Consider the following 64,653-nt stretch of genomic DNA (forward strand, 5'->3'; position numbering starts at 1 on the left):
TTTGGGGTCTCTGTTGCCACCCTCGAGTCAGGGGGCAGTCTGGGATTGTGTGTCAGGATTTGCTGGTTCTGTGGGGTTTCTCTGTGCCACGCTGCTTTAAGGGTAGGGAGGGCACCAGGGGGGTCTGAGCTCCCCAGGGTGTCCTGGCCTAAAACCCTTTTCCAGAGCAGGGCTGGGGGATCTCCCTCTGTTGAGGCTGGGTCCCAGCGTGCTCAGGAGTGAGGATGTAACAAATACACCAGCAGGAGGGGCAGCTATGGACAGCAACAGATTAAAAACAGGGAAAAATACATGAGGGAAGGCACAAAACACATACCTGGGCTCTTTAATTCCAGCTTTGGTGAACGGAGTCCTGCCTACAGCCTCAGCTTGATTTTTGTTTGTCAGAGCTCACTGCTAATTGATTCCTCTGCTCTAATTAGACTTAGCCTGCCCAAAGAGAATCAGCCCTGCTCTTGCCCACAGCTCCGTGCTTGGCCTCAGCAAGGTGCAGCACAAACCCAGGCAGTGTTTCAAGGGGGGTCTTTATTTCTTTAACACAAAAGCTGCAAAGCAGTCAAAACCACACAAGTTCAACAGATCTCTTTTGACCTATTTGTTATTTCTGATTTTTTAAAGACCTCAGCTGAGTGAGGAGATCTTCCAGCCCCCTTGAAAGGGGTTGAATTTGGTAGAGCTGAGGCCCAAGTACACTTTTTAAAGTACAACCACCCAAAAATATGAACTCAGAAGGCCACTTTGAGGTACTGTAACGTGCACTTCTCCTTTACCATCAGAACAGACTTGGCAAAACCCAACAACAGCAGAATTCCATCTCTGACGACAGAGTGAAGGAAGGATTTTCCTAGCATTTATGAATAATTTTCCTGGCATTTATAAATAATTCCAGTCTCTTCCCAACAAGCTCTGACTCGCCTCTATGGGATCTGCCAGTTTGCAGGAAAGAAGATTCACTTTTAATCCAGTTCTCCAATTGGGTGATGAAGTAACCTGGAAAGATAATTAAGGATCTTTGTTATCACAGCACCTTGACAGAGATTGTTTTCAGCTGTTTCACAGCGTGTGTGACAGATTTATTTGCATTATTTCCTGTGTGAGTACACAGTTATGCCATCTGCCTGCCACTGCTGAAGTCAAACACTTCCATTTTGTCCTGGAAATAGGGACACAGAAAGGGGAGATGGGAGAGTAAGAAGAGTTTTGCCCAAAAGGACAAGTTTAAAAGTGAAAACCAGCTACTGTTTTGAATTAAATACTAACTTTGAAGTAAATCTTGCTTCGTTCCAAGAGGAGTTGCCATTTCAGTGCAGTCTTCTGGTCTTCTTCCAGCAGGAGGAATTCAGGGACCTGTTAACAGGACACCACAGAGCACTTCAGCAGGTGCTTCAAACATCTCCACAACAGAACGATGATGAAAAGAACATCTCACATATTTTTATACATTTCTAAGCTGTATTTTTCTATTTTAACGTAGTGCTTGGTATGAGGTGTGCACCAAGACAGTCACATTAACCAGATCAACTGCAGGGTGTTTGCAATCAGAGGCATTTCCAGCCGTGTTCTCAATAAGCAGTGCTCTGAACTGGGTTCAGTCTTACACTGAACACAGCTCCTGTTGGCATCTGCTGACTTCCAGCTTCTGCCAAGCTCCGTGTGTCCGTCTGTCCGTCCATCCGTGCCATTTCTGTCACTCTTGCACACACACACACGCACACAGAGAGCATTTTCAGATCTCTGTAGCTCTCATCAGGCTCCACAGCTGGACAGCCCAGCTGCCCTTACTGTGCAGCCCAGCGTGTCCTCAGCCACACAGTCAGCCAGGTAGCAGGAGCGCAGGGTGCCCGTGTGGTCTGTCACATCCACCAGGATGTCAAAGCTGGCAAAGGTGGCCTTGGCCTCTGGAGGGACGTCACTGCAGAAGGTGCAGGTGTTTGACACCTCGTTCACGATGAACCGGCAGATTGAGCTGAAACACAAGGACAGAATCCATGCAGGGAGGCACTTTATTCTTCCTGAAACATTTTCCCAGACTGAGATTTCCCAAGAGATTTTGTCTTTAAAAAAATTGTTCCTCTCCTAAACTCTGTCTGAGACCAAGTGACCTCTTTCTTTTTCACTCTAGGACCACAAAGAGCCCTCAACAAAACCCCACACCAGAAACCCACTCGGCATCCTCCAGAGGAGTTGTATTTCTTCTCTGGGATGGGATTAAAACATTGCTCCATGTCATTTGGGTCAGGGGAGAGGGCCAGGCACTTTTAGCCCACGTCCCAAGCAGGCAGTTGCTCACCATCTGTTGCGCAGGACTCTGGACACGCTCTCGTCGATGTCCAGGGTGGAAATGTAGCCATAAATAATTCCATGGACAGGCTCCAGCTTCCCATCACTCTGGAGAGCTTTTTCTTTCAGCTGTTCCACTGTGTAGACATCCACTACAGCCTCCACTAGAAGTTTAAAAGACAAGTTAAGCGTGTCTGAGCCAGAAATTATTCAAAGAGCAATGGCAGAAGTGGATCTTAAGGCAATAAAAAGGAGATTTAAAGCAGCAGTAAAACCCCCCTCAAAAAAAAAAAAAAAAGGTAAAACAAAAGGGACTCAGATCAGGAATATATCTATTATTTAATCTTTATCCTCCAGAAGGAGTTTTTACAAAAGCTTTCCCCCTCACTTCTGCTTGCAGACAGAACACACCAGACAGGCTGCAGCTGGCACAGTCAGCTGAAGGTTCTTAAAGATAAAACAAGAGACAGCCCCAAGAAAGCATCCAAACTTTACCTGCCCAGCCAGGCCAGACCTGAGCTTTGTTTCTGTGAGCACACAGAGCAGGAATTCCTTCAGCTGCACTATGAACTGACACTGTGCAGGTAAATCAAATCAAACGCTTACAGTTTATGGTTTCATTTGGCAGCTCCTTCCCTGGGCTGGGCACAGCTCCTGCCTGGGCACTCTCTTTGATGAAGCTGAAGAGAACATTTGCTTCTGCTGTTTCTGAAGATGCATTTTTAAAAGTTATCAGTCTATGTTGCATGTAAAAGTCACAGCATTTTTATATTTTACAAGTTTTTATTCTGGTAGCACAAACGCGTTGGAATTCGCCAAGATTTGCTTTTCTCTTTTTTATTTTAACTGTTAATCCTGCATGGAATAAACATCTGAAGGCTGCTAACAATAAAAGAAAATAAAATAAAATTTAAAAAATTAAATTAAATTAAAGAAAATTAAAATAAAATAAAATCCAAGGGAACTGGTCATCACATAGCAGACAAGAAGGGAACTTTGTGAGAAGCAGGCAGAAGAAATCACAGCTCCAATAGATGAATTAATGCATTCTAGCCTAGAATAATTACTAAAAGCAAAGAAATACTTGAGCAGCTCTTACCTGGGTTAGTTGTAATGATGGTTTTGGATATCACAGTTGCACTCATGCAGTTCCTAAATTTGTCAAAATTGATTCTCACATCTGATGCAAATATAACTGTGCAGAGAAACACCCCCATGTTACTGGAGAATAAATGTCAGGTGAAGAACTTCAGTAAAACATAAACCAGAGGGTTTTACCTGTTTCTTGGGGGATCCAACTCTGTGCCAGCTGGATGGATTCGTTATCCCAGCTAAATTAAACAGAAGTGGATGTATCAAAACATTTTGGAAACAGCACTCGAAGTGTTTAGTACTAAACTACTAAATCATGTAGTTGTAATAAAATTGGCCAAAGGGCTCACGAGTCCTTTGTGACACACGTGGCACTGAAATTCCCTGTGCCTGCTTCATCCCAAACAGGATAAAATAAAGATGGGTCTAATTGCAGGGTATTCCTGGGACAATGCTGTATCTCAGCTTTTATCCAAGACCTTTCCAGCTAAAGCAAACCCCAGTTAAGGGAGCTGTGTGTGCTGGGCCGGGCTGCTTGCTCAGATCCCCAGGCCAGATGTTCAGCCGCTTCCAACACTGGGATCTTTGTGGCTGGGGGTGATGAGACTGAAGTGAGGTCAGAAACATCCCTCAAAAATGATAATTTCATGGTCTCTTGATAAAATCTCATTCAGCTCCTCCGAAATTTGGCTGGCAAGAGCGCAGCCAAAGCACAGATTTGTTCTGGTGGGTTTTCTCCTTAATCCTTGGGAAAAGATTGAAGATATTTCCTTTTCATCTGCTATTGCCCACGCACCTCTTCACTGCTGGGCTCTGGAATCCCCCGACAGTGCCCAAGGCCCCTGGGAGAGCTGATGGAGGAGTTCATTTCCAAATTAACCTGGGCTGGAAGGGCTCACCCCAGAGCTGCTGCTCTTGCCTTTGAGGCTGTGCATTGTGTTCAACAGCCCTGGTGGTAACACAGGGCCCAGCCCACAGTGCAGGGCTGGCTGTGTCCCCTGAGGGAACAAAGGTCACCGAAGTCACTTTTTAGCCACCGAACAGCAATCCCAGGGCAAGGGGACACCCACACCCCCATGTGCACTTGGAAAAGCCACAGGTTCATTGAACAAACTCTGGGCAAAATGCAAAGGTTCCTCAGTGAACAAGGCACCGTTCACAGCAGGGAGGGCTGCGTGGAGTTGTGTTTGTGAACAGGACAGAGTTTGAAAATACAGCCAAAGTCACATCAAAACGTTTCTGCGTTATTTTAAAGATTTTAAAACTATTTCTATCTATTTCCACTCCACTTGCAGTTCTGCTTGGCTTTAAAAATGGATCATGCTCTTCATTTTCCTGCCCTCCTGCTTGTGGAAGAGACACAGCAGCCTTTGCAGCTGGTTGTAAAAGTCATTTCCTGAATTAGCTCAAATGTCCACATTAAAAAAAAAGGAATTATTTGGAACTGAGCTTCATTTTGCCATCCATGAGCCAGCAGGCTGTCAGCAAGCCATAAAACTACACAAGATATATAAGGCCACTCTAATGAATCTCTTCAAGTCTCTTCTCAGCGTACATTGCTGCCTCATCTCAGTTGCCTCCTAAATAACAATAGATTTCAATTAAAAGACGTGTTTATAGTTAATTTGTGTTACAGCTAATTTCTACCCGTGTTTGCATTGTTGTTTTTAGTGAATTAAAGAACATTTAGTGAATTAAAGAACATTTTACCATACTATTGGGAAGGCCCTCTCTGTTTCATCATACAGCTTTACTTCACACCTCTGGCCTTTCCTTTTGTCTGAAGTCATAAAATACTTTGGCTCCCCAACCTTGAAGAAAAAAAGAGAAGAAGTCACTTGTGCTCTAGTCAGTGTTTAGGAGAATAAAACTCATAACCTAGAAAATAAAAGGGTTAGAAAAGGGAAGAAAGACTATAGGCTACTAAAAATGGAATCACTTCATTTCCCCTTCATTTTGTTGATAAAAATCTCATCAAAGGGTGCGTGTGGTTATTGACACTCAGCTGCCAAGCTGCACAAATGGAGTCCTGGCCACTCTGAGGCCCAAAATCCACATTCACACAGATTCACAGTGAAGTTACTGATGGTAGAGCACAGAAATGCTCCTCACTCACTGCCATCACAGCCCCAAATCCACATTCACACAGATTCACAGTGAGGTTCCTCGTGGCAGAGCACAGAAATGCTCCTCACTCACTGCCATCACAGCCCCAAATCCACAATCACACAGATTCACAGTGAGGTTCCTCGTGGCAGAGCACAGAAATGCTCCTCACTCACTGCCATCACAGCCCCAAATCCACAATCACACAGATTCACAGTGAGGTTCCTCGTGGCAGAGCACAGAAATGCTCCTCACTCACTGCCATCACAGCTGCCAGCACGTTGAGGACTCTCCCATGGAGGCTTTGTCCGTTTGCCACGATGTCCCCCAGGGAATAATAATCCTGAGGGTCCTTGACGGGCAGGTGCAGCAGAGCCAGGAGCCGGGTGTCTGTGTCGTAGCAGGAAGAGGTTTTAACCACAGAGTGATTTTCACTGAGCAGTAATTTGTAGCTGCTAGAACAGAACAAATCCCAGGGGTCAGCACTGCACTCACTGAGCTATCCAACGGACATTCAGATGAAAAAGCAACTTTATGCCATTATAGTTTTTCCTAAGGGTACAAAAAATTCTTGTGGATTTTACTCAAAGAATGAAATTTACTCTGTGTAGCAACAAAGAACATTATTGCTTGATGACCTTCTATTTGTCAAATATATTCTCCTTTGAGGTTTTTGAGCAACAGACACTGTTGAGCACAGGAGGAAGGCACAGCTACAGAAGAAGAAAACACCAAAAATTTCTACCAATTTCATGTGGTTGGAAATTAGAGCAAGTTTTAACATTGATCCTTCTAGAAAGAACTACCACGCCATGCTTTAAATTTACCTAGGAGTTACAGGGTTGAATTTTTCTTCTCTTTCTGCTTCCTTTGACTGAATTAAAGGGTTTTCGATTGTAACTACAATAAAGCATTGATAAGTAATGTTAGAAACTGATTATAGGTACAATTACAGATATTTTTGTGTGCACTCTGTAAGCTCACAGGTTTTACCCGAACAACCACGGGCAGCAAAATCTTTCTATGAACTTAAAAAGATAAAAGTGCACCCTGTAAATAAATACAGGATTTCTGCTGTGGTTTTATCAGCAATCATTGTCATATCTATTACTGAGGGAAGACAAACAGCAAACTGCTTTACAGCTTATTTTTCATCATGTTTAAGACCTCAATAGAATGTAAAATTTGACATTGATTAACTGCAGGCCAGCTCTGAGCTGCTGCACTCAGTGGGTTTCTTTTGTTGACATATTTACTGGGCTTGAGTTGAAATCCTTGGAATCTTGTTCCTTTCCTCTTTCTATTGAACAGAACTGAACAATTTGTTTCCAATTAGGCTGTTTGTGAGTCCTCAGAGCAAAACACAGCAGAGCCACCAGCACAACCCTGACTGCCATGCAAACAGAAATGTGGTGGGAAAAAATAAAATAAATTAAAATAAAATAAAATAAATAAAAACAAAACATAAAAATAAAATAAATAAAATAAAAATAAAAATAAAATAAATAAAAATAAAATATAGATAAAATAAAAATAAGAAATAAATAATAAAATAAAACATAAAAAATAAAAAATAAAATAAATATAAATATAAAATATAAATAAAATATAAATAAAATATAAATAAAATAAATATAAATATATAAAGAAAATAAAAATAAGAAATAAAAAATAGAATAGAATAGAATAGAATAAAATAGAATAGAATAAAATAGAATAAAATAAAATAAAATAAAATAAAATAAAATAAAATAAAATAAAATAAAATAAAATAAAATAAACCAACTCACCACAGTCACCAACCCTGAAGCTCTCTGAGAGGGATCTGATGTACTCTTCTCTGCCCCAGGACTGGACATTAATGAAATAAGTTGGGGAATCACGAATGGTAAAATTGAAGGTGTATCTTTCAGAGCCTATGTCTGCAAAAACAAACCGGGCTGTAGCAATCGCTCGGCACAGCTTGATTTCTAACTAGAATATGTGTATAAAAGCTGCTATTTGGGGTTTCCTGGATTCTAGCAGGAGTTCTCTCCCGCTGGAGGCCGGCAGGTGGTGCAGGAGCAGGGTTTGGGAGCGGGCTGCAGTTCCTGCTGCGGTTGTACCTGCGCACCCCGCAGGTGTGACTGCAGCTCAAACGGGGACAGGGGCAGGAGCTGTGGGGGGTGACAGCCAGGGCTGATGGCCCAGGCTGCAGGGTCACTGCCAGGGGCCAATTGAATAGAGCAAAGCGTTTCTCTCCAGTGCTGTGGAGAATTCAGGGGTCTGCAGGCCTGCCCTGTCTCATCCAGCTAACTGATAGAGCTTTCCGGGGTCACAGCACGATGCCGCGGATTGTTAAATTATCCAGGAAAGCTCCAGTGAGCACCCAGGGTCCCCTGAGAGCAGCCCCGTGGGGCACACACAGCAGCACCCCGGCTGTGGACTCTGCACTAGGCTGGCCCCAGTTTGGGGTGACAACGATGACTGTCCCCTAAAACCTCGCCCCTGCAGCAGCAAAACTGAGCCCTCCTCCTGGAGCTGGAATGGCTCTCCAGGGCTGCAGGTGCTTCTTGACAGTGCCTGCACCACCCCGACTGTAAATTTGTTATTTCAATTTCCAATTAACATTATTAACAACATACAATTCCCCTTTTGTCCCAAATGAAGCTGTTGCTACTCAGGCCAGAAATTACTTGTGTCACTCCACAAGACATGTCCTCAACATTTCTGTTTTAAGACAGAGCAAATATGAAGGCACCAGCTCCGTTCCAGCAGTGTTTGTGGAAGAGTGGGTTCATATTGGTTCCATCTTCAGAGCATGAAACGCTTCCATGACAGAGTTTTTCCAATTTCTAATTGATACGGCTTGGCCAAACCAATGCTGCTCTTTCATCTTGGTTCTCAAACAGACACTATTTTCTTGGGTGCATTTTTATTCTATCCATTTTACACTGAGAAATCTGTTTATCGTTTAAATCTTGATTTCGGTCATCTCTGCCAAATTCCACCGTTGAAGAAAATGAAGTAAAAAGAGTTTAAAGGGACTGTACTTTTTCGGTCTGGAAAGCTTCTGACATCTGTTTTCCCAATAACCACCCCGATTACATTCTGAAAAATAAAAATATTATAGAGTACAAGTATTAAACCCAGATGTAGATGATGAATTAGATTTCATGGAATTATACTCTGCTGATGATAATAAACATATTTCTGGCTGGTAATCATTTTAATCTATTTATCCCACGGTACCGTACGAGCTAAAGAGTAAAACATAAACACACAAGTTTACTTTAGGAAAAAAATTGTGACTAATAAAAATATTAAAATAAATGCATCTGTTTCTGTTTGTGAAGAAAATGGGAGGACAAAAGTTCACCCCAACCCTTCACAATTTTGGCTGTTCTACAGCAATCTCTCCTCAGGTAGGCAGCAATGTTGTTGTTTCATGCTCTCTGCACAGCTCTCAGATCTCCTCAAGCGCTCCACGGAAAGTCTGCACAGGATTTATTTTGGAGTGAAGTGTCCAAGGTTCTCTCAGCAGCACAAGCCACACGTGTGCACCTCCAGGAGCTTGTCCTGGCCTCAGCCAAGCAGCCCCAATTTCTACAGGTGCCTCTCTCGTGCTGTCTTTCAACTGGCTCCAAGGGAGCTGAGGCAAGGAGCTTTTCTGTTGACTCAGACAAAATCAATCTTATCCTGCTTTGCTAAACCTGCGTCTGTTATGCAAAAAGATCCTGTTCCCAATTGTCCAACACAACTACTGGGAGCAAACACACACGTGTAGATAGAGCTGCATTATCTGTCTGTAGCAGCTGTGTGGTGGGTTGTTGTTGTTTTTCAGGTGGTCCTTGGTGTCAGAGTAGAGCTTTGAAGTGCTTGTTTGGGATTTGTAGAGGCCAGCAAGGAAAGTCAGAGTGGGATGAGGGCTGGAAGGACAGACTGACAGGGCAGTACTGCCAGGATCCTTCAAAACATGAAGCATCCTTCCTCAATTCCACCTCACAGAATCCTGGAATGGTTTGGGTTGGAGGGATCATAAAGCCCATCCAGGGCCACCCCTGCCATGCCACCTTCCACTGTGCCAGGCTGCTCTAAGCCCTGTCCAGCCTGGCCTTAGTCCCTCCCAGGGATGTGGCAGCCACAGCTCCTTCCCACGAGCCCTGGTGGCAGTCCCGGCTGTCGCACTCCAGCAGAGCTGCAGAGCCAGCTGGGAAGGGCAGGGCTGGGTTCAGTAACCAGCCAGGATCCATTTTGTACACGTTCCCAAAGCAGCGTGACCTGCCTGACTTCCCTGCCACCAATGGACCCGTGCTCAAAAGCCACTCTGCGCTTTCCTCGGGATCGCTAGAGGGAGCACGGGAACTGCCTTATCCTGCATGGACACTCAGGAACAGGCCGCTTGTGTACAGCGCTGCAATATCCCCCTTCCCGAATGCTTTATGTCCACTGCATGCCGTGATTCTGATTAGGATTTTTTGGGTTTTGTTTCCAAATTAAAAAAAAAAATCCATTAAATCAGAGTGCAACATTCCCCATACATCATCACCAAATGTCCAAAGAACTGACATTTAGGATGAGTGCCTGCAGAAATGAGGCTGATTGTGCCTGATTTCTGGTGTAAATATCCAATTTCCCAGAGAAATCTGCCCTGGCCCTGCTGTAAGTGTGTTCACCTCTGTGTCTCCAACCCCGAGCATGCACAGGGAGCTGGCAGAAGGAATTGATCTGGCTGGAAACTATTTTGGACTGAGGAAGGCAGAAAAGCTTCCAGAGATCATTTCCTTGATCAGCTCATTGCACGACTGCCCCAGCACTCATTTCCCCAGAAGAGGAGGGGAACACACCCAGGGTGCCTGCTTTGGCAGAGCAGGGCTTGAGAGGCTGCTCAACCAACTCCTGGACACGCTGCAAGTGTTTACACTTGAATCTCTTTCACTTTTTAAAATAAACAGCAAACTCATAAACCGTGCCATTTTGATACTTCAAACTGTGTGTTCAGCTGTTTTAACAGCCTAACACAACACACACTGATCATTCGATCATAAATTATTATTTTATAAAAATACTTTCGTTGCCGTGTGTTGCTAACTGCAATACTCAAGATGAGTTTTATTTGTAAAATAAAGGCTTTTAACTGGGCTAGTGGATCATTAGTTGGGAGGAATTGTGAATGACAGGTTAAATTAGCATTGCTGAAGATCATTTTGGATCAATATGGCTCTAAGGAGATAGAAAACTTCTCTTAGATCATCCCTTTTCTGTGATTCCTCTTTCATTGTTTGAAGTAAATGAGGAAATAAATTGTGCCATCCCAAATTAAAAGTGGTGGGAATGGGAAAGCTCCATGTTTCCACTCTTCCCAGGAACATCAGGACTTCCCTGGGGCAGGGGAGGGGGGATGCTGCCTCTGCTCAGGTGAGACCCCTCTGCAGGGCTGCCTCCAGCCCTGGGCTCCCAGCACAGCGAGGACATGGAGCTCTTGGGGTGAGTCAGGAGAGGCTCCAGGATGACTGGAAAGGTGAAAGAATTGGGACTGCTCAGCCTGGAAATGAGAAGCTTTGGGGTCACCTAATTGTGGCCTTCAGGGGCTGAAGGAGCTGACAAGAAACATGAGAGAGTCTGTTTATAAGGAATTGAGTGACAGGACAAGGGGCAATGGCTTCAAACAGAGAGACTGGGCTCAGGATATTGGGGAGAAACTCTTCCCTGGGAGGGTGGGCAGGCCCTGGCACAGATGCCCAGAGCAGCTGGGGCTGCCCCTGGATCCCTGGCAGTGCCCAAAGCCAGACTGGGCTTGGAGCAGCCTGGGACAGTGGAAGGTGTCCCTGCCATGGCAGGGGTGGCACCGGGTGGGCTTTAGGCTCCCTTCCAACCTGTGATCCTATCCAAAGCCATTTTTTATCCCAAAGAAACAGAACCAACCCTGCCGTGGAGCTGTGAGGTTTTTACCCTGCCTTCCCAGCGTGCCTGAGAGACTGCTGAGCTCCCAGACGACTGTGGCTGCATAATGCTGACTCTGTCATGTCTTTAATAATGTCTTCACTGATTCAGCATCCATTTCCAGTGCCACAAAGGAGCCTCTGATACACGGAATTGTCCAGTCAATATCCGTGCCTGTGGTACCCACGGGCTGTGGACAGCAGCAGCATCAATTTTCATTTTGCTGCTTTGCACACAAAGAAGGGAAGGTCCTTTCTACCCAACAATCGCACTAATGCTATCAGTACCTAAATACACATCAATTACATAATTTTGCAGTAATATAAGACAGTCAGGTACAATTTCATCTGGGGGACAAAAGGCTGTGAGACTTACAGGACGAGCAAGGTTTGGATGCAGATCTGAAAGTGCAACAAAGTCCCGTGCTGAACGAGAATGAGCCATTCTTGAGCTGAAACTGGAGGAAACTGACTTAGGTTTTGTAACAATCCAAAACAATCACTTAAGACCATTCACAGTGAGAATAACAAGTTATTTTTTAACATAAATGTTTTGATCTAATAGCATCTGTTTTCAATAAGAGGCATTTCAAGCCATCTGAAGTAGACAATTCTTTATTGTTTGGATTTGGCGATGGAAGTTATGAATTTTACTGTGACAGCTCTACCTAAGCTTCTCAAATAAAGGCCTGCAATTTTTATTTATTATTCATCATTAAATTACTCCATTAGCACCAGGCTCTGAAAAATATTTACCCTCCTTCTCTCTGGGAAGCCCGACTGAATTTAATGAGGCAGCTCATATTTAAAAGGCAATTTATATGTGAGGAAAGAGAAGTGTTGGGTTGCAAAGCACCTTTAATTGAGGTTTTGGACTAAATATTAAACTACTTTAAAGTGTGAGTTTATGCCTTCCTCAAAATAGAAAAGTTGTGAATTTATTCAAATGAATTTTGTGAAAACCAGCTCTTTCCAGGCTGCCAACGTGGCATTTACTGCCCAGCCCTGAGAGCCCCCAGGTTCTCTTTAGAGATGCTGAAGTGGGGCCACGGGTGCTTTTTTAGACCCTCTGAATGCCTCTTATTATTTCATAGACATAATTCTTCAGAGACATTTAGATATTTAACAAATGGTTGTCAGATTCTGGTTTTTGTTGTAAAAGGAACCATGCTATTGTCCAAATCTTAATAACCTTTAATAGGAGAGAACTGCTGACATTTTTCATAGGATGCCTGTTCAATCTTTAGAACAAAATCCTGAATGGCTTTCACAGTCTTTCTATCTGGAACCTCGTGTGAGAATTGTTAACCATTTCATCAGGCATCAGGATAAAGGTCTGTTGAACTAGAGAACAAATCAGCCTACATTTTAAAGAAAAATAAGCAGTTATCTGAGAACCAAGTGATTTTTCTAAAAGAGCATTTCAAACTACACTCTCACAGAGAGACAGCCCAAATTTGCCTTTCAGAAACCACTGAACAATGGGGCCCTCAAACCTGTTCCCATCCCATTAGATGGAAGAATTTATGTTTCCTTCTGTAGGAAAATTACCTCAGCACCTCTCCAAGGCAGGGTAATATTCTCACCTCAGAAGAAGTTAAATATTGTTACCTGCTGTACCTCACACCAGCTGGGTCGTGTCAAAGGAACCAGCACTGGAACACCTGTATCAGAGGAAGATTTAAATGGTCATTTAGGATTTTAAATGCTCTGGGTTCTGAGAGCTGGAGCAGAGCTGCCCCACTCAGGGACCCCTCAACCCATCACAGACCTCCTCACACACCCGCCATTCCCCTCAGGTGCCCCTCACTGACCCTTCAGCCCTTCACTGACTCTTCAGCATCCTCCTGGACCCTTCAGCTCTTGAGGTGCCCCTCACTGACCTTTCAGCCCCCTCCTGGACTCTTCAGCCCCTCAGGTTCTCCTCACTGACCCTTCAACCTCCTCCTGGACTCTTGAGCCCCACAGGTGCCCCTCATGGACCCTTCAGCCCCTCAGATGCCCCTCACTGACCCTTCACAATCTCCTCCTGGACCCTTCAGCCTCCTCCTGGACTCTTGAGACCCTCAGGTGCCCCTCACTCACCCTTCAGCCTCCTGCTGGACTCTTGAGACCCTCACTCACCCTTCAGACTCCTCCTGGACTCTTGAGCCCCTCACTGACCCTTCAGACTCCTCCTGGACTCTTGAGCCCCTCAGGTGCCCCTCACTGACCCTTCAGCCTCCTCCTGGACTCTTGAGCCCCTCACTCACCCTTCAGCCCCTCAGGTGCCCCTCACTCACCCTTCAGCCTCCTCCTGGACCCTTCAGCCCCTCACTCACCCTTCAGCCTCCTCCTGGACCCTTCAGCCCCTCAGGCGCCGCTGAAGCCCCTCAGCTCCTGATGGAGACAAGATGGCGCCGGCGCAGTGGCGGGAAAACGGCCCCGCGCCCCCCGCTCCCTCAGGGCTGAGGGAGCCTCAGGGCAGACGTTCTCCATCCCGGCACGCTCGGGGGGAGCTCAGCAGGCCGGAGTCGCTGGGCTTGAGGAGGTAACAACAGGGTTAGATGGGATTTGGGCTGGAATTGTCCCCAGTGAGGGTGGGCAGGCCCTGGCACAGGGTGCCCAGAGAAGCTGTCCCGGTTCCTGGCAGTGCCCAAGGCCGGGCTGCAGCGCCCTGGGGTAATGGAAGGGTCCCTGCCCCTGGAGCTGGATGGTTTTTAAAGTCCCCCCCCAACCCAAACAATCCTGTGGTTCTGTGACTTACCAGATCAGGAATTAAAGTCAGGTTCATTCTACACATATACACGCACAACGCACCAGCAAGACAAAGCGAGTCGCAGAAATCTCTGGAGAAACCATTCCCTCCTTCCTTTTTTTTTTTTTTAATGTTGGCTATAAGGGAAAAAAAGTTGCAGCCTGTATTTGATAAATTAATCAAAATTTCTGGTTTAAAGATATTATTTGTATTGATTCACACCCAATAGTCCTATATTTCCAGGCTCTGCAGAAGGCTGGCTTGAGCCATTTTCTCCATTAATATTGAATATAAAATTATATTTTATAAAATCAATACCCTTCACTTCTGCGTCATAAAAAACTTTACTCCTGATGAGTAATTTTATAACCCCAAGGCCTCAGCTATTGGAAGTTTTCAGCACAGCCTGACAAATTCTCCGTGTTGACTCTGTATTACAGGATCTTTCATTTCTTCAATTAAACAGCTGAAAATGAATCCCACCTGTGCTCTTGTATTTATTGTGTCACAAAAATCCACGTTAATTATCCTGTGCTGATGACAAACAGGATGCCAGGGAACTGACAGCTTAGGTGTTTTGTTTTTTTTTTCTTTTTAGGTCACCTTTTGTAACAGTAATGATCCATGGATCTAATTTTGCTTTGTAGGTTTGATGTCTCCACTAAACGGAACACGGCATTTTTTTCTGTCGCTTCTGTTGTTTTCATTATCTCAAGCTAATGAACAAGCAGAAGGTAATGAGCCTGGTGATAGGATCCTAATGGAATGGGAGCGAGAACCTGGACACTGGCTGGGAAATGCTGGCAAAGGCACAAGTCTCATTCTCACAGCCACGGCTGCAATGCAAAACAGGAAGAAAAATCCCTGAAACGAGACCTGTGGGGTGTCCACTGCTGCAGAAGGTGACCAACCAGCACCACAGCCCAGGGCCTTGCAGGAGCTGAGCTGGTCCAGTATCTCAGCAAGGTTTTGGTGGGACACGAGCACCTGCTGCAGTGGAGCTTTCCAGGGACCTTGTGCACGGGTAGGTCCCCAGTTCCAGGGGTTTTGTCCAGGTGGAGCTGCTTTTCTCCCACAGGCACAAAGGGCAGGTGAAACCCGACCCTGCCATGTCCCCTCCAGGCCTTTGTTCCATTTCAAAGCCACCAGAACAAGGGTGCTGTTGTGCCTCTCCTCGGCTCCCCATAATCACCGGCAGGGTTTGCTTTGTGAGCTGCTACCACTCCTATTTTCAATGTACGTTTGGGGGGGAAAAAAAAAGGGCAAAAAAAGAAGAAAAAGCTGCTTTTTACTTTCCCAGGATAGCTCCTGCTGGGAAGACGTTATCAGGGCCATCGTGACAGGAGGCACAAAGGCAGGGGACAAAGTGAGACTCGGTTCTTTCCCTCTGAGATGTCTGATTAGATGCTGAGTTTCTGCCTCGCAGATGCTGAGCCAAGGACTCGTTTGATGGGCGTACCTGTCTCAGGTGACACTGAATTCTGCCATTCACACAGCACACGGCACCTCGGGGACTTCTGTGGTTACTGCAAACAAATAACACCTTTTTTGATGTTTATAACCAACAAACGTCTAACCTGCCTTTATCCCACTGATTTACAGTGCCAGCTGATTCTCCCAGTCAGGAATTTTCAATACAAACACTGGAGAGCATCTGCAAAAACAAATGCTATTCAGCTTGTATCCTGCTTTACTCAGCCTTTCCTCCTCAGCTGACCTCAAAGAGCTCTCAAAAGGAAATCAGCATCGTTATCTCCCTTTGACAACCGGGAAAACAGAGGCGACAGAAAGGCCAGAAGAGGTTTCCTAAAATCCATGTGCCACACAGAACCGGCTCCCCTCTCCAGCACCAGCCCCCGCGGGAGAGCACCAGTGTTAATCCAGTGCTTTTCTGATCTAGTGCTTGATCCCTGAAAGCTCCGAGGGCTTTTGAACTCTCCAGCACTTCAGCGGCACTGAGCGCTCTGCCGATTCCGCCTGTGGCTGGCAGAGCCCTCCCGTACACGGCTGCAAATTGCCCATCCCTGCTAATTAGGCCTTCATGAATGGATTTATTTAAATCACACTCATTGGCATGGCCAAGCAGCGCAAATGCCATTTCCTAATTCGCTTTAGCAATTTGTTACGTGACCATCGGTACACTTTGCGTTCAGGGGAAGAAAGTCCAGCACTAGCAGGGACATTTCAGAAATCATTTCCAAACCCTGAGCAATATAAAAATATTTGCTCTGTGCGTTTTCCGCTGCCCACAGCGTTTACTGAGAGGGCTCATTGAATATTTATACATCCTTAGCACCAAAAGAACTGGTAAAATGGAGAGGGCAGACATGTAATTTTATGTAATTGGCCTGACTGAATGCATTAAAAGCAGCGAATTATTAAAGGTGCTCAGTGTTCAGTGGTTTTGGCTGATACCTGAACTGGCAGAGCCTCGGGAGCACTGATGGAGTAAGGCTGGACATCTTCAGCAGCAGCAGGGCAGGTGCTGATGCAGCCAACAGGTGCTCAGTGTGTGTTCAGGGATATTTAATCTGAATTTCTCCCAGTCTTTGTTCAGCTCTCTCTCCAGCCTGGTTCTCTCCCCCAGCACTGGAACCATCCCAGTGCTGTTGCAGTGGGAGCAGCACCACCACCACCTGCAGCATGGAAAAACACAACAACCCAGCGCCTTGTTGTAAAATTAACATGACCCATGGCTGGTTCCCACCTCATCTGGGCTAATTCTGCCTTTCTGGGGTCAGGGAGATGCCAGGACCTGAGGCTGGTGCATGCACGTGGCAGCAGCACAAGCCTGCAGGGAGCTCAGACCCCAACATGGGCTGAGCAAACAGAACCCCATGCCAGGGGCTCTGCTGGGAATGCCAACAGCTCTCTCTGCACAAGAAAACCTCCATTTCTGGCAAAGACCAAAATAAAAAAGCTCTTTTTTTTTAAGGTGTAAATCCCTGTGGGCCGTGTAGCTGCTGTGCCCATGGGCAGGGAGGGAATGGCATTGTCAGGGCTGGAGCCTGGCATGGCATTGCTCCTCTCCCTCCCAGGCTCGTGATGTCTGCTCATCAGCGAGCTCAGCTCCTCATGATTCCATCACTAATTAATCCCTTCTGCAGCAGTGGTGGAGCAGGAATGTCACGAAAAGGATGTGGCACATCCCAGGGAGGAACAGGAGCCATCGGCACCAGCCCCTGCACCAAAATCAGCTCCCCTCAGGTGCCAGGGCAGAGTGACAGCCCGATAGAAACACCACAGCTGACACCTGAGACCTTCTGGACCATCACTAAGCAGTCAGCTTATTTTCAGTGTATAATTAGCAAATAAACTTATCCCAGAAGTAACCTGTGTAGTTTTCCTACCAAAAAGGCAGAATAAGGTGCCCATATAGGAACTCGCTGCTTGAAAGCACTGACACAAGGCTTTTCTTCTTCAATCTTCTCCGTTTTTTTGAAGCTCAGGCGTAGATTGCCCAAGATTTAAAGCCCTGAGTCTGCTGTTCAACTTGACTGAGACTACAGAAATTCAAAATTCTTCTTTTAGGGCCTTCAGGCTATAGAGAGTAACTTTTCCTGCACATAATTCCAAAATAATGTGAGCTCAGTGAAATGACTTGGATTTTCATCACTTTCCCCAAGACCAGAATTTCCTCCTCCCTCTCTGAGCAAACAAGTGATGAATATTTTCCAACAAAACATCATGAATTAAAACACACAACAATTAAAAATAGTTTTAGTGACAGCTCCCTGACACAGAGGAAGAATGCGTTGAGGGGGGAAGAAAAGGAGATATTTAGCATTGTTGGCTGCTATTCAGACACTTCCAGCCATTCAAATCCAAGAAACCAAACCCAAATTATATCTGGACTTCAGCTGGAGACACATGAGACTGAGCAGTACCAATTAGGACACATGGAATGAGCATCTCCCAGTGACAATACTGGGAAAAACCCTTCCAACCTCCAGTTGCTCCAGTTTCCAACCAAGCCTAAAACTTGATCCCTGCATGAGCAGTTCACGAGGAGGAAACCTTCGGATATAATTCCCAAAGACATTTGGGGGTGGCTGTAAAAGAAAACTGGGATCTTAGCATAAATCAAATTTTTCCTCACCACAGAATTCAGTGAAGGGAGCACCAGAGAAATCCAAAGGGCCCATCCAAGCTAAACTTTCCAGCACAAATCCACCTTTGATCTCCTGGCTGAGCGTTTGGCCCCGGCCTGGCGGTGGCAGGGCTCCCACTGCTCCCAGAGCCAGGACTGCATCCAGCCCTTCCGAGGGAATCGTGTGTCAACATTTCCACAGCCCTCCTGGCTGCCTGTCAGGCAGCTCGTTAGAAAACTCCTGCAGACCCACACTGACATTTGGAGGGTTTACCCATTAGAAAAACAAAACCTCCCCTCAAAGCCTGTTCAAAGTGCAAAGGTACGAGACTTGATCAAAACGGGACCGGACCACGGAATTCTCCCTCAAGAAAATGAACACTAGAGGTCAATCTAACAACTTGTCCCGGAGATATAGATCCCTGGAATAAAATATTACAGACCGCTGTGTTCTGTACAGCTCTAACTGCCTCCAGACCCCCTGGCTCGGCCCGGTCTAACAAGGGTTGCCTCTGTTCTTTTGCATTTGCTCTTGTCTCGCTCTCCATTAGCATTTCCTTTCTGGAGCTCTCCCGCACGGTCCCTGTCCCGAGTCACGGGGCTCCCTGATGCACTGAACTCCCTGTTTGTGGGAGGAAAGGGGGAATTGGCCTTGTGTGAGGAGGCTGGAGGCCAAATGTGTCCCTGATGGAGCTCCACTGCAGCTCGAGTTTGATTGAGGATCAGGGCAGGAGCAGAGGAGCAGCTGGTGCCGTGCAGGTGAAAACCAGAACAGGCAGGTCAGGATTCCATCTCATGGATAAACCCTGGAATGGGTTGGGTTGGAAGGGAACTTAAAGCTCACAAAGTCCCACCCCTCCTGCCATGGCAGGGACACCTTCCACTGTCCCAGGCTGCTCCCAGCCCTGTCCAGCCTGGCCTTGGGCACTGCCAGGGACGGGCAGCCACAAACCCACGGTTCGAAAGAGGCAGCAGGGAACAGGGCTGGCATGCAAGGGGTGCATTTGGGACTTGAGACTCCAGCTCTGATTCCCTTCCAGTGCATCTCCCACCTGACAGCAGCAGAGTGACCTCAGTCCTGCACCTCATGCTTTCCTCAGCTCATCTCCCATGCTCAGATTCTGGAGGATCTTGAGACTACAAACTCCCACAGACTTTTTCTGCTTAAAATCAGTTTTGGTTGGGCTTTTTTTTTACTTTATCGTTCTGAAATGCCCAATATTCCAATTCCAGTGAGTTTCTTCCTCCCCCTTCCCTGCTCTTATCACCAGAAATAAGACACAGCCCTGCCAGCCTGTTTCAGCCTCCCCATTGCCACCTTCCTCAGCAAACCCCCACAAACCTCCTGCCTCAGACAGACTCCATGGTTCACAGGAGGCCACCTCCACTGGGAAAGCCAAGGGTGATCCAAGGCACAAAAATCAAGCCAGATGAAAGCTCAGACCCAGCAGAGAGCGAGTTTAAGCACAAGATTTCTGCTGGGGAGTCACTCATGTGCTGCTCCCCTGAAGCGGGGCCAAATCGCGGCTCTTTCCGCCTGCAGGCAGAACCTGCAACCCCGAGTACCCCCGAGGAGTAACATTTATTCCCACCCAGGGGCTCTGTGCAGCGGGGCTGCCAAGCCCTGGCCCTGGCTGAGCTTTCCGTGAGCGAGCAGCTCCATATGGCAGCGCCAGCTCCTCACTCAGCGGCTCGCCTGCTGCCAGCTCCTCTCGCTGCAAGCGGCCCAGCGCAGCAGAAATGTTCCAGCTCCACCTTCACGTTGCCGTTACCTTTCCAAACCTGCCAGATGAATGCCTTCAAATTCTTCCCGGGAGTTTCTTGCTGCCTGCGTGAGCGCAGCAGTTCTGGCTGCGGCCAGTCGTGCTCCCCTGGGGCAGGAGTCATTCCCAGGTGGAAGTGTCTGCCAGGCCAGATCCAGAGGGTGTCCAGCCTTAGTGCCCAGCTCCTCAGAGCCCAGAGGTGATGAAAAATGCCTCATTTTAAAGCAAGCTGGCCCTAACGCAGAGCTAAAGCTTCTTCAGGGACACATCTCTGAGTCCTTCCCAGATAACAGAGGCACAGAGAGATTTGGGAGGGGTACGAGCATGGCTGGGACAGCAATGGAGTGCATTAACACTTTCTCTTCAAGGCATAAAAACTGGGCAGAACTGCCCAGGAAACCTCCATTTTTGGGGCACTCAATGCCTCGCCTTGGCAGTTTTTCATCTATTAAAATGCACAAGATGCAATTCCTTGGCCTCAGGAGCTGCCCTTCCCAGTACCCCCCTCATCTCCATCCCCTGGGAGGTGGATCCCCAAAGGCTGACTGCCAGAGGCCCTTCCCCAGCACCAACAGCAGCACAGCCCTCAGTGCCACCACCCGATGGCTCTGGGCACGTGGCAATGCCAGCAGTGACACCAGAGGGGTGAAAGCCACAGCAGTACCTCAAATGGTGTGGCCTTAGCCCAGGCAGGGTCACACTCAGCCCCAGCTTAGCAGGGATCCCACTTTCAGTTTATGGATCCGTTCAGCCCAGCCATGGCACGTGCAGCTCCTGCCAAATCAATATCTGCGTCTTGCTGGTGAATAATTGTGTCAGTGAGACATTAATGGGGCACAGTGCTCGTGGTGTTGAGGCTTTTTTTAACTTTTTTTTTTTGTCAACGAAGCAAAGTCATTCGTTTCCCCTCCCCCTTCCCCCCCTGCCAGCCTTCCCAAATGCACAAAATGGGCTCCAGACCCACCTCCTACAAGGAAATGAGAACCAGCCCCAGAGGATCACCCAGCAAGAAGCCTCTGTTCGGAGATCTGACGCCTCTTCAAAGCCAGGGGAGCAAATGTGCTCCTACCTCCGCTGATTTATGAGGAACGGCTGCGTCAGCCGCGCGGGGGAAACGCTTAAACGCTACCAGAGGGAAAGCAACCCGCCCTGGCTGCCTGCTCCGAGTAACCCCGCTCCTCAGGAGAGTTTGTTTTCATCTAATTGGATCTCTATTGCATTTTCAAGGAAAAACAAACAACCTGGAGGCTGCAGCACATGCTGCTGGATGTTTCCCTCCTAAAAAAACAAACCAGGGTGGCACCGCGGATGGCAGGAGGCATGTGCCAAGGGGGGCTCTCGAGTGGCACCAGCCAGCCTGGCACCGTGTCCCCACACACGAGGGGATGTAGGCAAAGCAGGTGGCTCCCCAGAAACAGCCAAAATCTCCTCAGCTGGAGGCAGGAGCAAAGCCAGAGGCACCCCGGGAAAGGCAGGAGCAAGGTTTAAGTGAGGGGCACAGCCCTGGGGTGGTTTTTTTTCCCCTTCCTTTCTGTGTTGAAAAATTCTGGGTGTAAATCGTTCTGTGTGTTTGGTTTTAATTTCTGCTGCTGCCCCACTGTTATTTATGCTCTTGAAATATAACAGCAGGCACACGGAGAGTGTGCTGTTGATGAAATACAGCCCAGTGCCCAGAGTGTTTATCGACCAACGCAGTAAATAATTCCAACAAGCACAACTCATCCAAGAGAGCAGGGCCGTGGATGAAGGCTGCCCATCTGCCAGGGCCCTTCCGGCGCTGCCAGATCTGCTCCAGAAATGCTCTTTTCCATCTAAAATGAAGCCAAGAAAGCCAAGTGCAGCTCCCAAGTGGGTCCTGGTGGCAGCTGTGCCCTGGGCTGGCACGATGGCCAGTGCTGCAGGGACATCCCTCGGGGCACCTTTGCCCACCATGGCATGCTCCCAGTTCATGCCAGGAGGACTTGAACAGGAAGCAACTGCTCAACTGCATCCAAGCTGGAGCAGAGGCACCCGAGGGACACAGCCACACCAGGAGCTGGACCTCCACAGCACCCTCAGTGCTCCAGGACAGCCAGGAGGCCACTGCTTGAAACGAAAGCTCTCTGCAAGGACCTGATTTGGTTTGATGGCTGAGGAGAAGGCAGCAGTAACAGCCCCGTGCAAGCACTTGCTCATTTAGCATAGGTAATGTCTGTGGCATTTATTCAGGATCTGAATTCTTGCTTTTTTTCCAGGGGAAAGGCCAGAGGGGACTCTGCGTGCTGCTCCCATACAGGGCTGGGTCTCTCAGCCGTCCCAAGGATTTCCCTGGATGCTTTCCCTGTCCTACAGCACAGAGAGCCCTGGAAAGCCCAGCACAAGGCCAAACAGATTTAGTGCTGCTACACTGGGACTCGTTTATCTTCCCTCTGAGGTGAACCCACTCTGTCCTCAAGGACAGGAGCTTAACGAGCAGAGAGGAAGATCTGAGCCAGATCTTGACCTGATCTCAATCACACGGCTGCTCTGAACCAAACAGGGCTGATTGATGCCGAAGTGTCCTGGCTCCAGCTCATTCCCAGCTCCCTCTGCCCCCCAGGCACAGCTCATCCCAGCAGCACCAGCTCTCCCAGCAGCCCAGGGCAGAGCCATGAAGGGACATCAACACTCAGATCCCATCCTGGGACACTCACACCAGGCATTGCACCACTGACATCAGCAGCATGAAGCCCCTCAGGGTGAAATAAAACCCCCCAGACAGGGCTGTGCTGCAGCAAACCCTGCCCTGGGGTGTCCCAGGGCTGCCCATCCCTGCAGTGCCTGGCTTTAGGGGAGAGCTCAGCACCACAGGCTGCCTGTGGGACTGACGAGCTCACAGCCAGCTCCTCTGGGCTTTGCTGCCAAAATACCACTGCCCAGAGGGGATAACCTTCACCAAACTTGTGTCAGCCACGAAGCCAGGCTGGGTGAAATCCCCTGATCAGGGATTCCAGGAGATAACACCCCAGTGCTGCTGCCAGCTCTGGCCCTGCTGCTCCCAGTTCATCTCAGGGCAGCATTTCCCAGCAGGGTGGTGCCCAGCACAGCACAAAGAATGCTTTCAGCACTTTTACCCGTGGGCAATCCTGCTGTCCCAGCAGCTCCTCAGCAGCGAACAGCTCCTTCAGCTCAGCTGGAGTCTGAGACACCCCGGAAACCCGGAATCCCCCGGCTGGGATTCCCAAATCCAGGCAGCACGAGGTGCCAGAGGCTGTGCCTCCAGCCAAGCCCCTCACTTTGCAGCACTGCCTGCACACACCAGGGCCTTTCACCTTCCCTTGCTCCACGGGGAGACAGCAGCAGACACCCACGGAGCCCATTTCCAGCCCAGCACCTGCTCCTTCCACCGCCAGAGACTTCCACTCCCTGCAGAGCATCCCAGCTCAGCCCGGGGCTGGCAGCACACATCACCCCACAGGCCTGGAGCTGGCAGGGTGGGGGAGCAGCACCGCAGCCCCACGGATCCTGAGCACAGCCACTCCACCTTGGCTCTCTCCCCACGCAGGAGCCGCTTGCCAAGTCCACATTTGGATCTAGCAACAGACTTTTGTGCTTTGGCTCATGGATCCTGCAAACAAGAGCTTTAATCACTGCTTGCTTTTATGTGCTGAGAGCCAAAATTGTCTTGTTAAGTACAGTAAGTGATCAGTACTCACAGCACAGAACGTTTCAATGGCTGCTTGTGTGGGTAATTATTCCAGGCTTGCCTCTCTTCCCCTCTTGAGAAAAATTACGGAATGTGGAAATTATTGCGGAGCCTCTCCGGACTTGGAATGTTTTCCACCGGTTACTTCAGCCTGTGCCTGCACTCTGCTGCCTGCTTGTGCCCCTTGCTGAGGGATGCCCGTGCCTGGGCAGGATCTCACCTTGCACAGGCAGGCTCACAGCTGGCCTTTCCTCAGACAGAACAACCCCAATACCTGTCCTAAAGGGAACAGGAGGCTCAGCCTTGCCTCTCCCTCCCTGAGCACAGCCCAGCCCAGCAAACATTGATTTAATTTGTTTTTCCCCCCATTTTCCCCGTGCATCCCGAAATGGAGCCGTGGATCCGTGCTTGGGACCCCAGCTGTGCCGCGGCCCCAGGCAGGAGCCTTTCCCTCCCAGCCCTCTCTAATATTACACTATTAAAGCTGCCTTTTGGCTTTTATTAGGATTTTTTCCAGAGATAAAAGCAGGCTGTGGGAGCAGAGGGAGCCCCAGCAATATCCACGTCCTTGGAGCTGACAGAGTGGGGAACCTCAGGCTGGGAATGCTGTGGTGAGGCTGGGACATGCAGAGGAGGAGGAGGAGGAGGAAGAGGATGGTGCTCAGCTGTGCATCCCTCAGCCCCAGCTTGGATGAAGGAAGCAGGAGAGCTGCAGGGATGCTCCCAGCTCCAGGGTCAGGGGATGCTTTTCTGGAAAAGGGGGAGCAAAAAAACTCTCAGCACACTTGGAGCTGGCTTTGCATCACCTTCTCCTCTGGAAGCTGAACCCTCAGCAGGAAGTTTCAGGCACCATAAACCTCCTGCTGAAACAGGGACAGCACCCCAGAGTCCCATCCCACGGGCAGCTCTGCTCTTGCCTCCAAGAGGATTTTGTACAGGACAATTCCAGCGTGGGACAGGGGCGGGAAAGGCTCTGGGAGGACTGGGATGGGAGCTAAAGCCAAAAGGGATGGGATAAGCCCCCAGGAAGTTTCAGCAGGTCCATGTGCACAGCAGAGCCTGTCCCCAGCTGGCAGGAGGGCAATGCTGCCACTCCAGAGCTCATTCCTGCAGGTTCATTGCAGCAGCAGAAGCAGGACAGGGGCACCAGGGAGGTCTGGGTGCCCCGTGGCCCCCCCAGGATCCCACAGCTGCCACACAGGGCTCCTGCACTTCAGGTGGAGCTTTGTCCTCAGGGCTGGCTCCTGCCACCAGTGCCCACCCCAGGGCGGGCTCAGGCACTCCCAGTGCAGCGTCTGGGTGCTGGTGACACACGCTGTCCCCTCCAGCCCCGGGTGCTGCCACTGGCACACACCATCCTCCAACTGCTGAGTCTGCTTTGAAGACATTTGGGTTTAGCAACCAGCTGAGAAATAAGAGTTTCTCCCCTGGGAGGGTGGAGGGCTCTCCTTGTCCTCTCCAGCCAGGCATGGACCTGTTTTTCTTGGCCCCATTTTTCCAGAGGGGTGAGGGACCAGGACCCATCCCACACGCACAGGGCTGACAGGAAGGGAGCCACTCCCGAGGAGCATTGCTTCTAAACCACTCCAATATGGCAAGGCAATGCTAACCAGCTGGGAAAGCTCTTTAAAGACCCTTAATTAAAGGCTGGCTGTTGCACAGGCCCCTTTCCCATCCCCACCAGGAGTGTTTCCCAGTTTCCCGGCCTCTCTCCTGCTGCCCTCCATCCCTCACACTTTCCTTGCCTCTGGCATCTGCCAGCAGCGTGCTGCGGCTGCCAGGGGGGGTCTTCAGCAATCAGCCATCAGATGGAAGTTTAAACTCAGAGTAAAAGGAAAAAAAAAAAGGGGGGGAAATTCCCTCACTGTTGATTTGCAGGCGTGGCTGCCAGCCTGGATGGCAGCGCTGGCACAGAGCTGGTGTGCCAGCCTGATCCTTCCCATCGCTGGCTGAGCGAGCTGCACCAGCACTCCCAGCCACACAAACTGGGAAAAATGGGGCTGGGTCAGCCCTTTCAGCTCCATTCTCTCCTCCAACACCCGCTGGGGCAGCACCGTGAGCCAGCCCCCAAGGCTCCAGCCATCCCCCTCCTCCTGCCCGTTCCATGTGTGCCCGTTCCCTGGGGAAGGAGCAGTGGTGGCAGTGGCCCACCCACCCCATAGCCACGAGGGGCTCACAGTTAGGGCCGGGGGCTCGCCTCCTGCCAGGGGAATCCTGCCAGAAAGGCATCCATTTATTCTTTCCTGGGATATAAATTCATTAAGCGAGGCAACGCCTTGCTCTTCCAAATCAGAGCATAAATTTGGCATTTGCACTTGATGGCTGCACACAGCCACCTTCTGCAGCCCCCAAAACCAACAGGAAGGATGCCCAGCACCCCTGGCACAGCCCCCACTTACCAGGCAGTGCCAGCTCCTGCTCCCTGGGCCAGGACAGCCTCTGGGAAGTCCTGCAGGGCTGGGGGAGATCCTGCAGGGCTCTGGGAAGTCCTGCAGGGCTGGGGAAGATTCTACAGGGAGGCCCCAGGCCCTCCTCCCAGCTTTTATAGCCCACAGGTGCCTGGCAGCAGCAGCCTCACCTGGGGAGTGTGGTGTGGGGCAGGTGTGGCAGCAGGGAATGGGGATGGGGATGGATGGGCATTTCCAGGGAAGAGCATGAGTTTCCCGGTCACAGGTTACAGACATTCAAGATGAAATGTGGGACTGAAGATCAGCCCTGCTGCTCTCCTCATCTCCAGACCCACGCAAAAGCAGGGAAATTTTAACTTCTTGCTTTTGGAGGGTTTTTTTTTCTTTCTTTCTTTCTTTCTTTCTTCCCTATTTTTGTTCTTTCCCTTCTGTCCTCCTAAATCTGGTATAACAGAAAAAGGAGTAAATAAAAAATTTTGGAAAGCTCTTCCAGCCTTGCTCTTCCTGGCTTATGGAATGGAATGGAGAGGGGGGCCCAGAGCACAGGAACCACAAAACTTTGGATTGCTGGATTTTCAAAACAAAATCGGGTCTAGAAATGGAAACTTTGGTGAACTGAGACGGGGATGAAAACTTCATTTCATACTTGGCCGCAAAGCTGGATCTTCATCATCCTCTTGTTTTGGCACTTCCCCAATTAACCTGGTGCTCCAGAGACACGTTCCAGCTCCACGAGCACGGGGCGTTTGCCATCATCCCCCGAGCAAGCCCTGCCCCAGCCCCCTGTGTCCCAGAAAACAGCAGCACAGCTCAGCATCCCCTCGTTATAACTTTATTCCCAGAGGTTTTGAGCAGGGAAATCCAGCAGTGACCCCTCTCCCTGAGCCTCCGTGCGAGTTTCAGAGCAATTCCTCCTGCAGGAGCTGTGCCTGCCCCTGGCAGTGCCCAGGCCAGGCTGGGCAGGGCTGGGAGCAGCCTGGCACACAGGAAGGTGTCCCTGCCATGGCAGGGGTGGCACTGGGTGGGCTTTGGGGTCCCTCCAACCCAAACCAGGATTCCATGACCCTGGGGAATGAAGTGTCCCAGGGGAGAAGCGCTCGGAGAGCACTCGGAATTCCAAGGAATTCAAGCCGAACCCTCCACGACGGCACAAGCGGGACAGGGCTGCTGTCACCATCCCCAGCGGAACACATTTTTGGGAAGCGCATCGCTCCACCGGAGCTCTTGAAAGCACCAAAACTCCGCCGGGGTGGACTTGAGCCCGTGCAGGGCTCGGAGCAGGAGCCGGGAGATTTCATCCCCTTCCTCCCGAAGCTGCTGTTATTGTCTCGGTCTAATGAAGTGCAGGCTTCACCTGGACAGAGCCACAAGTGGCTCCTCTCGGAGGCAATGAATACAAATACTTGACCTCGTGAGCTGCGGGGCAGCAATTAGTTTAAGCAGGGGGTTTGTGTAACACTTCAAAAGTCTTAATCCGTGCGGTCAGCCCTGGCACGGTATTTGCCAGAACGCATTGAGTAGTCTTAATGAGTCTGCAAAGCGAGCTTTCAATACATTTTGGGTCGCTTCAGATGCTTTAAATGGCATAGTCTATATGGTATTGTGCGGCTTTAGAAAGGGCCGGGCTTTAAAAAAGTATGGTTCCCTTTCACAGGGCAGACAGAAACCATCTTTAGAGCCGGGACCCTGAACGCTTTGCATTTCAATATGGCTGGGGCTGAATGCAGTCACTCAGCTGAGAAATAGGATCACTATCAGCGTTTCCAGGCTTTCACAGGCACTTGGGAAACTTTAAAGCCCTTCGTGGAGAATAATTTGGTCGAATGTCGTCGCTGGAAACAAAACCTAAACAAGCAGAGCGCAGTCCATCACGCGGAGCTGCCAGCGAGGCTGACAAGGGGCTCCAGCCGCTGCGACATCCCACCCCGGCGGGGACACGGCCGGGGGTCACAGCCTGGGGACATTGCCGGGACAGGGGGTGCTGAGCCCATCCCACCCCGGCGGGGACACGGCCTGGGGACACAGCCTGGGGGTCACAGCCTGGGGACACAGCCTGGGGGACATTGCCGGGACAGGGGGTGCTGACCCCATCCCACCCCGGCGGGGACACGGCCGGGGGGTCACAGCCTGGGGGACACAGCCTGGGGGACACGGCCTGGGGACATTGCTGGGACAGGGGGTGCTGAGCCCATCCCACCCCGGCGGGGGTCACAGCCTGGGGGACACAGCCTGGGGGAGACAGCCGGGGGTCACAGCCTGGGTACATGGCCTGGGGACACAGCCTGGGGGACACAGCCAGAGCAGGGGATGCTGAGCCCATCGCAGAACAGCTGCATCACTCCAAGGACTTTGGGATTTCAAGCAGTCCTGGCTTTCCTCTCACTCTGCCTTGGCAGCATCCTGCTTTAGCCAGGTCACAGAGCCCTGGGGACTGTCACCTCGATGGCCCCTCTCCACACAGGAGCTGGCAGCTGCTTGCTTTTCCCTCCAGCGTCACCTTCAGCACGTGTCACTTGTCCTGGGAGTGACCAGGAATATGCCCAGCCTCGCCTGGAGCACGGGACAGGAGGCAAACCTCACCTGCAGGGACACAGGGGAGCTGCCAGGACCCGGGGCAGGCAGAGCTGTGTGGGATGAACTCCAGGCGTGGGTGTGAAACCAGCCCGGAGCTGGCAGGAGGAGGGATGAGGCCTGTTGTACACCCCAGAAGTGGCACCTGCTTCCCTCCTCGTGCCCAGGCAGCAGCAGCAGCAAGGAGAGGAGGCACCTCAGCAGGTTTGGGATGCTGCAGGATGGAAGGAGCCACAGCCAAAGCAGATCCGCAAATAATGCGGGGCCTGAGGGCCCTCCAAAACTCATAATTAGCTCATTAAAGAGACAAATACAAGTCACTAATAAGATCTTAGAGGTTAATTAAATGTTTTCCCCATCTTTAATTAAGGGAAAACTAGTTAGTAGAGATTAAAGTAATTTCTGCAGCCTCCCGTGATGACCCTCGATGGCTGCAGGTTTGAAAAACTCTTGAGGTTATTGAACTGAAAGGGCAGAGTTGGGTAAATTGTGGAGAAGCTGGAATTCTCCTGCTAAGGGTTAGGAAGGCCCTGCCCTATCAGCTGGGCCACTCAAGGAACGTGGGAAGGTGATCCACAGCCCCCTCCCTAAGCCAGGAGCTGGCATTTATTCAGAACCGCTGCTGTTCCTTGTTGTGCTCAGCTGGGAAATTCCTGCAGACTCTTTTCCACCTCCAAAACATCTCCCAGGATTGGGGTTCGCTGCCCAGCCCTCCCCTGGCCACCAGGGACTGCGTCACCCCCAGAACCCTCTGGCTGCACGGCCCAGAGTTTTCCAAAGGTTTCATTCTGGCTGGATCCACAACCCCCGTGCACACAAACCCACGCTCCCACCCAGAAGGCTCCCAGCTCACGGAGATCAGCAAGGCTTATATGGAAGAATATTTAATCTGCTCAGGGAGGGGAGAGGGCTCAGCTGAGGTTTTATTAAATAGTTCTCTCTACTCCAGAAAAGTCCGTTTCTTGCCAGAAAAGGTCCGATATAAATTAGAACAAAGGGAGGAGGGTGCTGGTGGGGTGGCCGTGGGCGTCCCTGGGCCACAGTGACCACGGGCATCCCTTGACCACAATGACCACAGGCATCCCTGGGCCACAGTGACCACGGGCATCCCTTGACCACATTGACCATGAGCAAACCTGGATGATGATGACCACGGGCATCCCTGGGCCACAGTGACCATGAGCATCCCTTGACCACATTGACCACAGGCAAACCTGGATCATGATGATCACGGGCATCCCTGGACCGTGATTACCACGGGCATGCCTGGACCACAGTGACCATGGGCATCCCTGGACCGTGATGACCACGGGCATCCCTGGGCCACAGTCCTGGCAGCCCAGGTGCCAGCCCGGCAGCGTGCCCTGGGGATGGGCTCAGTCCCACCCAAAATCCTGCCCTGTCATCTGGTAGAACTTCATGTTGAAGGGTCTGTAGAACTCCCGCAGGCGCTGCACCACCTGCCCGTCGATTCTGGGGTGCGGCCTGCCCTTGGATTTCCCCAGGCAGCGGGGTTTGCTCCCCCCCTCCGGCTTCTTCAGGCAGGGAAAGCCCTTGGTCTGGTTAAAGTAGAAATGCCTGTCCGTCACCAGCCTCTGGAGCCCCAGGAAGTCCTGGACACGGCCCATCTCCCCGGCAGGGTCGCTGACCAGCCTCTCCCCGCTGACGAAGAGGAACTTGGAGAGCGGGAAGAACTGCAGCCAGTTCTCCAGGTGCTTGGCGTAGATGCCGATCCTCACCGCGCTCCAGCTCGTGTCGATCAGTCCCGTGCTGAGGTTTTTGAAGGCCAGGGCCTGGAAGCTGGGGATGGAGGGGTTTTTGGAGAGGGTCTGCGTGTAGTCCGAGATGGCGCGGGTCACCGGGTTCCTCACCACCACGATCAGCTTCGTGTCCCGCGACATGTTGTGGATGCGCCGCGGGGCCTCCTTGGTCACAAAGTAGCTGGGGGTCTTCTCCATGGTGATCTGGCCCTCCAGGGTCCGTGGCATCAGGCTCCTGAGGACACAGGGACACGGTCAGGGCTCAGCTGCTCCCCCCTGATGTCACGACAGGTGGGACCAAGCCCCAAAACCCGGCCAAGAGTGTTCAAGGGCTTCCCAACCACAGCCACATCTCTCCTTTCCCTCCTGCCCCACCTTGTCACACCCCCCCGGTCGCCTCCTCATCTCCAAAACCGTTCCTAGGGGTCCCCAAGCTCCAGCCTCTCTGCCCGTCTCAGCATTGCCGTTGTCCCCTCCGGAGGTCCCTAGGAAGGAGCTCCCTGTCACCCTGCAGGCTGCTGTTCCCCCTCGGAATTCCTTCCCAGCCCTGGAAATCCCTCCGGCCCTTCTCCTGCCCCAGCCGCAGTGGGTGAGGGGTGAGGGACATCTCAACACAAACATTTTGGGACGGGGCTGGTGTTCATCCCTGCCTCCAGTCAGGTTTCGTGTCCTGGAGGTTTCAGCTCTCCCCGGGGGATTGCAGAGGAAAATCCCGGGAAATCCCACCCCGGGGGGATGCCCGAGCACCAGCTGGGAATGGAGATGCCCGGCAAGGCTCCCTCCTCCTCTGCCTCCAGACAGGGAGCAGTTAAAGCCAGAAAAAGACTGTTTCCTTTTCAAAAGGAAGGCAGAAAAACCCCGAGGGCCCGGCCATTGTGCCGGGGAAAATTCACTGCTCTGATTGTTCCCCCGTGCACTTTAATGAGGCATTAATTGCCGCAGAAATTACCCAGCCGTGTCACCCCGTGCGACAGAACAGCGTCCTCCCTGCCACCAGCACGGGCACCTGCCCTCGCACCGAGGAGAGCCACACAATCCTGGGGTGTTTGGGACCTCACCGGTCACCCAGTGCCACCCTGCCAGGGCAGGGACACCTTCCCCGTCCCAGGGTGCCCCAAGCCCCGTCCTGGCGTGGGACACTGCCAGGGACAGCCGCAGATTCTCTGGGACTCGCGTCCCACTGCTGCTGTGCCTGGCAGGGAGCTGGGGACAGGGACGGGGCTGTGCCCAGCAGCATCTGCTCCTTATGTCATGGGAAAAGCTTGAGGTTTCTGGGATTTTTCCCCTGGACTCAGGAAAGAACACTTTATTAAAAGCATTTGTGAGCAGCGCCGGGCCCCCACAGCTCCCTCCCCGAACGACAGCAGAAGCCACTTGTGGCTTTCCCCCTCCCCTACACTTTTATTGTCATTTTTGCACAGCGCCAGCGTTTCTAGAGGCATTTCCTGTCCCTGGTGCCCTCACCTGGCAGCACAGCCCCTCTGTGTGGCACCCCTGGGATACCCTGCAAGGACCCAGGGATCTGTGTGGCACCCCTGGGATACCCTGCAAGGACCCAAGGATCTGTGTGGCACCACTGGGATGCCCTGCAAGGACCCAGGGACCTGTTTGGCACCACTGGGATGCCCTGCAAGGACCCAAGGATCTGTGTGGCACCACTGGGATGCCCTGCAAGGACCCAAGGATCTGTTTGGCACCGCTGGGATGTCCTGCAAGGACCCAAGGATCTGTTTGGCACCACTGGGATGCCCTGCAAGGATCCCTGGATCCCAGGGCAGCCACGCCTGCTGTGCCCATCCTTCCCAGCGGTTTTTCCCCAAATAACTGCACTTTCCAGAGGCTGACTGACAGCTCCTGCTGGGAATCACCTTCCCGAGCAGGGACTGGACCTGGGCCGCTCCAGAGCCAAGGAAAACCCAGGGGATGGGGATGGGGGTTCAGGGGGAGCACCCCGCAGCTCCACCCGCCCTCCCGTGGGCTTCCCGCCCAGCCAAGCCTCCTGCACTCGAATTCCGTGCAGGAAATGCCGCAGGGCTTCCCAGGCTGCTTCCCCAGCTTCTCCCGGCACCTCCTGAGGGATTTCTGAACGGCTCCATCCTCATCCTCATCCTCACCCCACCCAGCCCTCGCAGCAAAGCCGGGCTGCGGCTCTGAGCCAGCCCCGCTCCTCGGCGGGCAATAAATTGGATTTTACCCCAGCAAACACGGGATGGGGCAATAAATTGGATTTTACCCCAGCAAACACGGGATGGGGGAGCTGGAGAGGCCAGGCTGAACCCCAGCCCGGCCCTGGAACACCCCTCCTATCCCTCCCCGTCCTGCACAGGGACATCGGGGCCGGGCTGAGCCCCCCAGAGCCATCCACAGCCTAATTACAGCGTAATTAACAGAGGTTTTAATGGGTTGGGCGGGGTCTCCAGCGGCTCCCGTGGCTCTGATGGGTGCGGGGACCCTCAGTCCCCGAACGGCCCGGTCCCAAGGACACCCCGGGATCCCCTCGGGAGCCCCAATTAATCGTGCAACGCCTCCTCTTCCTCAGCCCCGGCGCTCCCAGCTCCTCGCACAATAATTAAACATTTCACGTTTTCATTAACGCCTAATACTGGCCCTAAATGAGCGCGGTTAATTATTGATAACACCCCGCTCCCTCCAGCTCTGGCTGAAAGCGGCCGAGAGCTGAGCCGGCTTTGGTGGGCTCCGCTTTAGCCCAAACATTAGAAATGTTAATTAAATGTACAGTTAATTCCTCTTGACCCTGAAGAGCGCGGTGGGAACGCCGAGCAGCGCCTGCAGGTACAGCACACGGCAGCGGGGGAGCCTCGGGAGGAGCTGGGATTTCCAGAGGAGCCTGTGTGCCCCGCAGGAGGGATAAATCCCTTCTGCCTCTCTATTAAGCTGATAAATGTTTGTTTTTAATTAATAAAACAGCTGGCACTTGCGAGGCATCGGAGCAGGGGTTTCCTACATGGAGACATCCAACACATGAACATGCTTCCTGGGTTAAGGTAGCACCCAATAAATTACAGCAGATAAAATGCTGATAAAAATGCAGAAAACTGCATTAAATGGTGATTACCAGCCGCAGCAGGCAGGGAATCAAAGCAAACTTCAAAAACTGGGCCAACAGAACTTTCCAGAGTTAATTGCTCCACGATTCCTGATGATGTTTGGAGCAGAACTCCTCCCAGCAGCGAGCTGAGAGATCAGGGGATGCACTCTCAGGAGATAAATGAGCAAAGAATCCCTGAGTTATCACCCAGGGTGGCTCCAGCAGGAAATGAACTCCATCCCAGCCCAAAGCAGGAGGGCAGCACAGGCTCTGCCTGCCGCTCATCCCCTGGAAACGCCAGGCAGGGACTTCCACAGGGATGCAGCTCCAGCCCGGGCTGGGAGAGCCCAAAACCCCAGAGCAGCCACACGTGGGAGTGAGGGGCGCCGTGGGGCCAGGGGGAGGGTGACACGGGGCCAGGGGGATGGAAACCGTGGGGTCAGGGTGATGGGTGCCACGGGGTCAGAGGGATGGGCGCCATGGGGTCAGGGTGCTGTGGGGTCAGGGGGATGGGCGCCATGGGGTCAGGGTGATGTGGGGTCAGGGAGATGGGTGCCATGGGGTCAGGGAGATGGGCACCATGGGGTCAGGGTGCTGTGGGGTCAGGAAGGACGGGTGTCAGGGGTCAACTGGGAAAGGATGGACCAGGAGGGAAGAACTGGGAAGGGATAAAATCACAGAATCACAGAATTTCTAGGTTGGAAGAGACCTTTAAGATCATCGAGTCCAACCCATGTTCTAACACCTCAACCAGATCATGGCACCAAGTGCCACATCCAGTCTTCTTTTAAACAAATCCAGGGATGGTGACTCCACCACCTCCCTGGGCAGATGATTCCAGTGTTTGCCCACTCTTTCTGTGCAAAACTTCCTCCTCAATTCCAGCCTGGATCTCCCTTGGGGCAGCCTGAGACTGTGTCCTCTTGTTCTGTCAGTGCTGCCCGGAGAAAGAGAGCGACCCCAGTTGAGCACAGCCCCCCTTCAGGAGGCTGCAGAGAGTGACAAGGTCACCTCTGAGTCTCCTTTTCTCCAGGCTGAGCCACCCCAGCTCCCTCAGCCGTTCTTCACACGGCTCGTGTTCCCAGCCCCTCTCAGCCTCGCTGCTCTCCTCTGGACACGCTCGAGCCTCTCAACGTCCCTCCTGAACCGAGGGGCCAGCGCTGCACAGAATGGGAAGGGATGGACCGAGAAGGAAGAACTGGGAGGGATGAGCCGGGAGGGATGAGCTCCCCAAGCCGCCCGGGACCAAATTAGCCCGCGTTCCTTTTTAGCCTAATTACCGAGCTGCTCCCCCTCGCCTTCCCCAGCGGGTCCTGGCAGAGCCCCCCCAGCGCTCCCCACCCCCGAGCTGCCTCCATTCTTCCTGATTCTTTCCCCAATTCAAAAATGTGCAAATGAGGCCGCGGCTTCCCAATCAGGCCTGGCCGGGAGCTAATTGGCTTTAAGCAGGGAGACCCGAATATGCTAATGAGGGCAGTAACAAGGCTGGGATGCGCCTGGAAGGGGAGCCGAGCCCTGGGCTCCACCACGGGCTGCCTGAGACACGTCAATTAACAAGCAGGCAGATAATTTATTAATGCTCCTTCGCACCCCTCTGCCCTTTGCTCCTAATTACCGTTTGATCCATCAAACAGCGGCGGGGCTTGGCGGGTCGTGCTCCCAGCTGGAGCATCCCCAGGGGCCTCTCCTGCCCCCCAGAAGCTCCAAAATCCCCTCTCGCCCCACAGAGGATCGCGGCTGGGGGGTCCCCGGCCCACACAAGGACCCCAGAGCTCTCCCAGTGCCACACCACGGGGTCCCTGGGCTGGATTCTGGTGGATAGAGTCCCAGAGGAGGAGGAAGAGGCGGTGGGTTGTGCCACCCTGGAGGGTGTGAGCCCCCCCCAGCCCTCCCCAGGGGCTGCAGGGCACTGGGGGGGCAGCCCTGGGGGCTGGGGGGGCTCAGGGAGGTTCGGGCTGGACGTGGCACCCGCATCTGGAGATGGGCAGAGAAGGCAAGGGGAGAAGCATTAGAAATTTGCATTTCTAATGATTTCTAATGGCAGCGCTGCTCCCAGCAGCCACCCCACACCGGTTACTAACCCCCACGAGAAGCGGGGCTGCTTTTCCCACCCAGAAATCTCCCAGAGCCCTTTGGGATCCCAGGATTCCCGAGAGGAAGGAGGGGAAAGGGCCGTGCCCCCCCGACCCCGCGGTCCCCACACTCAGTTCAGTTCCCAAACCCCAGAATTTCCCTCGCGTTTCCTGCCCGTGTGCACGGCCAGAGGCTGCAGTGATGGGCAGCTCCGGGCCCTGCAGGGTGTTTTCCTTGCCCGGTTATTCCAGCCGGGTCGCTGGGGTGAAAGGTGGATTGTGGAGAGCAGGAATCGGCCTCGATCAGGGCACAGCTCCTCCCCCGCGGTGCAGAAGGGGCTCTTTGGTCTCTAAATGGGGTTTGGGATGAGCCCTCCTCACCCTTCTCCACTGTGGAGCAGCTGCAAGATATGGGGTGACCCCAGAAATGCCACCTGAGCTCCCCAGTGACACTGCCAGGAGCCCCTCACAGCCAGCGCTGCTGGGACCGTCCCTGATGGGGTCCAAAAAGAGCCCCCAGGGGCTCCTCATCCCTGATGGGGTCCCGAAAGAGCCCCCAGGGACTCCTCATCCCTGATGGGGTCCAGAAAGAGCCCCCAGGGGCTCCTCATCCCTGATGGGGTCCAGAAAGAGCCCCCAGGGACTTGTCCCTGATGGAGTTTGAATAACTGTGAGTGAAAGCACAGCTGAAGCCACTGCTTGGGTAAAAACAGGGGGGAAACAGAACAGCTCCATGAATCCCCAAAAACCCCCCAAAAAATGGGGTCTGGCACATGCCCAGCCGTAATGGGGCACTGAATCCCCAAAAACCCCTCAGGAAATGGGGGCTGGCAGGTGCCCAGCTGTGATGGGACACTGAGTCCCCAAAAACCCCCCAGGAAATGGGGGCTGGCAGGTGCCCAGCCATGATGGGGCACTGAGTCCCCAAAAACCCCCAGGAAATGGGGGCTGGCAGGTGCCCAGCCATGATGGGGCACTGAATCCCCAAAAACCCCTCAGGAAATGGGGGCTGGCAGGTGCCCAGCCATGATGGGGCACTGAGTCCCCAAAAACCCCCCAGGAAATGGGGGCTGGCAGGTGCCCAGCCTGGCGTGCCCCGGGGCTGGGGCTGTGCCCGGTGAGGCCAGCGCTGCTCGAGCAGCTCTCCATCCCTCTGGAATGAAGCCCCTCAGCGTGGCAGCAGCCGGGAATCTCCTCTCCTGGGTGGCTCCCCGGTGTCCCTTTGATTGCCGGAGGGGACAGCCTGTGGCAGGTGTCCTGCCTGTGACCCGGGCCAGCCCAGGGCTCTGATCTCTGGATGACCCTTCCCAGCAGAGCCCGTGGGTCCCGCTCAAACAGCTTGCAGATGAAGGAGCAGCAGACTGGAGATGATTTATTCAGGAATTGAAGGTTCAGTACCCCTTTTAAAGGCTGTGCCTCGCCACTGTCAGCCTTCATTGCACACAATTAAAGGCCTCGCCTGCCCCAGCCCCCGCTCCTGCCTTCCAGGAGAAGGAAATCAAACAAAACCAAACCCCCCTCGCCGAGCCCCGGCCCCGGGGGGCTCTGCCGAAGGACTCGGGAGTGGCCCTGAGCTCCAGCTCCAGCCTGGGAAGCTGCTCCAGCTCCATTCTCTGCTCGGGATGGGGGATGGAGCCCTTGGGTTTGCTCCCTGTTCACAGGAGGGGATGCTCGGGGTTGGAATCCTGGTGGCTGCGGGAGAAAGCTCCTGCAGCTGGAGCTGCACTGGGGAGGATTTATCCCTCCTCCTGGCTATCCCTCCTTCTGGCTGTCCCTCATCCTGGTTATTCCTCATCCTGGCTGTCCCTCCTCCTGGTTATTCCTCCTCCTGGTTATTCCTTCTTCTCTTTATCCCTCATCCTGGTTATTCCTTCTTCTCTTTAATCCTTATCCTGGTCATCCCTCATCCTGGTTATTCCTTCTCGTTATCCCTTCTCCTGGTTATCCCTTCTCCCCTTTATTCCTACTCCTAGTTACCCATCCTCCTGGTTATTCCTTCTTCTCTTTATTCCTCATCCTGATTATCCCTCATCCTGGTTATCCATCCTCCTGGTTATCCATCCTCGTGGTTATTCCTTCTTCTCCTTATCCCTCATCCTGGTTATCCCTTCTCTTTATTCATCCTCCTGGTTATCCTTTCTCCTGGTTATCCCTCCTCCTCATAATCCCTTCTTCTCTTTATGCATCCTCCTGGTTATCCCTTTTCCCCTTTATCCCTTCTCCTCTTTGTCCCTCCTCCTGTTTTATCCCTCCGGAGCACACTCGGCCCCTCCAGCAGCTCCATGCCGGTGCCAGCCCAGCTCCAGTGTCGCTGTCCCACCCGGGCGGGGAGATGGGGATAGCCCGGCTCGGTGGGTGGATCCCTCCCCTGCCAGCCCCCGAGCTGCGGGGAGCGGCTCCGGCAGCAGGAGCTCGATGGAAAGCTTCCTTCCTCTTAGGAAAGAAAGGGAAGAAACCCGCTGGCGGCGGCGCTGGGATAATCCCTTTGCAAGGCAGTAAATTTCCCTGCAGCTCCCCCGGAAAGTAATCCTGCGGATTATTGCACCTTTCAGCACAGGCAGCCTTTGAAGAGCCTCTCCCCTCGCCGTGGATCTGCTGCTTTATGACCTGACCCGCTGTCTGGGCAGGGGAAACACAAATTACCCTCCTCTGAACCTGCAGCACGGGCGCTGGTGACAGATTTTATCCCCCTGGGAACCGGGCTCCTCGGGAGCGCCGATAAATCGGGGAAAATTGCTCTGGGAGCTGCTGGGGAGGGAAGGGAACCCCCACTAACCCTGACTATCCCCAGGTTTCTTTAAAAAAATCAGGAAAACAATCCCCAAGACCGCTCTGTCTAAAGCGTTTGGTGTCAATTACAAATGTAAAATTTACACTCGTTAGTTGTCACTACATGATCCCCTCACAGCAACAGGCCGGTCCCGCCTGGTTTCACACCCTGGTGGAGGAGAGGAAAGGCAGAAAAAGGTCACAAAAGTCATTGGGGTTTCCAGGTTTACAGACAGCAGACAGCAGAAACAGGAATTCTTCCGCTTCCTGATGCTTGGCTGAGCAGAAGGAAAAGGAAGGGAGGGACCCTTTCCACTGCCCCAGGTTCCTCCAGCCTGGCCTGGGACACTGCCAGGGATCCAGGGGCAGCCACAGCTGCTCTGGGCACCTGTGCCAGGGCCTGCCCACCCTGCCAGGGAAGGATTTATTCCCAAAATCCCATCCATCCATCATCCTTCCATCCATCCATCCCTCATCCATCCATCCATCATCTACCCATCATCCATCCATCATCCATCCATGAATCCATCCATCATCCATCCATCATCCATCATCCATCCATCATCCTTCCATCCGTCCCTCATCCATCCATCCATCCATCCATCCATCCATCCATCCATCATCCATCATCCATCATCCGTCCATCCATCCATCATCCATCCATCATCCATCCATCATCCATCATCCATCCATCATCCATCATCCATCCATCATCCATCCATCATCCATCCATCATCCATCATCCATCCATCATCCATCCATCATCCATCCATCATCCATCCATCCATCCATCCATCCATCCATCCATCCATCATCCATCATCCATCCATCATCCATCCATCATCCATCATCCATCCATCATCCATCATCCATCCATCATCCATCCATCCATCCATCCATCATCCATCCATCATCCATCCATCATCCATCCATCCATCATCCATCCATCATCCATCCATCATCCATCCATCATCCATCCATCATCCATCCATCATCCATCCATCATCCATCATCCATCCATCATCCATCCATCCATCCTCCATCATCCATCCATCATCCATCATCCATCATCCATCATCCATCCATCATCCATCCATCCATCCATCATCCATCCATCATCCTTCCATCCATCCATCATCCATCCATCCTCCATCATCCCTCCATCATCCATCCATCATCCATCATCCATCCATCATCCATCCACCATCCATCCATCATCCATCATCCATCATCCATCCATCCATCCACCATCCATCCATCATTCATCCATCATCCATCCATCATCCATCATCCATCCATCCATCCATCCATCCATCATCCACCCATCTATCCATCCATCCATCATCCATCCATCCATCCATCATCCATCATCCACCCATCTATCCATCCATCCATCATCCATCTGTCCACCTGTCCGTCCATCCATCCCTGTCCCAGTGAAGCCATTCACTGTCACCATCCCTCCCTCGTTGCCACCTCCCAGGGGACACTGCCTGGAGGCCCTCCCAGCCCACCCCTGAGCCACCCCTCCCAGCTAATTAGCGCAGCCTAATTAACCGGGGCACAGCAGGTGGCAGAGCATCCCCTCTGCGCCCGTGGCTCCCGGGGGTCCCTTCCTGTGCCAATCCCGGGGTGCAGGCGAGGGACACCCCCAGAATTCCTGCCCCTCCCGGTGCCGCAGGTGCGGGAGCAGCGGGAGCCCGGCAGGGAGGGAGGAAGAGGAGGAGGAGGAGGAGGAGGAGGAGGAGGAGGAGGAGGAGGAGGAAGAATTCTCCACACGTGTCTGCCAGAGCCAGCCCCTCCCGCTGCCGGCCGTTGGCAGCTGCCCTGATCTGCTCAGCAGCTGCTGAGGGCAGCACACGTCCCCAGAGCCATGAATAATTTCAGGGTATTTGTGTTTATTTGATCTCAGGATGGGGCAGAGCCTGGCGGAGCCACGGGAAGGGGCAGCCAGGCTCTCCAGATGGCTCCAAGGCCACCGTGGGCAGGGCTGGCTGTCCCCTGGCTGTCCCCTGGCTGTCCTGCTCCTCACCCTTCTCCTGCACAGCCAGGGGATGGAGGAAGGAGTCCCCAACAACTTCCAGGGAATAGAAAAGATCCCCCAGCCCCACCGTTCCTAACATGACCCATTCCAACGGTTTTAGGTCACTTATCCAGTTTCTCCTCTTTCCAAAGGACAAAAACGAGCACTTGGTGATCTCTGGGCTCCCATGCCACGTTTGGGGACACCTGTGACCCCAGCCCCAAACCCCTATTTGGGGACACCTGTGATACCAGCACCAAACCCTGTTTGGGGACACTCCTCTGTCCCCCAACACCAAACACCTCACCTCATCACGCCAGTGATGCCAGCACCAAACCCTGTTTGGAGACACCTGTGACCCCAGCCCCAAACCCCTGTTTGGGGACAGACACCCTGTGTCCCCAGCATGAAAACCCTGTTTGGGAACACCCCATGTCCCCAGCACCAAACCCTGTTGGGGACACCTGTGATACCAGCCCCAAACCCCTGTTTGGGAACACCCCATGATGCCAGCCCCAAACCCGTTTGGGGACACCCCTCTGTCCCCAGCCCCAATCCCCTGTTTGGGGACACCCATGACCGCCAGGAGGCCGGGCAGAGGGGGCACAGCGATGCCAGGCTGCTCATGGGCTGGCACGCGGGGCTGAAATGTGCTGAGGCAGCAGTGGCAGAGCCCTGGTGCCCGGGCACGGGGCATCCAGACGTTCCCATTCTCCCAGGGGATGGAGGGGCTGCAGCTGCCTGGCCCTGGCCCGGAAGGGGCAGCAGCTCTGCAGAGCCCCAGGTTTATCCACCTGCAGGTGACAGTCCCCCTGAGCCCCGCAGGGTCACCTGCAGGGACACAGGGACAGAGCCAGGGGTGCCCAGCCCTCACTGCCCCTTCCAGGCTGAGCGGGGCAAGGAGCCACAACTCCAAGGAGAGAGGCTTAGGGTCCCCAAAAGCTCCCAGGTGACAACAAACCATCCTCTTGTCCCCCTCCCCAGCACCCCACGGAGGGGGGACCCCTCTTGTCCCCCTCCTCAGCCTTGGGGGCTCACAGGGAACGTGTCCCCCCAGACCCCCTGTCCTGCTGTGTCCCCCCAGAGCCGGTTCTGCCTCTCCCCAGCCCCATGCCACACGTGTCCCACCCCAGGATGGCTCCAGGCTGGGGGAGCTCCTCTGTCCCCCCTCCTCCAAAGGCCAGGGCTGGTTTTTATGGTGTTTGTCTCAGGCCTGACGCTGTCACGCTGCTCTCGTTGGGATGGAAAAGAAAATGCATCCAGTTTTCCACAGAAACAACAAAGATTCCCCATCTGGGTCAAATTTGTAATCCAGCCGGAGGAAGATGGGAAACAAATTTAGCTTTTTTTTTTTTTTTACTATCAGAAAAAGCCTCATTTCCTGGCGAGGAGCTTCGCCCACAGCATGGCAGGGATGGGAAACACCATTCCCAAACTCCTCTGTGCCGTCCCATCCAGTGGCAGGGAGCTGGGAGAGGAGCCCCAGCACGGAGCAAAGGGCTCTGGTTAAATCCTTGTGGTTAAATCCTTCTGGTTAAATCCTTCACCTGCTCAGCCCCTCACCCTGCCCCACAGCTGCTGCCTGCACAGGTGAGGGAGGAGCCCCTCAAATCCAGCCAAGCCTGGAGCCCGTGGGAGGCTTTGGGAATGTGGGGATGCTGCTGGGAGCCCCCTTCCCCTGCTCAGCTGGTCCCCGGGTGAAGGAAATCCCCCCCGAGGAGGGAGCTGGGGTGGGTTACGCACTTTGCTGCCCAAAAAAAAGGAAAGCTGTTCCTCCAGCCGTGGCAAAAGGGGCTGTGGAGATGTTGGGAAGGCTCAGGAATGTCCCAGGAGAGGCTGGACGGGGCTTGGAGCAGCCTGGGACAGTGGAAGGTGTCCCTGCCATGGCAGGGGTGGCTCTGGATGGGCTTGAAGGTCCCTCCAACCCAAAGCACTCTGGAATTCCAGGATATCCTGAATTTTCTGCAGCTCCTGGAGCTCAGGTGATGGAGATGGGGGCTCCATCTGTCCTGTCAGTGCTCCCTCCCTGCCTCCCTCCAGCAGGGACGCTGGGAATTCCCTAACAAAACCCTTCTTTTCCCTGGAAAAGCTTCACTTTGTGGCAGCTGGAGCTGTTTGTGGGGAAGAACTGGATTTTGCTTCTTTTTAGCCTGGTTTCCTAAGGAAGCGTGGCTGGAGCAATCACACGCTCTGTCTGTCTGTCCGTCCAGCTGTCTGCCCTGTCGGATCCCACCGGCCCATTCCAGCTGGATTCGAGGGAGGACGAGGATCAAAAATAGGAATTCCTGCACATTTCCAGGGAAAGCTGCAGCTGCGTGGTGGCCAGGACCCCGAGCACTGCCAGGGCCCAGGGAGAGGACACTCCAGCACAGCCCGGAGCCAGCAGCCCCACCCGGTCCCCACCAGTCCCACCAGTTCAGGCTCCCCAGTTGCCCTGGGCAGCTGTGCCGGGGCTGGGCAGCGTTTCCAGGGTGGAATTCTTCCTAAAATCCCACCCAAAGCTGCCCTGGGCCAGCCTGAGCCTCGTCACCGAGGAGCAGAGAGTGACACAGGGTCACTCTGCTCCGGGACGGGGGACACAGGACCCCGGGGGACACCCCTCTGTCCTTCGGCAGGGGATTGTCCCCTGGGGTGGGCAGATGGACAGAGGGACAGGCAGCAGCACGGCCCGGGAAGTGCTGCTGGCTTCGATCTGGGGGAGAGGAGACCACAGGGATGGGATGGGATGTGGGGCTTCTCCCTGGGGACAGGGACACCACAGCAGGGTCCCAGCAGAGCCCCCGGGCTGCTGCCAGCCTTGGCACCCCCGCCCTGTGCCAGTGGGCACTGGGAGAACCCCCCCGGAATGCCAAGGGTGCCAGCAGCAATCCTGCTCCAGGATCAAATTTACATTTTGGGGATTTAAAGTCGTTCTGAAAAGTGACCTTGCAGCAAATTGGTTTTTCCCTGCACAGCAGCAGCTTTAGAGCAAAACAATGCAACCCCAGCCCTTCTTCGGGCATTCCCAAATAGTGTTTTTCTCCCCCCCCCGAGTTGTTGTGAAAATTTTAGATCAGAAAACGTGTTGGGTAAAAATATTCAATTCCCCGCAGCCTGCAGAGCCTCATCAAAAATCCATTTGAAGTATTACTCTCAAATCCCTCATGGCAATGGGATATTTTAAGGTCAGTTAAACTTATTATTCACTCAAGATTTGCTTTCAGGTCCCTGCATATTTCAAACAGATTTTCCCCTCATCTCTAACCCAACCGTGTTACAAAAAGCCCTTTCCTCCTCCCCCCTCCTTTTTTTTCTTTTCCTGAAAAGAAAAAAAAGTTGTCAAAAGAAAAGATCCTAATCAAAACCAGCTTCTGAAGCCTTAAAAGCTGCTACAGTTTGTACTTGTTACCCAAAAACACGGAGGCTATCTCCAGATCCCCAAATCCCCTGGCTCCCAGAACACTGAATCTGCTCGGGAAAGAGGAATTAACTCCAATTTGTTTTCCTTATTTGCAATTCATTTCCTTGCAACAGGCTTTGGGACACAGGTTTAGTTTTTTTCTCCCTTTCCTCAAAGAAGAAAAAAAAAAAAAGCAACTTCCAAACCTGCAGCCTGGGTTATTTTGGGATTATTTAGGATTTCCAGCTTGATGGAGCTGCAGTTTCTGCTCCCACCATGCCCTTCCCCTCACAGGTACTTCTGGTTGGGTTTTTTTTTACATAAAGGTCGTCTAAAAAATACAATTTTTACATTTCCCCTAAACCACAGATCTCCTTTTCCAGCCTGGACAGGGGAAAGCTCCAGGGAGAGCTCAGAGCCCTTCCAGGGCCCAAAGGGGCTCCAGGAGAGCTGGAGAGGGACTGGGGACAAGGGACAGGACACAGGGAATGGCCTCGGGCTGGAAAAGGGGAGGCTTGGGTGGGATATTGGGAATTCCTGGCTGGGAGGGACAGGGATGGATCTCCAGAGGGGCTGTGGCGTGGAATAACATGGGATAAAACAGGGGATAACATGGGATAAAACACGGGATAGCATGGGAAAAAAACATGGGATAAAACATGGGATAACAAGGGACAAAACAGGGGATAACATGTGGGATAGCATGGGATAACACATGGGATAACACATGAGATAGCATGGGACAAAGCAGGGGATAACAGATGGGATAAAACACAGGATAACATGGGATAACCCATGGGATAAAACATGGGATAACATGGGATAACATGGAATAAAACATGGCAAAACACATGGGAAAACATGGGATAAAACATAGGAAAACACATGGGAAAAATATGGGATAAATCATGGGATAAAACATGGGATAGCATGGGATAAAACATGGGATAACACATGGGAAAAATGTGGGATAAAACATGGGATAGCATGGGCTAAAACATGGCAAAACACATGGGAAAACATGGGATAAAACATAGGATAAAACATGGGAAAAATATGGGATAAATCATGGGATAAAACATGGGATAGCATGGGCTAAAACATGGCAAAACACATGGGAAAACGGGATAAAACAGGGAAAACACAGGGGGAAACATGGGCTAAAACATGGGCTAACACATGGGCTAAAACATGGGATAACACATGGGATAACACATGGGATAACACATGGGATAACACATGGGATAACACATGGGATAACCCATGGGATAACACACTGGTTGGAATATGGGATCACACATCCAGGCTGTCCCAGTCACGGTGTGGGATCTCAACTGTTCCACCTTCTCCCACCAGCCCACTCCCCGCCTTTCACTCCCAGCCAGGATTTAGGATTTCTTCCCTCTGACAAGCAGGACATGCAAAGGGGGACCGGAACCCAGAGCTGCACGGGCCGGGGTGGAGCAGGAGGAACGGGAACGTGGCTCTGCTCCAGCAGCAGAGGCTCCCAGCACCTGCACCCCTGCAGGCTTCCCCGGGCAGCAGGAGATCCCACAGCCTGTCCCAGGCAGCCCAGCTGCCACCCCCTCGGGAGCAGAGCCGCGTGTAGCCACGTTTCTCCTCACGGAGAAAAGCGAGGCACGTCTTCCCGAGGACATTTCTGGGTTTCACATCCTGTGAACCTCAGGGAGAGGAAGGACAATTCCTATCTCGTTTGCTGTGCCGAAGCAGAACGCAGCACGGGGGCTGTTCACCCAGAGTGATGGGGTTCTGTTTCCTTGGCCTGTCAGGGCCAGGGGGGTGTGTGTGTGTCAGGACATCAGTGACAGTCACAAGATTCTGTGCAGGTGTGCAGGGCTGAGTGCTCGGCAGATTCAGTTTAGATGTAACGTAACATAGCGTCGTATAATGCAGAATAACATAGCATAATAAAGTCATTAATGAGCCTCCTGATATCAATCATTCCCCCCTGCCACGGGGGTCCCTGCAAATACCACACCCAGGAGCCCTGAAGCTCCTTCAGAGCTGCTCTTTGGGGTCAGGCTGAGCTTCCCCCAGGCAGGAAGATCCCATCCCTGGCTCTCTCCCCGTGGAGATGATTTCCCTTCCCTCAGCAGGACCCAGCAAAGCCCAGCTCCACCTTCAGCTCCACTTTGGCTTCACCTCGCTCTGCCCCGAGGAAGAGCTCGGCGGGGCAAGGAGGGAATTCCATTTCACTGCTCCCGCTGCAGAGCCTCCGGTGTCAGCCCGAGCAGGAGCAGATGTGCAGGGCTCTCCCTCAAAGCCATCCCCGGGCCTCCCTGGATATTTAATCTCTCCTATCTGGGGTGTGAGGGTCAGGGCCGGGTTTCCGTGCAGATGCTACAAATCTTCCCTGCTTTTACCATCACCTTTTAACGAGGCCGTAAATCACCAGGCACTTCTCAGGTGACCCCGTAATTGCCCATTCGTGTCCCCCAGCAGAACTCAGCCCCATTCTCGCTCCTCTCCGCAGCAAAGGAGACCTGCTGGGAGCAAACTGCGGGGCTCTCCCTGCCCCTTCCTCCTCCAGCAGAGCCATCTCTGGGCATCTGCGCCTCAGCTGCAGCGTGGCAGCTCCAGGAGAGGGCGAGGAGCTGATAGGGGAAGATTAAAACAAGGTTGGACGGGTCTGTTCCTAATGCGAGCCCGGCCGCTCGCAGCCTTTGATTGCCACACAAATGAAAGATGGAAATTCTCCGCAGGCAAAGGAATTAATTAACGGGAGAAGAAAGGAGCATCAGCCTGCTGGAGGCCTGGCATCGGTTCCCGGCCGGGTTTTGAAGTGGCAGAGGTTCTCCTCGTTCTTCCCAGGCTGCTCCCCTCTGTCCTGCACGGGGACCGGGGGAGCTGCCCGCACGTGTGGGGCCTCGTTCTGCCCGTCCTGGGCTGGGGTGGCCCTGCTGGGACGGGACAAACCCGCCTGGCTCTGGGGGCACCCCCCCGGCCCCTTCCACCCTCTGCTTTCACCCCGGTGGGGTCCTCAAACCACAGGGAGCCACCGTCCTGCACCGGGCTGCCAGCAGGGCTTGGGGTTTTTATGGCCTGGGAGGTGGTTTGGGGGTTTTTATGGCCTGGGAGGTGGTTTGGGAGATGGTTTTGGGGGTTTTATGGCCTGGGAGATGGTTTGGGAGATGGTTTTGGGGGTTTTATGGCCTGGGAGATGGTTAGGGGGTTTTCTGTGGCCTGGGAGATGGTTTGGGACATGGTTCTGGGGGAGTTTTCTGTGGCCTGGGAGGTGGTTCTGGGGGTTTTATGGCCTGGGAGATGGTTAGGGGGTTTTCTGTGGCCTGGGAGATGGTTTGGGACATGGTTAGGGGGTTTTCTGTGGCCTGGAAGGTGGTTTGGGGGTTTTTATGGCCTGGGAGGTGGTTTGGGAGATGGTTTTGGGGGTTTTATGGCCTGGGAGATGGTTAGGGGGTTTTCTGTGGCCTGGGAGATGGTTTGGGAGATGGTTTTGGGGGTTTTATGGCCTGGGAGATGGTTTGGGAGATGGTTAGGGGGTTTTCTGTGGCCTGGGAGATGGTTTGGGACATGGTTAGGGGGTTTTCTGTGGCCTGGGAGATGGTTAGGGGGTTTTTATGGCCTGGGAGATGTTTTGGGAGATGGTTTTGGGGGATTTATGGCCTGAGAGGTGGTTTGGGGGTTTTCTGTGGCCTGGGAGATGGTTTTGGTGTTTTTGTGGCCTGGGAGATGGTTTGGGAGATGGTTTTTGGGGGGTTTTGTGGCCTGGGAGATGGTTAGGGGGTTTTTGTGGCCTTGTGAGGTGGTTTGGGGTTTTTTATGGCCTGAGAGATGGTTTGGGAGATGGTTTGGGGGTTTTATGGCCTGGGAGATGCTTTGGGGGTTTTTGTGGCCTTGTGAGGTGGTTTGGGGGTTTTATGGCCTGGGAGATGGTTTGGGGGTTTTTGTGGCCTTGTGAGGTGGTTTGGGGGTTTTATGGCCTGGGAGATGCTTTGGGGGTTTTTATGCCCTTGGGAGATGTTTGCATCCCAAATTGTTCCCTAATCTCTGCTGCTGAGGTTTTGCTGCAGGTGAGAAGATCCTGAATGCCTCCAGCTCAGGCTGGGATTGTGTCCAGGCACAGCTGTGCCCGCTCACCTGGCTGTGGCTCCTGGGACAGTTCTCTTGTCTTCAGGACACGCTGGCTTCGAGCAAGAACTGAAACTCCCCCATGCCAAGGCTCCGTGACTCAAAAATCATCAAATCTCTGGGGACTCCGAATAAAATCAGAGTTCCCACCCCGTCCTCCACCCAGGCCGTGCTTTAGTTGCTGCTCAGCTGCATGCACAGGGTGAGAGCTGTCCCTGAGAGCTCCCAGCCGAGCCCGGGGGGTCTCACAGCCGGGTTTCTTTCCAAGAGCATGTCATATAGGACACGAAAGGAGGACACGCTCACTGCTGCTCTCCAGGTGAATAAAAAGAGAGAGGTTTGTTTTCTGACTCTAACATTTCTAGTTTTCCAAAAGTGGCAGTGGATTGGAGGGTGACAGTGCCACCTCTCCAATGACCCTGCACAGACCAGCAGTTCATCAGATCTCTCCTCCTCCATGGAAGAATGCAAAACAATGAGTTATTTACAGGATTGTGTGCGAGGAAGTTTGTTACAAGAATGCAAACATCAGGAGGCTTAGCAAAATCTTAAAAACTCAGGGCGACAGGAGCACTGCTCCCCCTGCTCTGCTCCCGTCAGAAGGGGGCTCTGGGGCTGTCACAGCTGGGTACATCACACACCCAGCTGGGCGTGGAAGCCATCAGCCCCCGGTGCCACCAAACCAGAGCCCCCCCGGGCAGGTGTGTGTTGACACTTGCAGGAATTTGGTCGTGGCGCTGACGTGAGGCTCGCACAGCTGGGCACAGCTGGAGTTAGGTGCTCACTGAGCCTCTCTGAGCCTTTATTTAAAGGCATTTCGACCAGAAAAAAATAAAAATGTTTCCAAAAGGTTTTGCAGCAGTGGAGTGATTAATGCTGGCAGGAATCTCCCCTTGCCAGGCTCTGTGCAGTAATTCCAGCCTGATCAGCTCCCCCGTGGGCCCGGTGTGATCCCTGCTCAGCCCCGTGGGTGCAGGGCACCCTCCCACGCTTCCTCATCCTCCTCAAAGCGGCCACGGATGAATTTTTAATATTGACAGCGAGACCGGAGCTGAGCCAGGCTGTCCCTCGTTATCTGCCGTGTGACGGGACGGGGATCAAACGCGCCGTGGTGCCAGGGTGACACCAGCCCCACACGTCCCTTCTGATGGCACAGGGGGCAATTAACCGGCATGTCACACCCAGGCTAACGAGGGGGGGGTCCCAGCCCCGTCCCCTGCCCAGGGCTGGGGCTCTGAGGCCACCTCTGCTCCCCTCTGGGCTGGGCTGCCACCAGGGACGAGCTGGAGCAGTGGGGCCGTCCCAGTTTGGGACATTCTGTGACACTGAGCTCAGCACAGCAATGTCCCTGCTGCCACCACGCCCCAGGGCTGGGGAGGTTGGGGGGACCGTCCCTGGTGCTTCCCTAAAGCAGCCCAGGGATTTGGGGGGCTGGGGACACCTTCAACTTCACCAGCGACCGGGAGAGAGCGGGGGACGTGATCCAAACTCCCAGAGGGACACAGCCACAGCCCTGGGGGACACCAGTGACCCAGAGCCACCTGCCAGGGGTGACACCAGCCCGGGACTGCGACAGAACCGGAACCCAGCGCGCTTCCATCCACCCCACACCATCCAAACTGAGCTCCCCAAACTCCCTGCACACCTCCTGCCTCACTCCAGCTCCAAATAAACACCAGAGCCGGGGCGGCCAGCACCCCAAAAACCCCGGGAGGCCAGGGCAGGACAGTGCCTGAGCACAGCAGGGGACATCCCTGACCCAAAACACCACTCACACCTAGGAAGGGGAAGGCGAAGGAGAAGGTGAAGTATTGGTTATTGTCTTAAAACAATATTGTTTGTCTTAGCTCTCTCTATGTTACTGTACTCTAAAACTATATTCTATATTCTAAATGCTATATTCTATATTCCATATTCTACATTCTATATTCTGTATTCTACATTTACAGGTGTCCCCTGTCCCTCCTGTGTCCCCAGCCCCTCCTGTGTCCCCTGACCCGCCAGTGTCCCCTGTGTCCCCAGCCCCACCTATGTCCCCTATCCCTCCTGTGTCCCCTGTGTCCCCTGTCCCGCCGGTGTCCCTGTGTCCCCAGCCCTGCTGGCAGCAGCCCAGGCGCGCCCGCGGTTCCTTTGTGCTAGCGGCCCGGGCGGATGCGGGTTTGTCACGCTCGGGCGGTGTCCCCGCGGGGGACGTTCCGCCCGGCCCTCCCCAAAGGCGGCTTTTCATCGCAGAGCCGCTGCTCCCCCGAGCAAAGCCCCGCTCCGGCTCCGAGCGCTCGGCAGCGGCCCCTCGGCATTTTTCTCAGGCTTGTGTGGCTTCGGGAGGTGACTTTGGGAAGCAGGGCAGCGCCGCAGGGACAATAACCCCCCTGTCCCGCCGGGCTGGCGCTCGCAGGAAAAGGCGACAGCCCTGGAGAGGCTCCGGCACGCCGGGGACCGCGGGGACAGCAGCGTCCCCCGCCCCGGGACACCAGTGTGACAGCAGTGTGCCCCCCACCAGGACACCAGTGTGACAGCAGTGTCCCCCTCACCAGGACACCAGTGTGACAGCAGTGTCCCCCTCCCAGGATAGCAGTGTCCCCCCCACCAGGACAGCAGTGTCCCCTTTCCCTGGGACAGCAGTGTGACAGCAGTGTTGTCCCTCACCAGGACAGCAGTGTCCCCCCGGACAGCAGTGTCCCTCCAGGACAGCAGTGTCCCCACGGAGAGCAGTGTCCCCCTCCTGGGGACAGCAGGTGTGACAGCAGTGTCCCCCTCACCAGGACAGCAGTGTCCCCTTTCCCTGGGACAGCAGTGTCCCCCTCCCCAGGACAGTGTCCCCCGGGACAGCAGTGTCCCCCTCGCCGGGACAGTGTCCCCCTCCCCAGGACAGTGTCCCTCGGGACAGCAGTGTGACAGCAGTGTCCCCCAGGACAGCAGTGTCCCCTCCCCGGCCGCAGGCATTGGCAGCGCTGAGCGATGGCGGTGACAAGTGGCCGATCGATGGCGCTGACCGAGCCCCTCCTCGCCGCCGGTAATTGGGAGATTTCTTTTCCACTTGATCGACATTTCCCCCTGGCGGGGTGGCCCTGGCGGGGGATCTGTCACTCGGGATTCCCGGGGAGCTGGGGACACGGGCGGGGTGAGGCAGGTGGAATATTCGGGCACAGAAGCCTCCAGAGAGGGGAAAATCAAACCGAATTAAATAATCTGGTGTAGGGCTGTGGAGATGGCAGAGGCATTTCGGGATCCTGCCCTGATGGGGGCTTGGTTTCACCCCCAGAAGGAATTATGGAGCTGTGGGGTCATGGTTGGAAAAGCCCTCTGAGATCATCCAGACGATCCACAGGGCTGTCAAACCCCCTCAGGGATGGGCACTCCACCCTGCCCCGGGCAGCTGTGCCAGGGCTGGGCAGCCCCTCCAGGAGGAAATTCTCCCAAATCTCCACCCTGAGCTGCCCTGGCCCAGCCTGAGGCCGTTCCCTCTGCTCCTGTTCCTGGAGCACAGCCCGACCCCCCGGCTGTCCCCTCCTGGCAGGAGCTGTGCAGAGCCAGAAATTCCCCCTGAGCCCCCTTTGCTCCAGGCTGAGCCCCTTCCCAGCCCCCTCAGGAACTCTGCAGCCCCTTCCCAGCTCCCTCAGGAACTCTGCAGCCCCTTCCCAGCTCCCTCAGGAACTCTGCAGCCCCTTCCCAGCCCCGTTCCCTTCCCTGGCCCCGCTCCAGCCCCTCCATGCCCATCCTGCCATGCCCAAAACTGCCCCAGAGCTGAGCCAAGTCCTCCTGCACCCCCAGCGGGTCTGTCCTGCCCTGGGCTGGGGGCTGCTCTGGGGAGCAGAGGGAGGCAGGGGCGGCTCCCCCAGCCCCGGGCTTTGGGACAGCTTTGGGATGGCTTTGGGACGGCTTTGGGATGGCTTTGGGATGCCTTTGGGATCAGTTTGGGATGGCTTTGGGATAGCTTTGGGACGGCTTTGGGATGTTTTTGGGATGGCTTTGGGATCAGTTTGGGACGGCTTTGGGATGGCACGGCTCGGGAGCAGCTGGGAAGTTGCAGGAAGCAGGAGGCCCCGGCAGCCCCCGCCGAGCAGAGCCGGGATGTGCCCCCCGGGGACAGGACCTGTCACTTTCCTTGGCCCTTCCCATCAATCACCGCCGCCTCCTTCTATTTATTTATTTTTTATTAATTTGCATAACGCAGCTGCGAACTCCCGGCTGAACCAGCCTGGAGGGTGTGGACGGGGCAGGGAAGGGGATGCCAATTCTTCACTCCAGTGCAGAAAGCCCTCCAGGTGTGCCCAGGGCCCGGTGTGCCCACACAGCTCCGGGCCAGGTGATAAATCAGCAGCAAAGCTGATCAATCAGCCTGTCCCTGCCCAAGGACCTTAACAGGGTCACAGCCTTGTTCTCTCCGCACTAATGAGGGGGGATTCCTAATAAGACCTCGGTGACAAGCGACTGTATTCATGCGATTCTCTCCTGCTCCTGATCAATTTTGCGTGCTGAGATGCAGAGCGGCCCCGGGGGCGGGGGAGGCTCCTGCCACCCCCTCGCTGTGAGCTGCTGGCACGGAGAGAGGAGTTTATTCCCCGTGTCCCTGCCTGCCACGAGATTTCCTCGCTGGAGCACACCAAAATCACCCCCAGCAGGAGCCCAGCAGCTCATCCCACTCCCAGAGTGCTGCTGTTATCCCAGGCTGCCTAAAACATCCCGTGCTGGGGCTTTAACAGCCCAGAGAGGGAATTTTTCTGAATTCCAGCCGTTTCCCCCCACGTTTCAGTCTGGGACCAGCCCTCCACGTGCTCCAGGCCAGGGCAGTCCATGCCAGCACAGCCCGTGGTGGAGCAGGGGTGCTCTCCGTGGCTCTGGGCCATCCCAGCCATGCAAACCCTGGCTCATCCCAGCTCTCCACCAGCCCTGGAACCACCGGGAGATGGACACTGACCCCGAGTCCTGGGGTGACCTGCAGGACCCCCCTCTTGGCTGCCCCTGTGCCCCCTCACCATCCCAGTGCCCCGCCTGCCGCATCCACACCTGCATCTCAGCCCAGTCGAGAGGGACTCACTGGGGGACGCCTGAATGATTTTGAGGATTCCTGGAATCTCCAGCTGTCTCCGAGCTGAGGGAGAAGGAGGGGGAGCCCAAGGAGCTGCTGTGAATTTTCCACCCAGGACCATCACCACAAAAGGAGAGTGGGTAAAACCTGAGCTGACCTCAACCCTGCCACGGGGAAAGCTCAGGGCTGCAACCACCACGGGATTGTCGTGGTGGGATTGGGGGTCTGGGCTGTTCTTCACGTGGGGTGAATTTGGGCAGGCCCTGGCACAGGTGCCCAGAGCAGCTGGGGCTGCCCCTGGAGCCCTGGCAGCGCCCAAGGCCAGGCTGGACACTGGGGCTGGGAGCACCTGGGACAGTGGGAGGGGTCCCTGCCATGGCAGGGTGGGATGAGTTGATCTTTGAGGTGCCTTCCAACACAAACCAGTCCACGATTCCATGAATTCCCACAGGAAAGGAAAAACTCATCTTAAACCACTGCCCTGCACAGACCAGCCCTGGCTGCCTTCATCCCCCAGACCAGGCTTCCAACCAAGTCCTTCAGAAGCTGCTCAGAACATCCCCCTGCTCCTCACTTCAATGTTTTGGTGATCCCAAGAGGCAGGATGTGGGGAGGCAACTGCCAGGCTCAGGTTCCACCTTGTTCCCAGAGCCCTGTCCTGCAGACAAGGAGCATCCATGTGTCCATCCCTCATCTGTCCATCCATCCATCCATCCATCCATCCATCCATCCCTCATCTGTCCATCCATCCATCCCTCATCCCTCCATTTATCCATGGATCCATCTGTCATCCATCCATCCTTCCGTCCATCCAACATCCATCCATCTGTCCATCATCCTTCCTTCCTTCTGCCCACCCATCCATCACCCCTCATTCATCCATCCATCATCCCTCCCTCCCTCTGTCCGTCCAACATCCATCTATCCATCCATCATCCTTCCTTCTGTCTGTCCATCCATCAGCCATTATCTATCCCTCATCTGTCCATCCATCCATCCATCCCTCCATCACCCATCCATCAGCCATCATCTATCCCTTATCCATCCATCCATGGATCCATCCATCCATCCATCCATCCATCCATCCATCCCTCATCCATCCGTCCATCCCTCATCCATCTGTCCATCCCTCCGTCCATCCATCCATCCCTCATCCATCCGTCCATCCCTCATCCATCTGTCCATCCCTCCGTCCATCCATCCATCCATCCATCCATCCATCCATCCCTCTATCCATCCATCCTTCCATCCCTCTGTCCATCCGTCCGTCCATCCCTCCTCCCTCTCCCCGCCACCCCCGGCTCCCTAAGCAGGAGGATTTCCCCAGCCCTTTGAAAAGCCGTTTGGAGCCAAGGCTCGGTATTAAACCTGGCCTTTCCTCGGGCGCTTTTCAATCTCTGCCCGAGCCTGTTGCAGCAGAAAGTTTCTGAAAAGGTCAGGAGGAAGCTTTTAAGCATCTCTGCCGATTAAGGGCTGGAACCCCCTCCCCGCCGCCAGCGCTGCCCGTCTCCATCCCCGGGGAGGGTAATTACTGTTTTATAAATAAGCTTTGAACTCTCTTAAGTAATTGTCTCTCCCTGCATGAAAGCACCCTCTAAATCCACCGGCCTTTTCCACCTCCTGTCACGATCTAGAAAAAATCCAGGGGGAAAAAAATCCACCTAATTCACCTTGAAGGAGAAACTCCCAAACTTTCCTTTACACTGCAGTAATTATTTCTCCAAGCTTTCAGTAATTCCACTAACAGAAGCCTCGTGGCTTTCCCGGTGAATTTTTTTTGTCAATATTTGATGTCTTTTCAAAACTTCTTTGGAGTTACATGGACAAAAAAAAAAAAAAAAAAAACAACCCCAAACCCAAAACCATGTTTCAATATTTCAATTTCTACCCCCTGAGGTTACAACAAGAGAAAGGACAGGAATGAAGAAGCCTTTTCCAAAAGTATTCATTCCCATAATATTATTTTTTTAACCGGCCCTGTGATTTCTGGGTGTGTTTAAGCAGCCTGGGATAGAACTCCTGGCAGATCTGAAATCCTTTGGGAACTCAGGTTACTCCTGCACACCCCCTGCCCAGCCCGGGTGTAATCCCCCCATTTATTTAACGGAGCCAGGGACAGGGGAAGCATTCCTGAGCCGGGGAGAGCCCCTTCCACCCTGCAAGTCGCAGCTTTTATCCCCAAAATCCAGCCAACATTAACACGCAGCTCCAATCGCTCGAGCCTGACACGATCTGAGCAACAGCACGAGCAACAGCCCCAGTTCATTTCGCCCGGAGGCTGAGCCAGCCTCAAATTCAGCCTCCAATTCCAGCTCCCAAACCTGCTTGGCTCAGCAAGAAGCACTTGATGGGATCGGGAAGAAAACGCGGCCGGGTGGAAATGAGGGAATAAGAGCGTGAAAACGGGGGGCAGGAGGGTTGAGCCGCGCTCCTCAGCCCATCCCCGACCCCCCAAAGAGGACAGGCGCAGCCCCGTCTGTCCCCACCCGCAGCAATCCCTGGCCGGGAGCCCTCTAAGTGGTTTCAAATGTTAATTCCTCCTCGTGGCAGTAAAAGCTATTTTTAATCCCACGTGAAAGCGGTTTGCAGAAACCCAAACTTTGCACGAATTATGGATTGCTTCCCAAGCCCGGGCAGTGCTGGGCGCGTGTTAGGGAGCAGAAAGCAGGGGCACATCAGCAGGGAGACCCAGCGCTTAAGCCCGGTCCTAAAACAGCGCATAAAAGCCCATCCGAAACACTACGCCCTCAATAAAAGCTCTACTGTATCTTATTCTTAGTTAAAATCAGCTTTTTCTCAGGTTTCCCGCATGTTTTCTTTGTACTCGAGGTTTCATTTCCCAAACACGGGGGCGAGGATCCGGGAAGCCGAGACAGAAAGGTCTCGCTTGTGAATGGAGGTGAAGAACAAGAGAAAAGATCGCAAAGTAACCGAGGCGAGAAGCTGCGGGGCCGAGCGAGTGCCCCGGGAGAACAAGGGCCGCTCTGAGGCTGAAATGGAGCCCATCGGGAGGCGAGATTAGCGGTGCCAATGAATAAAGATAGCGTCCCGAGCCGCTCCGAGCATCGCCAGCCCGGCTCCCTTTGTCTCTCCGCACCTTTGCGCTTCCCCGAGGAAAGCTCGCCCTGGAAGGGGCGGCGAGAGCGGTGCCAAAGCTCAGCCCGGAGCCTCGGCAGGAGCGGATGTCATTCAGCTATAGAGTGTCCCGATCTGTCTGTACAATCAGAACGCGCACAAAAACCCCTCCAGGCACCTCCTTGGCTGCACTTTTCAGCTGCCAAGAACACCCCCCGGCAAAAGTCAAAAGAGCAGCGCCGCAGCCGCGTCCTGCCCCTGCCGCTCAAAGGCGTCGGGGTTGCGAGGTTCCGAGATAACAAAGTCTGCCTCAAGAAATCCTGGATGCCTTTCAAGAGCGTTATTAGCTCCTGTGAATGGGCCTGGGGAAGGGGAAGGGGAGGGGGCAAAGCCCACAAGCCAGGGAGCGGCTCTCTGCTCCCCCTGCACCTTCCCGGAGGTTCTCCCGAGCGGGGACACCCCAGCAGGAGCGCACAGAGGGGTGAGGAAGCCCACGGAGAGTTTCTCCCCGCTCATGCCAGCTTTCGTGTTGGATGGGAAAGGAAAACGAGAAGGAAAAGTCAAATTTGCAAAGTTAAATTGGGCCTCGGAGGGACGCGGAGCTCTGGGCTGGCTCGGCAGGGCCCGAGGATGCTCGGTGGGGACTGCAGCTCCTCGAGTCCCTCTGGCTGCAGGGGGACAATCGCTAGGCATCCCATAGTACTTTTTAACACTTCTGGTGCAGCCTGTATGAAGATAGGGGATTCTTTACAATTCTTACAGAGCTGCCAGGGCTGGGTCCCGGGGGCGCAGGGAGCCCTGGCCCAGCACCATTCCCGCCTCAGCCTTCCTCTGGCTCTCGGGAACTGCAGGACAGGAGGGAGGAGAGGGACAGGGATCCCAGATCACTCAGGGAAACCCGAGCCAGGGGAAAAGCCATTCACACCGAGCCGCTGATGCCACAAAGTTCTGGCAGATGGGGACGAGGAGCCCCCTTTGGATGGGCCCAGAGCTTCCCACAGGATTCCCTCAGAGCAGAATCCCCCTGAACCCCCTTCCTCACAGCCCGGGCCCCTCTCCCAGCGCTGCCAAAGCTGCTGTTCCCCTCCTGCCCTGAGCCCCCCAGGCTGTGCCAAAGGCGGCGCGAGGCAGAGGGAGCAGCCGGCACCCCTGCGTGGGAACCAGAGCAGCTCTGGCATCCCAAAAGGGAACAATCCCATCAGGGATTCTGCTACGCCCCCAAAACGTCCCCAGCGGAGCAGAGCAGTGGCGCTGGAGAGCCCCAGCCCCACCACGCAAGGGGTGAACACGTCCCAGCTGTCCCCTGGGAGCCCAAACCCGCTCCCCTCGCACCGAGGGGGTTCCAGCCCCCAGGCCCCCTCACCCCACAAATGCTGTTTCCCTCCATCCCCACGGGCGAAGGCAGGACCTGCCCCCACACCTTCACAGATGCTCCAGGTTTTGTAGAGGATTTCGGAATGTCACCCCAAGCTGCTGGGATTCAATTCAGTTTTTAAGGTTTGTCCCCACCTGCATCCCCACAAAACAGACACAGACAGTCCCGGGCTCCCACAGGGGACCCCCACACCCCGAACTGGCAGCAGACACCCCAGCACCACCTCTTCTTTTTATTTAGGCTTCCTTCAAGCAGCACTGAGTGCCAAAAAAATTAAAATTGTGTTTTGCTCGAGGAGAAAACATCCCATCGTGCTTGGATCAGCCATTAAATCATTTATGCTGCAGCCTCAGAAAGGTGTTTAATCTTCTCAGGATTAGCTAAAGCTGTAGTAACTCAAGAGATTCTGTAGGAGATGCTTTTGCAGGACATTTTCTTTTCACTACTACTCCAAAAAAAGAGGGGTGGGGGGGACTTTGGGGCCACTTCAAATTTAAATGAAATAAAACAATCCAGTAAGAATAAATTATTTCAGTCAGTAACTTGCAACAAACTACTGATCACCCACGAGGAGATGCTCCTGCCAGAGCAGGGAAATCGCTACGGGACAGAGCTACTAAGAAAGAGCAGAATAATTCTGGAGTGATATTTCCAAGGGAATTCTCTTTCCACATTTACTCAAAACAAGCAACAACCTACAGGTGCCTCGGGGCCAAATATCTTGGCGCGAGAAGCAGTTGGTGTAATTTCGGTTTCCTAGCAAGTTCAAATATTTTAAAAATGTTTACACCACTTTTGAGATATCCATAGGAAAAACCCGATTTTCTGTCCAACTTCTCTTCCCCTCCGCTCCGGCACATCCCAGCTTTAAACATTTAGCTCTGTCTGGCTTCGCCGGGGATAAAATCCCTCGGTGCTGCGAGGTCTTGTGAGAAGACAAAACAAGAGGCAGGGAGGAGAGGAAGCGAAGGGAAATAGCTGTGCGTGTGTGTGATTAAAGCCACACTCTACGCGGAGTTCAAGTAAAACGTCTCAAGGATGCCGATTCTCCCCAGCCCAGAAAAACCTTCCCCGCTCCGTGTCTCCGAATTCACCACAACCACACGCGGGCTCATCTCGAGCCTGGTGTCAGGCCAGGCCCCCTGCGAGCGCTCCCAGCACTGAGAACTCGCGGCAGAGCCATCCAAACCGAGATTCATTTCCGCTCCTTCCCTGCGGTCCGTCCTGCGAGCCTGGCTGGGCTCGGCCGGGCGATATGAAAGCGTTCCGTCTTCCCCCGCTTTAATTAGGCGCTCGCAGTCATTAAAGCCCCGTTGTGCCGAGCCAGAGCCGGCTCGCAGTGCTCACCCCAAAAAAGATCAGCGAGCATCATTATTGCTCGTCGAGCGGCGCGGAGCCGGACGGAGCCGAGGAAGGAGCTCATAAATCACGATATTAACGCAGCCGTGAAAATAAGCGCCGCTACTGACGGGGTTTGGAAGGTGTGTTAAGGCGTAACTTTAGTGCCCAGATGCGGGCTCGGAGAGCTGAAACTCTGCGGGTAAAATTACCGCTGAAATTGCTCTTTCCATGAAACACGGCGCTTTTTCACAGGCTGGTACTTCGGCGAGGGTTGGGAAGCTGCAGCCTCCCCCCCGAAAGATGGAGAGAGAGGCGGCGTTCCCGCGGGGCCCGGGGATGGAGAGGCAGGAAGGACAGCGAGAGCTGCTCCTTTTATTATTTTCAGATGTTTCCCCGAGAACACCGCGGCGCTTCCACACATCGACGCGTTTGGATCGCCTTCAGAAGAACGGAGCGGATTCCACCCCCGGCTTCAAGGGACTCATCGGCCCCGACTCCGCTTGGCCCGGCCGCGCCGGAGCTGCCCGGGAGACGCGCGTTTAACACACTCCACATGCACAGTAGCTGCTCCTCCGAGCGCTTTATGGCCTGACGAGCTCCATCCCATCGAAAGCCTCGAAAAGCAAACCCCCTTGGGTCGCTGCGGCTCTGCCCTTGGCCACCAGCCCGCCGAGGGTCCCGCGGATTCGCCCCTCGCCCGCTCAGGCTCAAGCCCACGGTCCTCGCTCATTTCTGTGCTTCAGAAACCGCACGAATGAAACAATTCCTGAAGGAGCCCGGCGGGGAAAGGGGGGCACGGCTGGGGGGGTAAGGCGCTGAAGGTTAAAATCGCAAAGCTAGGGAGTGAAACGAGCACGTTTTTGCTGCCGCCTTCGTCCCTGGCCGGGCGGGATGCGGGGACAGGGAGGAAAACGGCGACACGGGGACGAGGGCAGCGCTTCTCACGCTGCGGCAGCCCCGCAAAAACAGCCGCCAGCCCCTTCCCCAGCCCGGGCGAGGCTCGGAGCTGCCGCCCCCCGCTCGTCCCGCCGGGGACCGCACCCTGCCCCGCTCCCCCTGCCCCGGTCCCCCCTTCTCTCCCGGGACCGCCTGTTGCGGATCCGCCGCATCCCAGCCCGGGCAGCAATTAACGCAGCTCTGCGCTAATTACCGACCCTCTCGGCCACAACCCCCCGGCCACCGCCACCGCCACCACCGCCTCACCTGTACCAGCGCAGCCCCTTCTCGTAGCACCTGTCGAAGAAATGGGGTTCGGCGCCCACCGCCCGCACCCCGGGGTGCGCCCGCAGGAACTCGAGCAGCGCCCGCGTCCCGCCCTTCTTCACGCCCACGATGATGGCCTGGGGGAAGCGGCGGCTGCCGCCCCCCGAGCCCCCCGAGCCCCCCGGCGCCTCCCCCGGGCCCGCGGGCAGCGCGGCGGGCGGCGGCGGCAGCAGCGCGGGCGGCAGCGGCTCGCAGGGCCCGGGCAGGCAGGAGAAGAAGTAGGTGAAGAAGAGGATCATGGTGAGGAGCAGCGAGGCGCGGCGGCCCCCGGCGGGTCCCAGCAGCCGCCCGCTACATCCCATCGGGGGCCGCGCATCCCGCACCGCCGCCGCCGCCGCGCCCCCCGCCCGGCCCCGCGCCCCCCGAGCTCCCCCCGGGCCGGGCCGGGCCGGGCCGCCCCCACGCGGGGCGGGGGAGGGCGAGGACACGCGCGTGGGGCGGTGACGGCCCGGGGAGGGGAAGGGAAGGGAGGGGATTGGGAGCGGGGAGGGGGCGCGGCACACGCGGGGTCCCCGCGGGGACAGGGCCACCCCCCCCCGCGCGTGGCTGTCCCCCGGACGGATGGGGACAGCCCCTGCCGCCGGCCCTGCCGCACAGGGGACGCGTTTGGCCGCCTTTCCGTGTGTTCTCACAGTGTTTTCCCTGTGTTTTGCTTTTTTCCCCCCATGTTTCTGCTTGGTTTTCCATGGTACCCCACATTTCCCTGTGTTACTCCACGTTTTCACTTCTTCCCACGTTTCCCCCCTATTTTCGTATATTTTCCCCCCATTTTCCCACATTTCCCCTCATTTCTCCCCATTTTCCCACATTTCCCCCCCATTTTCCCTCAATTTCTCCCTATTTTCCCCACATTTTTCCACATGTCCACACATTTCCCATTTCCCCCCATTTTACCCCCATTTTTCCTCCATTTCCTCCTGTTTTCCCACATTTTCCCACATGTCCACACATTTCCCATTTTCCCCATATTTTCGCCACGCTTCCCCGTGTTTTCACACGCTTCCCACGTTTCCCTGTGCTTTCACACCTTTTCCCACCATTCCCCACATTCCTCCAAACCTCCCCACATTTTCCCAGCCGTTTTCCTCCCTGCCTGTGTTCCCTCCTCCCCCCGTCCCTGGGGCTCCGGGGGCTGTTTTGGGGAAGGGTCTCACTCCAGCAGCAGGGCAGGAGCCCAGGCAGGCACCAGGCTGCTGCTTAATTAGCCCGTGAATGTAATTAACTGTGTTTGGGACTAAACCCCCGGGTGTCCCCAGGGCTGGGGGTGCTGGGACAGGGACCATGGCCTGGGACGGGCAGGGGAGCAGAGCTGGACTGGGGTCAGTCGGGATCCTGTAGGGACACAGAGGCACCAGTGGGGACTTGTAGGGTGACAAAGCTGCAGGGTGACACAGGGACATGGCTGGGGGTGACAAAGCTGCAGGGGGACAGGGCTGGGGGTAACGAAGCTGCAGGGTGACACGGGGACAGGGCTGGGGGGTGACAAAGCTGCAGGGTGACACAGGGACATGGCTGGGGGTGACAAAGCTGCAGGGTGACATGGGGACATGGCTGGGGGGGTGACATAGTGACATGGCTATGGGGTGACAAAGCTGCAGGGTGACACAGGGACATGGCTGGGGGTGACAAACCTGTGGGGGGACACTGGGAAAGGGCTGTGGGGTGACAAAGCTGCAGGGTGACACAGGGACACGGCTTGGGGGGTGACAAACCCACAGGGGGACACGGCTGAGGGGTGACAGGGTGGTACAGCTGCAGGGTGACAAAGCTGCAGGGGGACAGGGCTGCAGGGTGACACGGGGACAGGGGTGCAGGGTGGCAGGGCTGCAGGGTGACTCGGTCCCAGGGTGACAGTGTGGCAGGGCTGCAGGGTGACACGGTGACAGGGTCACAGGCTGCAGGGTGACAGGGCTGCAGGGTGACACGGTGACGAGGCTGCCTGGCTGCAGGGCCAGGGCTTTGTGCCCTCTCGTGGCTGGCGCTCGGGGCTGCTCGGGCCCGCCTGTCCCGCAGCGCAGCTCGCAGAGGGACGGAACAGCCCGGGACCCCTCCCAGCCCAGCCCCGGGACCCCTCCCAGCCCAGCCCCGAGACCCCTCCCAGCCCCGGGACCCCTCCCAGCCCAGCCCCGGGACCCCCCTGCCCCAGCCCCGAGCTCCGGGCCGGCCGGCAGCGGTGACACCGAGGGACAGCCGCTGTCAGCTCTGATGCCTTCAGCCTGAGCTTTCCCATTTCCCAGCTCCTGGGCTGCCCTGGGACATAGCTCTGCACTCCGTGTCCAGTGCCAGCAGCTCTCCTCACAGCTCAGGCACACAGAACAATCCTTTTCCAGCCCCACAGCCAAGGACACCGCCGAGCTCCAGCCCCAAAAAGTGCAAACAGCAGGGGATTGAGGGGAGAAAAACAAGAAGGATGGAACTTCATAATCTAAAGCTGTAATCAGACAATTAACACCAATATGCAAATGGACCAAGACTTATAAAAATGAGAGACCTCGTGCATTTTGTCACCGTTTTGGCTCATCTGGGGTGCAGCCCTGGCTGGGCTCTCGTGCTGCCAAAGGTGTATTCTTCATTAAGGCCTTTTAATAAATCCCTGCTTCATCCTTAGCTCTGCCCGGCCCCTGTTGTGGCTCAGCCTCTGAAGGCATCGACATCAGAGCAGCTCCATCGGCACAAACACGTTCAAACCCTGCCGCTGGCCAGCCCTGGCTGCCTTTCCGGGAGCCTTTGGAACCAGGAGCTGCTCCAGCTCCCTGTTTGCCTTGGGAGCGCCAGTGTTGCTCTTGGAAAATGCCAATTTGTCAAAACGGGAACGTTTGGCAGGGGCAGATCCATCCTGACAAACTCGTGTGGCAGCGCAGCCAGGGAGGCTCCGGGAGGGTGTGAGGGGAGCAGGGCACTCTCCCTCCTCACCCTCGGGCTGCCAGGGCTGGTGCCACGGGGGCTCCTGGCACCGCCAGCTCCCCGCAGTGCAGTCACAGGCTTCCTTTCTCACCTCCAAAATTTGGGAAAAAGGCTCAAAACGCGAGTCTGCGGTCAGGGCCAGGCGCCGAGGGTTGGGACGTGCCCCAGGTCACCCCAGAGCCGTGTCTGGGGGAGCTGGGGGGGTCCCTGGATTCAGCCCAGGCAATGGAGGGGGAGCAGCTCACGGGCAGGTTTTCAGCAGAATCAGGGCGTTTTGGTTGAAATAAATGAGTTCTGCAACGTTCTCCCCACGTTTGGTGTCCTTGGCTGGCAGTGGCCACCCAGGGGTGGCTGTGCCAGGGCCTCACCGCCCTCCATGGTCCCTGCTGAAGCACAGCCAGGGCTGTTTTCCCCTCCCTGGGTCCTGGCAGGGGTGAGCAGTCCTCGGACAGGGCTGGTGGCCCAGCAGCTCCCTGGCAGCTGTGGCCTCGGGGAGGGAGATGCTCCGTGGAGGAGCGTGGCCAAACCCTGCTCAGAGCAGTGGGATCAGCCTTTCCCACAAACCCTGGGCAGCAAGGGACTGTCCTGCCTGATCCGGGACAAGTGCCAGCAGGGGCAAAGCCAGCAGCGTCAGCACAGCGCCACCTCATCCACCCTGTCCCCCATCCCAAACCAGCAGGGTGGGACCCCTGCCACCCTCCATGGTCCCCAGCACTGTCACCTCCTCCCGCAAAGCCATCAGCACCAGCACAGCACCACCTGAGCCCTGTGATCCACCCTGTCCCCCATCCCAAAACCATCAGGGTGGGACCCCTGCCACCCTGCTGGTCCCCAGCAGTGTCACCTCCATCAGCACAGCACCACCTGAGCTCCGTGATCCACCCTGTCCCCCATCCCAAACCACCCCACTGGTCCCCAGCAGTGTCACCTCCTGCAGCCCCCCGCCCACCACCGCAGGCAGGCAGGAGCAGCTCGGGGATTCCTGGGCTTTCCCCGAGTTTGTAATCCCAGAGAAGGAAAGAAAAGGGCTCGGGGGAGCGGCGGGGATGAAAAGCGCTTTCGGAAGCCGGGGGATGGCGTAGCGGCTCTGCCAGGCTGGCAAAGGCGAGCGCGGCTCCGCGGGAGCGGCGGCTGCACGCGGCCAATTAACAGCGCCGGCAGAGCCAATTAGCGCCGCTGCTGCCCCGATTGCAGCCGCTGTTGGACAAATACCGCACCGCTGCTCGGGTTCAAAGAGCAGCCCGTGAAAGGCGGCTCGGGGAGGAAATCCCATCCCCGGGGGTGCCCCAGCCTCGGGCACGCGTCCCTAAAGCCACCCAGCCCCGCCGCTGTCCCCAGCGCGGGGTCATCCACACGGGGATGTCCCCAGGGGCTCTGGCAGCGCCACCCCTCCCTGCTGTAGTCCCGTCCGGGGGCTCAGCAAGGGCTGCTCCCCAAGATTTGGGGCTTATCTGCTGGGTTTTGGGGAAAAACCATCATCAATGTCACGGTGCAGGGGGATTGCTCCCCGGCCTGCAGGATGGAGAGGGAAAAGCTCGAGTGGGAGCATCAGGGCTCTGCCAGAGCCCCCAGAGCACATCACAGGATCAGGACAGGGAAAAAACCCGAGTGGGACCATCAGGGCTCTGCCAGAACCCCCAGAGCAGGATCAGGACAGGGAAAAGCTCGAGTGGGACCATCAGGGCTCTGCCAGAGCCCCCAGAGCAGGATCAGGACAGGGTAAAACCCAAGTGAGGCCATCAGGGCTCTGCCAGAGCCCCCCAGAGCAGAATCAGGACAGGGTAAAACCCGAGTGGGACCATCAGGGCTCTGCCAGAGCTCCCAGAGCAGGTCACAGGATGAGGACAGGAGCACGGAGGAGGAGGGGATCAT

General features: G+C 54.5%; 2 protein-coding genes across 2 annotated transcripts in view; both read right to left on the minus strand.

Moving 5' to 3' along the window:
- MEIOB (meiosis specific with OB-fold) overlaps positions 1-13,695 on the minus strand; it is a 14,481-nt gene extending 786 nt beyond the window's left edge. The window contains exons 1-14 of the mRNA XM_038151539.1: positions 13,011-13,695; positions 11,776-11,857; positions 8,511-8,568; positions 7,269-7,400; positions 6,306-6,378; positions 5,738-5,933; positions 5,083-5,183; positions 3,559-3,611; positions 3,380-3,475; positions 2,887-2,988; positions 2,291-2,444; positions 1,783-1,966; positions 1,261-1,347; positions 1-990 (exon numbers count right to left, since the gene is read on the minus strand). The exon at positions 1-990 is cut by the window's left edge and continues 786 nt beyond it. Coding sequence (XP_038007467.1) covers positions 874-990; positions 1,261-1,347; positions 1,783-1,966; positions 2,291-2,444; positions 2,887-2,988; positions 3,380-3,475; positions 3,559-3,611; positions 5,083-5,183; positions 5,738-5,933; positions 6,306-6,378; positions 7,269-7,400; positions 8,511-8,568; positions 11,776-11,844 — 1,422 coding nt within the window. The 5' untranslated portion in view covers positions 11,845-11,857; positions 13,011-13,695 and the 3' untranslated portion in view covers positions 1-873. The remainder of the gene's footprint in view (positions 991-1,260; positions 1,348-1,782; positions 1,967-2,290; positions 2,445-2,886; positions 2,989-3,379; positions 3,476-3,558; positions 3,612-5,082; positions 5,184-5,737; positions 5,934-6,305; positions 6,379-7,268; positions 7,401-8,510; positions 8,569-11,775; positions 11,858-13,010) is intronic.
- A 15,838-nt stretch (positions 13,696-29,533) lies between these two features.
- Positions 29,534-60,236, minus strand: HS3ST6 (heparan sulfate-glucosamine 3-sulfotransferase 6). Its single transcript, XM_038151265.1, has 2 exons — positions 59,818-60,236; positions 29,534-30,627 (listed from the first exon to the last, which is right to left on the minus strand). The coding sequence occupies exons 1-2, from the start codon at positions 60,177-60,179 to the stop codon at positions 30,009-30,011; spliced, it is 981 nt and encodes a 326-aa protein (XP_038007193.1). The 5' UTR covers positions 60,180-60,236; the 3' UTR covers positions 29,534-30,008.
- Between the last annotated feature and the right edge of the window lie 4,417 nt (positions 60,237-64,653).

Source organism: Motacilla alba, chromosome 14 (assembly GCF_015832195.1).
Source record: "Motacilla alba alba isolate MOTALB_02 chromosome 14, Motacilla_alba_V1.0_pri, whole genome shotgun sequence".
NCBI classification, from domain to species: Eukaryota; Metazoa; Chordata; class Aves; order Passeriformes; family Motacillidae; genus Motacilla; species Motacilla alba.

What these genes read in the sequence shown, in the direction of transcription:
- HS3ST6 (XM_038151265.1), bottom strand. Translation starts at nt 60,179, where the DNA reads ATGGGATGTAGCGGGCGGCTGCTGGGACCCGCCGGGGGCCGCCGCGCC. An exon ending in AAGGGGCTGCGCTGGTACAG is followed by an intron (nt 30,628 to 59,817) that starts GTGAGGCGGTGG and finishes CTGTGTCCTCAG; the next exon opens with GAGCCTGATGCCACGGACCC.